Source organism: Chlamydotis macqueenii, chromosome 9, assembly GCF_036417535.1.
Source record: "Chlamydotis macqueenii isolate bChlMac1 chromosome 9, bChlMac1.mat, whole genome shotgun sequence".
NCBI classification, from domain to species: domain Eukaryota; kingdom Metazoa; phylum Chordata; class Aves; order Otidiformes; family Otididae; genus Chlamydotis; species Chlamydotis macqueenii.
In genome coordinates this window covers 10,834,441-10,893,022 of record NC_141564.1, presented here as the reverse complement: position 1 = coordinate 10,893,022, position 58,582 = coordinate 10,834,441, and the positions used below count along the sequence as shown (strand labels likewise).

The window sequence follows — 58,582 nt, the reverse complement described above, 5'->3', positions numbered from 1 at the left end:
ACTTCCTCATTTTCAAACTTCTTGTCTAGACCCTGAGATAAATGTTCGGCCTATTATTTTTTTTTAGTTCTCCTTTTAACATGCAAGGTCTGCAAGTGGTTTTTTTTTTGTGCACAATTAAACTGAATATGAAGGCGTTTTCAAGTCCCTAACACGGCTTTCTGAAAAGATCAGGCCTCTAAGGCATTCCGATGGCTTTGCCAAGAGCCTTCTTGATGGGGCTCTCATCAACGTGTGTCTCCTCGAATTTCTTTATCGTTGGTGCTTTTTTTAATCTAGTATTTATAATTTTTATGGGCATAAATTTGCAACAGATTAATTATTCTCTTAGGGCAACATGAACGCAATGCATGCTACTAAATTAAAGACAAGAAAACAATAATTTAATGTACTGCTGGCAGAGTCTATAAATTTCTTCTATGCAAGTGGTTTGACAGATGGAGTTTAAATACTGCCTCAGAGAAGCCTGTAACCTCTTTAACTCTAAACATTTTGACCCTCTGGGATTAGGAGCCCCTAGCACAGCTAAACAGAGTGATCCTTGGTTGAACTTTACACCCTCACCCAGGACCTGGAAGTCTCTTGCATGTTCAAGCAGGGTCTGTGGGAAACAGAGTGCTCCTGGGTCAATGACATGACATGCAGTCCATGTCCAGGCAAGGTCAGATGAAAAAAAAGCTTCCCCTCCCACAGAAGGGGAAAGAAGCAAAAAAAAAAAAAAAAAAGAAAGTGTTTGGAAGGAAATTTCCAGCTTCCTTACAAGCGTATTTCGGAGCTTTAGCTCAGAAGAAACTTCATTTATTTTCTCTGCCCGTAGACCGGCAGACAGCACTAGAGCTTGTCTTCTCCATTGCTACAGAAAGACTTGATCCCTACTTACGGCAAATGCTGAACTGTGGAGCTAAGCTCAGAAAAAAAGCACTGAAGAGATCAATCCCCTTGTGTTTAAAATTTCAACTTCCATCCCTGTCTCATGACCTTCACTCATGCTTTCGTTAAGCTCCGTGTTTAAGCAAGATAAGGTGTGTTTTCTGTCTCCAGAATGCCTCTGTCCCCTGCCAGAACATGACTTGTGCCAGGCTTGATCTTGAGTCCCTTCCAGTCAACTGAAGGGCAACTGGTTTGGACTTTGCAGGACTATGGGCGCTACTGAGGACTTTTGTCATGTCCAATCTGATGGGAGCCGAGAGGAGTGGCCCCTTGGCAGGACCAGGCCTGCAATAGGTCTGTCTGTCCTGGAGCACAAGGTAACCCCTCACAGTATCTCACCTGGCTTTCATTAGGCGGCAGCTGGAGTTCCTGCAGCCGCATCCGGTCCCTGCAATGCAGATCCATTCTCCCCATGCTCTGTCACGCTGTCCCAGTAACCTAAAGCCACCCAAAAGCTGAATTTGGAGCCCTCTCAGCATTATGGCGTCGCTCTTTTACTGCTAATGCGGAGGCGTGAGTCAGGGGCTGTGCAGTGGCTGCCACGGGGACAGTTTGTTCCCGTTTTCCACCAGAACTGAGCGTGGATTCTCTGATAATCCAAGAAAGGGATTAAACGAAATTAAAAAGCCTTTTCTTTTGATCTCCTTGGCACTTGAAAAGAAAAAATTCAAATCACCAGTAAGCTGCTAGAACTTTGCTCTCAGTTCCTCAGCCAGGAGATGGCCGTTCTGCCCTTCTTAAGCCTGACAAGCTTCTGCCAGCAAAATTCCCCTGCCTGTGATGTCAGGCTGCCCCTCTTAGTGCTTGAAGTGCAGGCTTGCTGCCGGAGCTCCTGGGCAAAGCTTTCTGACCCCCATGGCCATCTGACCCAGCAGGTTGTTTTTTCTCCCAGAGAAGGCAACCCTTTCCAAAACATCTGGTGCTACGGCGGAGTTGGGTGCCATTTTGAACAGCATCGTACCCACAGTGTGGGCCCCATTGCCTGGCTTATTTTCCCTTGTATTAGGGCTGACAGCACATGTTTATACAGGGTGGAAAAGGAGAGAGCATGACAGGCATTTGAAAGGGAACAAACAACCCCCAAATTGTTGTGCCGTGTTGTGTTCAAAGCCTCTCCTGGCTGCTGAAAGGGTTTGGGTCCAGGCTGTTGGTTCCTGTTGGCACTCGCCGGGCTAATGCATGCTGCGAGCTCGTGATTTGTGGCTAACGGTAGGTAACTTCAAGCTGGAAAAAGATGCTTTGAATGTCTGTGCCCTTGATTTTTATGGCTTAACTGGAGGAGGAGGACAGCACTACTTAAAATACTTAAGCGTTCAATGTAGCATTTTGTCTCTGAGGGAGAGCAATGGATTCAGAAAGCGAAGCCAAGGCTGTATATTATTGCAAGCAATAAACCTACTGGAGTCTGGAACTAGCTAGATCTAAATCATGAGACATCCTTCCCAAACCCTCCAGCACATCAGTGGGAAGACTGGAAAAATTGTACAGCAGCTTTGCTTTAATTTAAGCAACTTAATATATATAAAAAAAAAAAAGTGGACTACCCTGTGTTATGTTGACATTGCATTTGCAGACTTGGGGTTTTCTGTAGGGGTGATGAGTGGCTGGAAGGAGGAAGCTGCGTGGGGTAGCTGAATGGGATGCCTCTGTGTTAAGCACATGAATTTCTGCTACAGTGAGCTGCTGTGAAGTAGGTATGTGTCTGGTGCTGCGAAGGCTGGGTGAGGGGACATAAAAGTCAGGGTAATATCGCTGCTGCAGTCAGCAGGGCCAGCCTGGCCTCTGAGGGGACCGGCTCAGGGCTGGCTGGAGGCTCAAGGAGATGCTCTGTACCAGGTGATGTTTTCAAGGCAGCCTTCAAAATCAGCCAAGCTCTCCGCAAGCTGCCAAGCTGCGCCGGGATAAAGCGTTGCGGTAAGAGCATCTGGCAAGGCTGGGCTTGAGCCTGAGGTTGTGCCTGCAGACAGGTGAGGTTCAGCCCCGGGGCGGGAGGGAAGAGCAATGCCATTCATTGAGAGGGCTTGACGGGTGACAACGTCCCCATCCCTCCACCCGGCCAGGCTGTGGGTCTGTCTGTGCGGCCCAAGGACTCGGGGTGGTGGGAACTTGCCCTCTTAGGTTGGAAAATGTTGAACCTGTGTGGGAGAGCACTCAAGCCTCGCTTCTAACAGTTTCCAAAGTGGAGGGGAGCTGGGCCGGGGTTCACAGGGTTCAGTCCTGAGTTTAGCACGCGTACTAAACCCTCAGAGTTGGCAGAAAGGTTGCCCTGTTGATTTTGGGCTTCAGCTCTAGTTTCAGAACTGGAGTGGGAGGAGAAGTTGCGCACAACCCTCTGGGTGATGGGTAAGGGCACAGCAGCTCCCCATGCGGCTGCTGCGGTGAGAAGGCAGCTTGGCACCCACCTCAGCGCTTTGTCCCTTCGGATCGTCGCCCTGTGTCGTGCCAAGGGGCTGTTTATCTTTGCTGCCTCTGGAGGCAAACACAGCTCCAGGGCTGAGCAGAAACAAAGCCTTGGGGACATCAGGAGCCTGAACTGAAAACATGCGAAGATTAATTTGCAGTTACTGAAATCAGCCTATTTAGGAGTTCATTAAATGTACAGCACTGATGGAAAGGAGAAGGACAAGCTGTAAGGAGAGCGATGTGGTCCAGGAGTGTCCCCTGGATTCACCATGTACTTTCCAAAAACTAGTTATCTTGTGAAGACTGCTTCTTACCAAGAAGCATTTGTTGACTGCGTATATTTATGTCTGCAGACATAAAAAATTCAATCATCCCCTCTTTTGAAGGGAAGAAGAGCAGCTGAGAAAACATTTGCCCTTTTTCAAAGAGCTTTGTTTACGTTGGGATCAGAGCGATTCAGCGTGGAGGCACCGGCCGGGGCTGGAGGCGATGCTGCACTTCCCTTGAAGATGGGGTTGAGGATTATATCAAAAGTGGAATTTAATCCCGCTATCTTTCACTTAAAAGATTTAGCAAAGTGCCTCCAATTTACTTCAACTTCTCCAAGGACAGTGGTGTCCTTAGGCTTTGAAGGAGTGAAACGCTGGGCGGCTTGCCTGGAGGAAGCATGTTGAGAGGTGGGCAGCTGGGGAACAGGAGGAGTCTTCTCGTGCTTTCCGTCTTTTCCCCAGTCTGCCCTGCCTGTGGCCGGCCTCCGGCTCACGTCTTGGCGGGGCTGCGAGGCAGCGCTGAGCATGGGCGTGCGGGGGGCTGCAGGGGTGGCGGCGGAGGAGCAGAACCGCCTGCAAATGCTGCTTTCTGCAGCGTTTCCTGGCTTTTTGGGTGACTGGTGGTGAACTCACTACACAGGAAAAGGCCCGTTAAAAAGAACACAAGATGCACTTACCTTAAACTCTCATGCTGAAGTTATTTAATGGCGCTGTGGTTTCTGCATGGCCCCCCCCGACCCCTTACCACTGGTAGTGCTGAACCGGTCCCATCCCAGGAACAGAAACCAAACAGTGAAGGAACAAAGGAGCAAAGCAGATCATTTAACATCCTACAGCTGACGTTCTACAAAAGACCAGACCCAGTGACGGGATGGAACAGGACAGCACAGCCGGCCTCCCCCTTTGCGGGGTGCAGGGTTCCCCGCTGACCCCTTTTGCAGCAGGAGGCCTTTCCTCATGGGCGCAGTGCCAAGGGTGCCGGCTTCGGGCCAGGAAGGGGCTCCGGGCAGCATGGACGGGCAGCACGGCTGAGCCATTGGCAGATGCCAACAGGGGACAACAGCCTCCAAACACGAGCCAGCTGCTTTCTGTCTCTCCCACCTCCTCTGACTTGAAGTTTAACTTATGGAACGCGACGCCGGCTTTGAACGCTCGGGAAAAAGTTACGAATATCCACTCCAGGCTCCCAGTGCTGGGCTGGGTGGGATGAGACCAAGCAGCCTCTCCCACGACCGGAGGGGTCATTAATGATGTTTTACCTGGCTGACAGCCCCCGAGCCTGGACTTTGCTGGAGCAGGAGAGGCTGAGGGAGCAGAGCAGGGTTTGATGGGCTCCTCTGAAGTGAGCAGGTTTAAGGGTGACACCTTACCTGCCTGCCCCTGCCCAGAAAGCCTGGTGTGGCAAAGAGCAGCAGCCTCTCCTGGGGGGGCTCTGGGCACCTTCTGGTGCTGCTTTCCATGGCTGGTGCTGGGGAAGAGCCTGGTGCCTTGTCCCTGCGGATCCCTCATGCATGCTGCCGTCTCACCACCGTGGCGCTGGGGAAGGCAGCAGCATCCGTGCGCATCGTGGGAGCGGTCGGTCCCCGACCGAGGTGTATGTACACGGCACAGACAAATGGGATCTACAGCCGCCGGCCTCCTGGCCTTACTTTCCACGAGCAGGAGTGTCAACAGTGCACAGAAGACAGAAAAATAGCTCGAAAGAGTAAGAACATTTGAAAACGTGCCTGTTCTCCAGGCACTCCTGGGAGAACATAAACAGTGTGTTTGGGAAAAAAAACCCCACACCTTCCTCTCCTCCTTTAGTAATAGCTCAACCTGCTGAAAACATGTTATTTGACTTAAAAAGTACTCTGGGAACCTAAACACCGCCCTCATCCCTGCGGCTCGGTCTCTCCCAGCCAGTCCTGGAGCCTGCAGGCAGGCGGTTGTCAGCAGTGATGCTGAGTAGACCCACCCACAGCGAGATGGTCCATTTTCTTTCAGAATGTTTGTAATTAAGAGCTCTGGTTCCCTGGTGATATCTGTCCTGTAAAGCATTAAAAATAAAGCCATTAAATAAAGGAGGCACTGTCGCCGCTCTTGAGAAACAAAATAAACCAGCAAAAAAAAATGTGCACCAGAAGGAAGCAGAGTTTGGGCTGCCTTTCCAGGCTGGAGACGCTGCTGCTGCAGATACAAACATTTGTGGATGTGCGTTTGTGAACAGAACTGAAGTCGTGGAGCGGAGATACCACCCTGACGTTATCGGCACCAGCTCAAGCCCTCAGTTAACTCTGGGGTTTGTGCCCTTCGGACAGCAGCCACCCCGCTTTCCCAGCCAATGCAACGCTCGAGAAAGCAAAGCAGAAGCAAGAACAGACTCGTGGCTGCTTTAGATAATTTTGATAATGCCCCTCTAGCTTTTCTTTCTGCTTTTCTCCGCTGCTGCTTGGCCAGTACAACCTCACACCCAACCACTGGTGCTCCAGCTGTGCCCTCCAGCTGTGCCCTCCGGCTGTGGCCTCTGCTCCCCATGTGGATGCTGGCATTAGCGTCGCGGTGGCAGCCGCCTCTCCCAGCTCTGGCCCGGTGACAGACCTCTGCTCGCTGCCAGCAGCCAGGCTGCTGCAAGCCTCCATGCACAGGCACCGTTCTCTTTAGGAAAAGGGAATAAAAACATTTACAATGAGCATCCAGAGGCAGTATGTCTTCGGTAGGTGTGACTCCATGCTGTCCTGAAGAAATGTGTCCAGAACTGTTTGTCTGCATGCTGGTTACTCTTCTTTAGTCTCCCTCAAATTTCCCTGGAAAATCCCTGTGGTGAGGCAGCACGGCCAGTCTGACAGGGAGAAGAGCGGAGCTCTTGGGACCCTCCAGCCATCACCCTTGCTGTTGGATGCCCGGGCAAGCTACAGCCTCTGAAAACACGCAGCTCTTGCTCCAGAGAAGCTCGATATGACTCATCCCAGCGATTAGACGAGCAGGGGAGAGGAATCCTGAGGGCAGATTTACTCCTGCTCTGCAGGGCTATGCAAGCCATAGGGGGGCTGCTCCTCTTGCCTCTCCAGCAGACCCCTCGGCTTGGCGGCTGCGTTCCAAGAGGAGAGAACCCACTGGCGACAAGACCTGGGGCAGCCTTCCCCGAGGAGACGGGCAGCCGGCAGCACCGGCTGAGTCCAGCTGCCTGGAAGGCTCTTAGTGAAGCTCTGTCATGCAGTTCATTTAAAACCAAAAGCACAACCCCAGAGAAACCTTCTGCACAGCAGTTTTGTTCATAAACAAGACACTTCCACTTCGTTTGTAAAGAACCCAAACTCCATAATTAAAAGACATAACTTGTTTTATTGTGTTTGGCCTTGATAGGGCTAGAACGTTTCTCAACCCAGATGATGTGAAGGGAATTTAGGACCCTCAACTCCACATTAGCAGAGCTTTGAGTCTTAGAGAGCTGCTGACCTTACCAGACTGGCTCTGCCACCCCTTCTTTGCCAGAACTTTCTTCAGGCACACAGACGATGCGAGGCAAAGAAATCCCTGCAGTGCCTCAAACCCGGCTGTGCCGTGTCACCCCGAGCTGCTGTTGCACAAGAAGAAGTAACAGGGACCGTCAGCACGGATCAGAGCTGGCAGCAAGATCAGAGCTGCCAGGCCGGACTGGCTGCCACCAGTGGGACGAGCGCCAGGAGCAACATGTGAATGCCCTGGAAAGTCACCCAGCTGCCAAGGCTTGGGAAGGCTCAGGGACCTGTGTGTGGGGAGCGAGCAGAGGGGAAGCACAAGGTAATCCCACTGGTCAACCACGGGAAACTGCAAGAAGAGTCTGAGAATCTCTGAAATTTGGAAAAAAAAATTTTTAAAATTCTGTCAGAGTTTTTCATTAATGGCTGTGATTGCCTTTGAAGGCCAGATCCAAAGTCTAGTAAAAAGATAAACAGAATTTTAAAATCTTTACCAAACAATTTCTACCAGAGCGCCAACTCTGGCCAGCTCACGGGAGCAGTGGGAAGATGCAGAGCTGTATCTGCGCGTGTCCCTCCCAGGAGCAGGGCACGACGAAGGTGATGTGAACGTCACCAACCATCTGCCATCTCAGAGACTCCAGCCTCTATTCGATTGCAGTTCCTGCTACGTACTCAGTATTTTCTCTGGTTTGCAAACTGTTTCTGGGAATACCAACCTATCACTTCAGGAGAGGATACCCTCATCCTGTCTCCCACGAGTAATATTCTGATTTGTTGTGACCAGGGAGCTACTGAGCCAAACGCTCCGGGCAAAGACGCGCAGCCACTCCTGGAAATGCGGAGCTCTGGACACGAGGTTGTTAGTGCCGGAAGGGCATGCTGAACCCGCTGCCGAGATAGAGGGATGGGCCCTTTAGAGCAGCCGGGTAATTTGCTGTATCATGTTGAAAACAGCACTAGAGAACAACGATCACGTGTGTCCTCCCACGGCGCTGCTTTGACTGCTGCACCCGTGGGTCAGGGGGACGCCCGGGGTGCTGCCCGGGCGCTGATGGTGGCCACCTTACTTGTGTCAGCTCTGAGGTGGGCGAATTACACTTCTGATGTGTTGCTTTGCTGGTGCCAGGCTGGATGCATGGAATCAGGTTACAAAAAAATGCTGTGGTGCTGCAAAAAAACCCCAGTGCTTCGCCTGGTCTTGTCTTGGAGGAAATGCTATTTTCTTTAAACACACAATCATCCGTAGCACTTAGAAAATGGATGCAGAATTAAAAGAAACATTTCCATGTCTGGATACACCAGTGCTTTAGGCAACAGGAGAATAATACTTCAAGGTTGGAAGACATAAATGTGCAAAAAATAAGTCCCCCTTTTTGCACAGCTGATGATTGTAGCCAGGCTCAGTTATTTACGTCCAGGCTGGAGATACTCCGTGGGTCCTGAGCCTCTCGAGCAGCTGGCTGAGGAGCTCCCCTGGGCAGCCCAGCCCTTCACTGGCGCTGGGGCTTCACTCTGGCCCAAATCCTCCCTTTTCTCAATGCCTTTTTTTTTCTTTTTTTTTTTTTAGAGGCAAGGCTGGCCTTTTTCATCTGTCGCTTGCTGGAGGCAACAGCAGAACAGATTTCTTTCTTTCTTTCCCCTCAGAAACAAAGGCTTTTGGCTCAAATACTTGACCATCGCCCACCAGCCCTTACGGCTGGGTGTTTGGTCACCCACAGCACAGCTGATAGATGTTGCATATGAGTAAAAACGGCATTATAGTGCGACAGCACCGCTGAGTCCACACAGCTCTGCGCTAATGAGGGCGAGGCACTGGTAGAGGCTGGCCACCTCCATGCCCTGCTGGCCCGGGCTTGCTCTACTACTACATCATTATTATTTGCTTATTCAATAAAATTTTTGCTTTTCGTCTCATTCCTCTTAGCATTTCCATCTCTGCGTCCTTCTATGGGAAAGGAGGCAACCTCGGAGCTGCTGCTGCTAAATCTGTGCCCAGGACTCCCTCATGTGACAGGGGTCTCTGTTGTGCAACTGGGACGTGTCTGCTGGAAATGGCTGGCACTCATCCCCTTGGCCACCGTGACCTTCCCTGGGACTGGGAATACGCCGTATCATCAGCTGCCATCCCAGCGATAACGGGATGAACATGCAACAGACCCAGGAAGAGCTTGACTGAGGGGCTTGGTCCAGGTGCTGCCACGTGGCAAACTGGGGGAAGTTATCCATGACTGAAATGTTCAGAGCTGAAAAGTGGAAAGAATTTGCTTCTTATGTGAGCTAAGGTACGTGAATCCTGCAAAATCAATGTCTCCCAAAGGCCAACAGCTAAGGCAGAGTGGCTCTGCAAGGAATTTGTGTGCCTGGGAATCGGGAAGCGAGGTGGTGGGGAGCAGAGCCAAGACATGCTGTTAAGGAGGAATTTGGGAGCCTGCAGCTGCTGCAGGCTCCCCTGGGGGCAAATACCCAAGTTACTCCTCCTGTTTGGCTTTGCCTGTACAGGAAGGACGTCTCCTCCGTGGCCATCCGATTGTTCCAAGGGTGGGGAAGGAGCCGTGCCAGCAGTGCAGGAATGCAGCTGTTCTGGAGAGCATCCATCCATGTCTGTGAGCTCTGTGGCTGGAGAAGCCAGGCATCCTGCGTCGTGGTGGGACTGTCCCAAGTCCAATGCGGGACAAACGTCCGTAAGGCTTCTTCAGCGCGTGTATTTGAGGGCAGTGGTGCCAGGCGGTCAGGTGGCAGCATCTCCATGACTTCGGGAGGAGAGCTGTTTCTTCCGCTACCCAGTCGCCTGTTTTCCTGACACTTATGGGTGTTTGATGTTTTGGAGCTTGCTCTCCCCAGCAAAAAAAAAAAAAAAAAAGATGGAGCATGGTTGTCGGAGCTTTGTTTCCTTTGGAAACCTGGCTAAAAATATCCCATTCCTGGCTGACAGCTCTGTCACAACAAGCAGCGCGCAGCGGGAATGCGGGGCATCTCCTCCGCAGCCTGCCTTTTGGATGATCCATGCAACAGCGCACACCAGATTTCAGCTTGGTCTTTCAAGGACTGTTACCGACTGTGATTGCTCAAGCAGTAGCCAAGGCCATGCTCTGATACTTGGCTTCTGCTTTTTGCACTAAGGAGGTCCAGGTGATGCCATTCTTGGTGGCAATGGCATCCTGGCAGCTTTGGGGCTGCTGTAAGATACGTGTGGTACCCACAGAGCTCCGCTTCTCAGCTCCCTTCCAACACCTCTGCTGCTTGTCCTGTGCTGCTTTTCACCGTGCAATGCCCCAGGATTCAAATTATAATCATCTTGCTGGTCCTGTCCATTTATGTCTCTTCCACAATAAAGGTGTGAATGTGTTTTGAAGTGCTCAGGTATGTGGGCATGCCTGTTGGCCAGCGAGCCTTCGCTGCCTGCAGATGTGCAGCCTAGGACGTGTTTCAACAGTGCTGCAAGCAATCAGCAGTTTTAAAGAAAAATGAAATTATCAGGCCAGATCTTGTTGAATCTTCTCACCTGGTGGGTGAAATCTGTTTACTTTGCTGCTTTTTTTTAGGAAAAAAAAAATACTGATGCCAACAAATCTCACTGATCCAAAAGCTGCTGCCAGCACACCTCTGGATTTGGGAAGTTGTGTGTGGCTGCCCCACATAAGAGATGCCTCTTCTAGGTCCTGTAGGGAGGGCCCGAGAGCCAGGTGCCCAGCATCCAGGCCAGGGGCTCCATCTCAGGGTTCGGCTGGGAGGGGTCTCTGTGGAGGAGAGCACAGAATGAAGAGAGAAAATTGAGGGATCTGTGCTCTGCAGCTTGCTGTGAGCTGCCTACAGAGGCACTTCCCTGTGTGGAGGGGAAGAAGAGGCACCTCAGAAATGGGGTTTTTTTGGGCTATGTCAGCTCCAGACTACAAAGGGAAACAGGGAACTAAGAGCAGTCATGGAGAGCAGATCTAGCTTCACGTGTGCTCTTGATCTCACACCAGACAAGCTTCCAAAAAACCTGTGTCTGATTTCTGTCTAGTACTGATTTAAGAAGAAAACCTCGTGCATGGTAGGGAGGAGAAGTCCAAAACCTTAAGGTAAGGAGCTAAACTCCAAATTGCAGTAAGGTATCTAATGTTGCGGGTTGGCTTTTCTCAGGCAGCAAGAATACACCGTTCCTATTGACTTTGCAGATTTCAGACCTGAGAAATCATCTCAGGGGAAAAAGAAAGTCAGGCTGTATAAATCTGGTAGCCCTCATAGGTTCAAAAGTTTGGCTGTGGTTTTTGTAATGTCTCCCAACAGCTGGTGTGGACGCAGCATCAGATGTGAAGATGTTACTGCTGCTCCTTCCTTCCACAGCTTCTCCTCTACCCTGGTGCCACCAAGGAGGGAGTGATGGATGGAAGAAACACGACTGAGTTTGACTGAACGATTTGAATAAAAGAATAAAAGACCTATTTTGCAGGAGTTCTGGACACAGTGGTAGCTCCCCAAACGAGCTACTAGCCTGGTGTAAAGCATGGCGTCACCAAAACGTTACCAGACCTACAAGCACTGAGGACCATCGCATTCGCCAGCCCAGCAGCTTCAAGTTCAGTAGCTCATCAAGGCTTTCCCAGCACACATGACGGGACACATGGATTTCCTCAGCAGACACCCCTGATGAGCACCCTCCAGGCTCCGAGCCATAAAGCCATGCAAGGGCTCCTGGTTGCTCACACAATGAAAGGGATGGAATCAGAGCCAGGTTACAGACGTGCGAGGCCTTCACACAAAACTGGGGTGAAAAGGGTTGGTCATTTGGAGAGGTGGGAATAACACAGGAGTTACTTTGTCCCAGCTGTGGGCAGAGGCTGGGTGACACTCGGGGTGCCAGCAGGTTGGAGGCCGAACGGAGCAGCACGCCGTTCTCTTTGTGTCGCTGCATTTAGAGCAGCAGCCAGGCTGTGTCTGGCAGAGTGACAAGGCTCCTTCTTTAATGACTCATTTCAGAAGAACAGCTTTGGTAAGCAACAATTTTGCGCTTCGCTGTGATTTCAGAGGGTGTGAAGAAAAAAAAAAAAAAAGAAGAAAAAAAAAATCAAAAGAATCAATTGAATGGAGGCCGCGTGGCTGCAGGCTCAGCCTTACGCTGCAAGCCAGGAGAAGGACACGCTGCCACTCGTGTGCCACGGGGAAGACCTACACACGCAGAAATGCAAGCGCCCGCAGCAAAAGCCGGGTTGGCTCCGTAAAGTGTTGTCAAAGCGGTGGCTGGGATTTCAGTGCGACTGTAAGGATGTCCTCCTCCCCCCAACCTGCTGCCTGACTCATCCTGGTGATCTCATCCAGTAAAACCGGGAGGGTGCTGCCGGGCTGGCGGGGCTGGAAGGCAGGGCCGCGGCTGCGCGGGGAGATGCTGACCCAAAAAGATGATGCTGCGGGTGGAGATGTGCGGCACGAGTTTCACAGCAGTTCGGTTGCAAACCTCAGACCGGGCTGGGAGGGAGCTCATGTTCGGGGTGCCAAGGTGGAGAAGTAGAAACTTCCCCTGAGTGTCTCCAACACCTTCCCTTTCAGGGACAGCAACCTCGGTGAGGGAAGGGCAGCCGGCACACCTGCAAAGCGCGGGTGATCGTGTGTTGTTATCCTGAAGTGCTCTGAGTGAAGCCACGAGAGCTCCAGAGCAGGATCGCACGGGCTTTTAGCATCTTTTTCAACATCTCTGCAGCAACATGAAGGGCATGCACTGCGTGTCATTGCCTGTGCCCACCTTCCACCTCTATTAGGAGCATCCCCAGCATCGCCACCTTGTCTTCTGGTGCTGTGAGAAGCGTCTGTGCAATGATCGCTGCTATCAGAAGAATGACAAACTGCCGTGGAAAGCCCTGACATCCAGTTTGTTTTCAAAGACAGAACATTTTCTTTCCACTTCCACCTTGTAAGTAAACAATTTTGAAGCCCTGGAGAGTACCGCTACCCTGCCCACTGTGGTTTGGCTTTCTGCTGGCTCCCTGCACACCGGGCTTTTCTTTCTCAGCCTTTTCTGAGCAGCTTAGGACGTGAAGACAGTCACAGGCTTGGGAAAGGGTGGCTGAGGCTGCAGCCTGGGCCGCTGCTGCCCTCTCCTGGGTCCGAGACAGCCAAGAAGCCAAGAGAAGATTTTTTTTAAGCAAGAGATTCCTGCAAGCCTGGGGAATTTCCTTGCGCTGGGGCGGCAGCTGGGGACCAGCCCTGGAGGGTGCCAGGCCCAGGGATGCTGCCCAGGCTGGTGCCAGGTTTGGCCTGGCTGCACCATTTTAAGTCCCTTTCATGACTCCTAGCAAAGTCTACAGCAGGAGGATGGATGATCGGCTTGGCTGGCCCTTGCATGGGTAACAGCTATGCTAGCCCAATTTGTAGGAGCTCATGGTTTCTGGCCTCAATTGCTACCTGTTCTCTCCACAATGGTTTTATTTATATTAAACTAAAAAGCCTTCAAAATAAGATGCTACTGCAGCAACGAGGTGACCTCCTCACCTGAGCCTCTAGGAAGCTTCTCTTTGATGCCTCTCTGAGAAGGAGCTGAAGAACGGTGGAGCCTCCCCTGTGGCACCAAGAGCATTTAATGCAGCAATTGCCTGATGGTTTCCAAAGCCACTTAGTGGTTTATTACGGCATTATTGCCTTGAGAGTGGCTGGACACTCAGCGCTGGAGGACTCAGACACTCCGGGGTATTTGTGCAGCCCCTGCTTTCTTCTCAATGGGAGCAAAGGAGAAGGTGGTGTCAGTGGTCTCCATCTACCTACAGCCCGCCCAGGAGTGGGAGACTTGGAGCTGGTGATCCAGACCCACATCTCCCATGAAAGTCTGCCTGCCTGTAGCCTAAGGCAGAACAAAGCCCCACGACAAAGGCTGGTGATCCTCCCTGCCACGCGAGTTGCAGGTTGCCTGCGGGTATAAAGGCAAACACATTTTGGGTACCAAAGACCTTTCCAGCTGTACTGCAATGATGTGCTACAGGGCCACAAGACACCGTGCTGGCCAGGAGCAGAAGATCCATACCCATGAGGTGGTGCCAGACCAACGCGATGGGAGCTGCGCACCGCTGGGTGACAGCACAGCGCCTGGTGGGTGCATGGCCCTCATCTTTTAATTACTCACCAGACCAAATTTTTTGCCTTTTTTTTTCTTTTTTCTTTTTTTTTTCTTTTTCCTGCGGAGCTGCCACTGACCATGCAGCACCTCTGGTCTTGGCGGCTCTGCTGGGCTTGCCGATCCTGCTGACTGCCGTAAGAACGAGTCGCGTGGGCAGTAATACTTCCCACAAATGCTCTTCCAGTCAGGGACGGAAAACTCCATCATGGGCTATTAAATATGAAGTCCCTGAGCCACAAATCCTGCCCCAGATGGAAGCGCTGGACTATTTATACACTCCTGTGTAAAAGCTGGCGCAGACCTTTGACTATCTGTATGGCTTTTTGAACGTTTTCCAGTCCAGCTATATCTTTCTGAGACGGGGAGCGCAGAAGTGCACTCAGTGAATTATGGATGTGTAGAGGCCGTAATGATGTTCTCCCTTTTACGGGCTCCTCTTTTCCAAATAATTTTTAACACGCGCCTCTCGTTTGAATGGCTTTTGGACTGCCTGGTAAAACCGAGCTCTCATTCGAGGGAGGGAATAGCTTGCTGCACATCCTAAGGCTGGAAAGAGAAGAAAATAGGAAAAACATATTTATCCCCAGTCAATACCAGCTGCCATTTTAATTATCTGCTCACACAGTGTCACAAATTCTTGTTCCCCCTGAATCACTGATGGTCTTGTCACCCCGCCCCGACCTGAGTGGGAGGTGGAAGCTGTGATGTGGAGGGTTGGAGAGGTCAACACCAGCACCAGGGGTTTGCCCAGCCTGGATGGCTGAGTCCTCCCCAAAATGCTGCTTCCTCCTTCCCATCCCCTTTGCTTGCTTCTCTTCTTCCCCAGCAGCCAGGACTCAGCAGGAGGAAGGCAAGAGGCAGATGGTGCTGGGGGGGGGACCAAGGTGGCCAGTTGCTGGGGATGGAGTGGTGGTGGCCCTGGCCATTCCCAGTCCTGGAGGGAAGTGGTGGCGGCCGTGGTGCTGCTCTCTGACCTGGCTCCTCATCCCACTGCACACACGTGGCTGAGGAGGGCTCGTCCCTGTGCCCTGTAGCAGCGGTTGATGGGGCAGGAGGTGTGCAGGGAGCAGGGAAGCTTTTCCATTCGCTCCCCCTCCATCTCTCCCACTCTTGGCAAACGCCTCTTTTCCTGTCCTCACCCTTCGGCCAGTGCAGTGCATGGGGTGCTCTGGGGCCCCCAGCCCCACCTGCAGCAGGATTTGCAGGGCCAATTGGCTTGCGGCATGACAAGCTGCTCGATGAAGGCTTTGAAAGGCTTTGCCTTATCTGCTCATCCTCGCCATCCATAACTTGTCCCACACACTCGCCATGCTGCTGGGTTGCGGTCCCGCTGCCCCGGGCCATCTGCCCGCCGGCAGCGCTGCCGGTGGCCCCATTTTCCCTTTGCTCCATCCTGAGCACCAGGACTCAGTCTGCTGAAATCCCCACCCAGGTGGGATTACTGGGCACTGTCTGGAGCTCAGATTGACCGCAAATTTTTTCACATCCCCTCTTGTTTAACTTGATTTTTGCAGTCTTAGGCAGCACTGAGCTGCTCAGGGCTGAGCAGCCTGGAAGGCTCTGTGCCAGGTGAATTGGTTCTGCTAGGTTTGCCCTGCCTGGGCTGGGAGACAGCCGCGCTCCTCCACTCAGCCTGATACTCCAGGCACGATGAAAGAAGAGCAGCTCAAGGACGTATTAGCAGCGTGGCTGGCTGGCAGCCAGGCGTGGATTGAGGCAAGGTGCAGTATATAAAGAGCATCATGGCATGTAAGGACCTTCCATCGCTCCACTGCCACTTCTAGGGATGGAGTTTGGCTGGGCTGTGACAGCAGCCTGCAAGTGAAGAGCTGTCGGTGTCTCCAGCAGCATCATCCCACCACGCTGCACGGCCATGGGGCAACAGCCCCAGGGCTGGGAGGAGGGCAGCCCTGCTCTGGTGAGCTGGAGCCCCAGTTGGTCCCAGCTCCTATGAAGGACCTGAGCAATGGGACCTACCCCTAGACCACTTCTGCCCCCATCCTGAGAGTCCCTCCCCGCCTGGGCAGAATCCCATGGCGCAGGGAAAACAGGGGCGCAGGCAGCCAGGGAGGAACAGAAAGCAAGATCCTTTATTGTACACAGTACAGAATGTAATGCAGCTTTGCAGGAGATACATAGCCCTGCTTGAGTAAAGATTATTTCAAATCAGTCCTCAGATTAACCCCTTCTGCACTGTAGACCTGCCACACCGAGCAAATGGTTGAAACCGTGTCCCCATAGTGGGGTTCCCACGACCGAACGCTCCCCACAGGTACAAGCCACTGTGGGGAGAGCAACCGAGCCTACTCAGAGTTAATCTTCATACTTCCCCAAAAAAGAATGAATCAAAAAAATCCAACCAAAGCTAACTGAGGAAAAAAAAAAAAAAAAAATTCCTATACAGCATTTACAACAAAAACATGTAGCCAGTGGGGTGGGGGGGAGGCAGGTATGGATATATGAGTGGTGGAGAAGTGTTAGGAGGTGCAGCGGGGAGGGGGGAGCTGGAGGGAAGTGGGGTACCCAGGAAGCAGGGTCAGGGACCCCACCATCCCTGCCCACTACAGCCTTACAGCCCAGCTCCCAGGCCATGCCAAGCAGCGGGGGAACGCAGCTGAGCCGGCACCGGGGTTCAGCCCTGTCTCCCCTGGGAAAGAGGACTCGAGCGGTGAAATGGAGTGGACCAGATACTTCGGCAGCCGTCCTGGGGAGCTGCAGGCATCGAGGGCTCCCCCCGCAAGCAGGCCACTGCGAAAGCCAGTCCCCAGGGGCTCTGGGAACAGCAGCCGGGCTGCAAAAAATAGCTTTGCCTTAAAATACAAAAAAAATCTACAAAAAATCAGTTTAGAAACCTCTTTTTTTTTTCCCCTAAAACATGAAAAAAAAAAAAAAAAAAGGGAGGAAGATAGTGTCAACGTCTCCTCCCCTGAAATGCAACCCATGGCCCCCAGCCAGAGCTGGGGAGGAGTGAGAAGGGCACGGACAGGACTCGGGAGGGGCTGAGAAACCGTTATACCAGGTTATATCATGAGGACAGGGCAGGAGGGGCGGTTTGGGAAGAAGGCAGAAGGCTCCTTGGGGTTGGGGGTAGGATGCTGCGCACGTCAGCCCTGGGGTGCTGGCCCAGGCGGGCCCCCCCTGCATCCCTCCTCTGTGCAAATCAAAGCCCTTTCCACCACACAAGGCAGCTACGCGGATCGCGCTGGATGCAAAGCAGATTGTCGTGACAATTCGCAGCCACGCCGGCTCGGCCCAGTCCCGGGCACTGCTGGAGCCGTCGGCCCTCGCGCTGCTGGCGAGGAACAGGGGCCTGGGTCAGAGACCGCGTCTTTACCTCCCGGCACCCCAAAACATCACGCCGATGCTCGACGGGAGGCGCCAGCCACAGGCAGTCCTATGCACTAGCCCTTGGACAGTAAGGGTGGGAATTCAGCAGCGACACGCACTAGGCATTTTAGATTCCTCCAATTTGCGTGTGTGCACACGGTAGGGTTTGGTGGTGGTGTTTTTCCTCCTTATGAACAGCAAAAAATACTCTTTAGAAAACCGTATTTGCCCAAAGTGGATGCGCTAGTGCTCGTGGCTCTGCCAGCTGGCGAGTCAGTAAGCGAAGCCCTCCGCGTAGGGAAGGCTGCCGCAGGGATCCATCTCCAGCAGGTACGCTGGGCTGTCCTCGAAGTGCGTCAGCGGCACCGTCTCCTCTTCGGGCACCGGGCAGTCGGGCTCCGTCTTCAGGAAGGGACGCTGGTTGTCAGGGTAGGCCATGGAAAACAGGGCATCGGGGTCGCAGACAAACTTGTAGACGTACCGCTCGCCAGCCACCTGTGAGGAGGAGGAAGAGGGCATGAGACGTGTCAACCGCAGCATAACTGACACCAGACCCAACCTCCCTCCTCCTGTGCCCCCGGATGCCAGGGTGACAGTGGGGGACCCACCCCCCGTGGCAGTGGGGTCACTCGCCTTCTGCATGATGCCCTTCTCGTAGTAGTAGCGCAGGGAGCGGCTGAGCTTGTCGTAGTTCATGGCCGGCCGGTTCTTCTGGATGCCCCAGCGCCGTGCTACCTGGAGGGGAGAAAGGCGGCACGTGTGAGGGCTCCAGCCGTGGCTTGGACACGGGTCCTCAAAGGAGATCACAACCAAAACGTGGGGTAGGGGCTTGTTTCTGGGGGCTGGAGCAGCCAGGGGCGAAAGCATCACCATGGTCTCGGAGAAGTTCCCCACCGGCTGTGATAAACGCTCTGGCTCCGAGCACCGGCTGCCACAACGCCAAACCGGGGCCCGAATCAAAAGACATTTGATTAGGGGAGCCTGCCAAAAAAGCTGCTTCAAAAAACCACAATTTCCATGCACAGCGTAAGAGATATTATGGGTAATTACCCACAATGCGCAGCTCAGCACTACAGCTGCTTTCAATTACTCCCCAAACAGCTTCTTCCTCTGTGTCACCCTCCTGCAGAGCCGCACGGCTCTGGCACAGCACCGCGCTGGCACGCAGCCGCTGCCGGCGGCCCAGGGCGAAGGATCGGAGCAGTCCAGGAGGGAGGGAGCTGTGGCTGACCAAGGGGGTCTTGGTAAAGCACCCACGGCACGGCACAGAGGCCGGCGGCTCCAGGAGCCAAGCGCGGGCCGAGAGGCGGCGGCAATTAACTGCAAATTTCTGCGTCTGCTTAGCAAAGATGGGCAGCTGGCTTTTCCCTCCTGTCCCCAAAAGCTGCCCGGAAAGCAAGACACGTTTCTCGCTTCAACCGTCAACTGTGTTGCACGGATCCGGCTCCCCTTGCACACCCAGGCCCACCCCATGGCCGCTCTTAGGCTGCAGCCCCGGCTCTGGCACACCGGGCACTGGGGCAGGACCCCACCCCCCGTACCTCCTCGGGCTCGATCAGCTTGAACTCCATGCCCCGGCCAGTCCAGGCGATGAAGTGAGCGTTTGCGGGGTCGTCCAGGAGGGTGACCAGGAACTGCCAGAGCTGCAGGGACCCGCGCCGCTGGTAGGGAGGGCCCTCGCGGTACAGGGTGGGCTCCTGCTTCACTTTACCTGCCCGCACCGAGACACGGCTGGTTAAACACCCCGGCTGTGGCTGTGCCACCCGGCAGGGGACGCATACAGCGACAGCGGGCTCATCCCTGTGCTGAGACCCCCATGCGGGATCAGGACACAGGATCAGAGAGGGGGAGAGGTCATGGGGATGGCGCTGCAGGCAGGCGAGGTGTGGGTGGGTGGCAGGGATGGGCACGGGTGCAGCGGTGACATGGAGCAGCCTCGCAGGACAATACTCAGCAGCTCTCAAGACACCACGCTGGCACAGCTTGGCCTTAAAAGCCAGCTGCTGTGGAACCTGGCCCCGAATCTCCCTCTGTGAGCCCTGGTCACCCCTCCAGGGTGGATTCTTACCCTCCAGCCTCTCCGGTACCACGCATGTGTCATCAAAATACAATCGTGTGTCCTTTTCATATGAAAATCCTACAGGGAAAAGACACTTGGTGAGCACACGGCCTCTCTACCACTCTGCCACATCCCAAAAAACCCCTGGCTTGGCCCAATCCAGCACCAAGATCCCATCCCCAGTTATTTCGGTGGCATTGCACTGGCTCGCCGGCTGAGTGCCATGCAGCTCTGTCCCCCCTTCACCCCAGGGAGCTGGGGGAACCAAAACCTTCTTAGCAGCTATATTGGGTGCGTTATCCTGGATTATGCGACATGGTGCTGCCACGCCTCAGGGGCCGGCGGCTGCGCGGCACAGGCCCTATTTTTAGCAGTGGTGGTGGTGGTGCTGCTCGCATGCGGGCTCTCGCCGGCATTTTCAGGGTGGCCGGCAGCTCTGCCGGATGTGAGGGGGGCTCTGCCTGCCCTGAGGGAGGGATGGGACAGGATACGCCAGGGATCCCCATGAGCAGGAGGGGGATGGGGGTGCACTCACCATCATGGCTGCTGGGGAAGACGCCTCCCCGCAGGTACGAGGACTGGCAGTTAGGCACTTCTGTGAGGAAGATGAAGGCGGTGTTAAGAACATACGCCCCACGGGTCCCACTGAGCATCTTCCCCCCAGGCATCTCCCCCCTGCCCGGTGCATCCTGGGCCACTGCACCCACCCCTGGCCCCCATCCCAAACTTTGGGGGAAAATCAGTATGATTTAGGGGGAGGGGAGCACTGGAATGAACACTGGGAGCAAGGTCTGAGTCAGCTCAGGTTTTCACCACATTATTTGGGCCCCACAGGAAGGGAGGCATCGCCGCAGCCTCTTCTGCCATCTGCTCGGCCATGCCACCCTCCATCCTGAGGTCGGGGTATTTTTAGCTCCTAAGGCGATTAGAGGATTTTTTCCGTGATGCTGGTGGGGTCCAGCAGCCAGAAATCACAGCTGGCCCCAGGCCAGGGCTGCGAGGGGGACCCGCCGGGTGCCATGGGCAACCCCAGTCTGCACCTTCGGACGGCACAGACCACGCTGTGTGGCACCCAGTGAGCTCCTGCTCTATCCCTCCCGCTTTGGAAAGGAAAGAGAATGGAATAAAATAAGAGGGGAAAAAAAAAAAAAAGAAAAGGAAGATGGCATCTACCACTGGGAGGCAGAGCAGCAGCCCAGCACGACTCAGCACCCGCTGCTCGAGGTTCAACCCCGCACCCGCCATGCTGCCATCCACAAGCCAGAGATGGCAGAGATGGCATCGCTTCCCAGGTGCCACTGGTGTAACCCATACCCCCACAAATGCCAGCACCCGGCTGCCGCCCCCGACTCGCGCCTACCTGAGTCGATGCAGTAGTCCCGGGGCTCCTGCTTGATGCCCATGGGGGGCTGGAAGCCGTGGCCGGGGGGGCCGGGCAGGCTGGGGCCGCCATGCTCGTAGAGCGGGTCATGGTACTCCTGCTTGAATCCCTGAGAGGGGCGGGGGGTGGCGGGGCCGAGGGGCTCCGACAGCTGCCGGTGGTAGACAGGGCGACTGTCCCCGGGGACCCCGGCCTGCGGCGGGAAGGGGTGGCAGGGCTCGGACAGCTGCCTCTGAAACCTAAGGGGAGAGGGACGCAGCGTTACCAAGGGGTGAGGGGGTCAGCCCTGCCGGCACGCCGCTGGCTCCCACCCCAAACCAGGACCCTGTGGCGGCACCCCAGGGTCCTCCTGGGGTGGTTTTGGTGGCATAGCGTCCCACTCACAGCGGACTGGGACAGTTCCTCAGGAGCACGGGCACCATGAGGGTTCATCCCATGGGGACTTGGTGGGGAGCTCCATCCCCCTCCAAGCACTGGGGACCCCCCGCCAAAGGAGCAGGATAGCGTGTGGGCCATCACTGCAAAGCACCGCATGCCTCGGGTGATGGCAGCCCTGAGCTGCAGCGGGGATGTCTGGATAGGAGTGGGAAAAGGAAACAACAACGACAACAACAACAAGACCTACCCCACAACAGTAAAATCTCTGTAAAGCAGTAAAATCTGCCCCCGGGGTGGCAGGGCAGAGCCACAGGGCCCGCTGGATGCTGCACCCAGGCAGGCACTTACGCAAAGCCAAATCCACTCCGCAGCTCCAGCCGGCCGCTAATCCACCTGCGTGGCTGGGATTAAACCTTGAACTTGGTGGCAGGGAGCGCTATTTTTGTCTTCGGGGCGCTGCTCGAGCCCCAGCACGGTTCTCCTAACTGTGGTGGATGAGGGACCATCTTGAGGGGGTGCTGCCGCACCCCCTTGTCCTCCAGCACCTTGAAAGGCGATCTCCGATCTCTGTGCCCGGCTCCTCTCAGCCGGCGTGCGCCATTTGGCTTTGTAACCAGAGCCCTCCCAGCTGCCGGGCTGGGATTACTCCATTTCCGAACCGCGTCCCTCTGCCCTTCCTGAGTGAAACCCAAGCCCAGTGCTGGCACGGCGCTTCCCGAGGGGTCGCAGCCAGCCCCCCGCATAGCTCGAAGGTCGCTGGAGCCGAGCCCCGCTTTGCTGTGGAGGGATGCTTGCCCGCTGCGGGCAGATCCCAAGGGTTTCCGTGGCCCCACTGCATGGCCTTTGCCAGGCTGCCGTATCCAGTCCCGCACCCATAACCGACAATCCCTCCGCGGGTGACTTGGCAGCCATCATGGCAGCAAAGGGCATCCAGAAGGCCACGAGCAAAGCCAGAGGTCAACTGTGGCCTGTGCCATACCACCTACCCATAGCGCGAGCAAACCCAGGGCGAGCGAGGGGACCAGCAAAGCCTCTGGAGACATGAGGGTGATGGTGGACAAAGCCACAGCTTGGAGAGGGAGCAGGGCCTCTCCCTCCACAGCCCCAAAATCACAGGGATGCCAAGGACCAACCGTCAGCCTGAGAGCTGCAGCAGGAGAGCGGGAGCCCTGACCCAGCACCATCGCCCGCTGCCACAGCGACGGATGCAGGCAGCAGCCTCTGCCGCCCTCGCCTTTCCCAGGGAGCAGGCAAAGAGTCTGCCCAGTGTCCCCTGGGCTGGAAGGAGCAGGTTCCTGTTCACAGAAAGGATCGCGAGATCTCAGTGTGAAGCAGCAAGTTTTGCTGCGCTGGTTTCCATAGGCCCCCGGGCAGCAACATCTGGCCCACAGTCTGCAGCCGCAGCACTGGGGACAAAGGGATGGGCATCCCTCCTCCTCCCCCAGGCTCTGAGGCCACTGACCCATCCCAAGAGGGCCAAACCCCCATAAACACCTGCAGGATGCCGGGGCTCACTCGGGCGGGGGAAGCCTTACCTGTGCTCTGTGGGGTATTGGTTTTCAGACATCATCTTTGGCATGTGCATGGGCGGGTGAGGCGGCCGCGGCACGGCGAAGGTCTGCTGCCTCTGCTCCTGCAGCGCGTGCGGGGCCGGGGCCGCCCCATGGGCGGCTGCCTGCACGGCCGGGGCCGGCGGTGGCGGCAGGGCCGATCCCTGGTGCGCGGGAGACACCGGTGTGGCGGGCGGCGTTAATGGCTTGAACCCAGCGGGGGGCTTCCTGTCGTAGGCACTGCGGAGGGGAGAGGGGCCAGGGGCTGACAGTGACGCTCAAGAGGACACCTTTGCGTGGCGGGGAGCCACGAGCAACACGAGTCCCCGCACCGCAACCCAAGGGCTCTGCGGGCAGTGGCTGCCCTCGCGCTACCTACCAGCAGTTGTAGAGGCACTTGTCCCCGTAGCCGGCACAGAGAGCCTGCTCGTGGCTGCAGGACGACAGCTCTGAGGAAGGGCTGTGCAGCTCCCGCTTGATCTTTGCCGGAGGTGGGGCATGCAGGACCACTGCAACGAGAGAGAGGAGGGTACCGGCTCACCCGCGTGGGAGAAGGCAAGGGGGACATCACCCCTGGGAGCAGCCCTTCGGGTGCTCCTCACTTGGGAATCAGGTGCTGAAATTCTCCCCTGGGAGCATCAGGCAGCCAAACGGTGGGAGGCTGACGGCCCAGCAGACCCCGACATGCCGGTGGACGGAGCCAGGGTGGCCAGGCTGAGTTCTGCAGGGGAAGGCAGAGCTCCCGGGGCTGGGACAGTCCCTCCGGCCCAGAACATCGCTGATGGAGGGGGAGTCGACCCCCTCGCCGGGGCATACCCGGCTCCAAATTAGCTGGCTAGAGAGTCGGCAAGCGGCTAAATGGGATCCACTGTCCCCCAGCCAAGGTGCTCCAAGGGGACCCAGTCCCGGGGTTCCACAATTACATGAGTCCAAGTGACAAAGGTCCCGTTAAACCCAAATCCTTCCCCAGAAGCTCCCCCAAGCCCCCTCACTGTATATAACTTTAAACCCAGTAATATATGCTTAACCTAATTGATTTCTAAAAGCAGGCACTCTAGGAAAGGGAAAGCGCCTCAGAGATCTTTACCTAAATAGCGCCTGCAGGAGAGCCAAGCCTCATCGGAAGCGGGGTATTAGCTTCACGCAAAGCCTAAACACAGCCCAGCGCGGCAGAGAGGAGCAAATAGCTCCAGGACAACTGTTCGCAGCTTGCCAGGTAATTAGCTGCTCCCCTAATTTGTCAAAACCTTTAAAGAGCTGCTGACTCCCCTCTCTACCCCCTTGCAAGGGCCCAGCACAGCTGGTACCAAGGGCATAACCCCCCCTCCCCAGGAGGATTTGAAACACGAAGCCCGGCGCTGAGCCAGCACAGCCCCCCGCAGGCCTTCCCCCCCTCCCTGCTCTGAAGCCAGATTTATCCCCCTCCTCCTTGCCCACCACCCCCCCCAGCGAGGTTTTGCCGCTCTCAGCATTTCTGGCCTTAACGGGGGGCCGACGCGGTGGCGGCACAGCCCGGGCACCCCACGAGCGGCGGGAAAGCCAAGGGGAACAGGCTCTGGACAGGCTCCAGCTGCCTATCGCGGGCATGTTCCTCCCTAACAGGCTCCGTGTTGTTGGAGCGGGTTGTTTTTCCGCCTGCGGTACAATGGGGTCTGGTTATTCATTGAAAAAAAAAAAAAAAAAAAAAAAAAAAAAAAGTCTCTGAGCGGGCACCACCCTCCATTCACAAACAATTTGGAGCGCTCCATTCATGCGGCTGGAGGAAGAAGAAAAAAAAAAAAATAAATAAAAGAACAGAAAAAGAAAAGTTTCCCCAGAGCTTAGCGCTGCCATTCAAGAAAAGGGAAACGAGCCTTAAGATCCTAACAGAGACCAGCTGGCCGGGCCTGGACTTTGTGCAGCGTTTGAATTCCTTACACAAACACGGCGGGTCCGGCCGGCGCTGCGCAGCAAGACGTGCTCCTGCCGCCAAGCTCATGGCTGGCCAGGCCGGCGGTGGGAGCCGAGGGGGTCACCGAGGCTGGTGGTGTGGCTCCTGGGGGGACAAGGAGCTGGTTTTGGGTCCCCGGTGGTGAGCAGGCGGGCAGGGAGGGGGGAAGGCAACAGGACGGTTCTGGGGGACGTGGAGGCCCTGCCCAGCGCCCGACACCTCAAAGGCACATTGGGTGCGCAAGCGCTTCTAATCTTTCCGGTCCTGTGCCCGGCACTGTAAAAAAAAAAAAAATAAATAAAAATAGGCAGAGGGAGCAGCTTCAGTACATACAGGGTTGGAGAACACGCCTCGGCACACCCACATCAGGACGGAGTAGTGGGAGCACCCGTGGGTGCCTGGCAGCCCCTCTCTGGACTGCTTTAGCCTTTGGGGATAGATAGACCCCAGGGAGGCAGGACAAGGGGACTTGACCACGCGTGCCACTGCTGTGCCCGGTCAGCAAGGCAGCACAACCAGGAGGGGACAATGTGGGGGGCTCATGTGTAGTCCCCCAGTGCCTCACTGCCAGCCAAACGGGAGATGCCCCAAACGTCAGCCTTCAGCCAAGAGGTCTCCTGTGGAAAAGGTGACACCCCAAAGCTGTTCCAGGCCTTGAATTCCCACTGAATCCCTTGGTGGGGGACCGAGCAAGTTGTTCCCAACCATCAGTGTGATGGGACCTCTAAGAGGCATAGTCTGGACGCTGCTGGCTTTGCTGGTGGCACCCACTGCCCGAGCCACGGCCACAGGGAAGGCGACCAAACCACTGCTTCCAGCCTGGCCACCAGCTGGGGACATTGGCACCCACTCAAGCTGTCACCTGGGAGGCCAGGTCCCAGCCTACCCCTCCATCGCCCAGCGTTACAGGACACACCCAAGGTCACAGCAGGAGAGGAGCCAGAAATAGAATCCAGGCTCCTGCTTTCCTTTGTTTAAACAACCCTTCCTCAGAAACAAACCTCCTGCTTCCATTTCGGTGCGTAAGAGAGCTCGCTCCGCGCCCTGCCTGGGGCTTTAGCCACGCGCTGCCCGTGCAGGGGGCCACAAGTCCCCTGGGAGCAAACCCCTGCAAAAGGCAAAGCCTCTCATGGTGCTCGATCTCCCCAGCACAGCCCCATTGCTCCCTTGTTATTTACACAGCCGATCGAGATACAACCCGGTACACACCCCTTCTCCCCAGGACCGCGCCACCAGCGAGCCCGTGCCGGGGATGCAGTGCGATGGCCAGCGTGGTGAGCTTGGCGAGAGTCACCCACTGCCTCCTCGGCTTCCCGGGAGGACCTGCCGCTTCTCCGGGTACTTAAAAGCATCAGATCCGGCCTCTTGCTGCTCAGGCCGGGGCGCCGAGAACAACATATCCCTTATTCAGAGGATCCCTGCTTTCCCCATCCCCACGGCAGGATTTCCTCCCCAGCACAGTGACGTGCCACTCCCCAGCACCTTAGGGCACACTGCTGCTAAACCCCTACTTTAAGCCCATGTCTGCCAGGGACCTCAGATACAAAAAAAAAAAAAAAAAAAAATCAGGAACAGTGAGCTGAGCTGCAGGCAGCTGCCACGTGATGAGGGTTTTTTAGCAAGGCAAGAACGATGCTGCAGTTTGGAGCATCTCTGAGGCTCCACACGGCACACGTGGTGGCATTCCCCACAGCAACGGGGTCAAAACTGAGCCTGGTTTGTCCTTTTCTGCTGCTCTGCTGAGGAAGCTCGGCATCCCTGGGAATGCCAGGGCCACGGGGCAGGAGACGGCGCTGGTTCGCTCGGGCTAAAAGAGAGCGGCAACTTCCTCAGGGAAAAGGCACGGAGCTACACAACTGCAGGAACCGAGCCCAAGGCAGGCCTGCAAACATCCCTACGGACCGGGGAAGGATTTACCTCCCCCAGGAGCCAAGGGGCGCTGAACCCCGATGTGACCCCCAGCCTGGGAACGGAGCACATCTCTGCTAGCGAGAGCCAGGTGCAGGGGGGGGCTGCACCAGATTTGTCCCTCTCTTTCTTCCTACACTGCACATGGTTCAGAACCGGAGTGAGATGAGAAGATGAGGCCAGAAAGCTGTAAGCTAGAGACGCTCTCCAGCGCCGGTATGGCGCAGCTGGGCTCCCTGTCCCCCTCCGCCCTGGTCTGAGCCCCCCACAGCCAGCACAGCCCCTCGCGCAGCAGCGAGGGAAACGTTTGCTTTCTCTCCCCGGGCAAGTTAAGGAAGGTTATTACAGCGGGGAGATCTCCTTTCAAGTGACAAAATCGTTTCAACACTGGGTTTGCAGAGACCAAGCAGGTCAGGAGAACACTTTAAGTCTTGACCAAATGTGCCTTTTTTTTTTTCCCCTTTTCTCTCCCTTCCCTGCATCGCCCAGAAAAGTTTGTCTCTTCTCTCCGAGCTCTTCAGGTTACAAGGAAACAAGAGACTGCCAAAAGGCACTGGAAACAGCTTCAGCTCTAAGAGCCACCCTCCCACGCACGCTGCAGTTTCTACCGCTCCAAGCAAGCGCTGCCGGGCTGTGCTCGGATGTCAACAGCCAGTTGCATTTCTGACTCTGGGCTCGCCTTTTATCTCAGGGGAGAGGAGGGAACAAAAAAAAAAAAAAAAAGGCGCATCTAAAACTTGGGCTGTCTGGAACAGTTTAATGGCAAGCTTCCCACTCAGAAGTAATCAAAGAGCAATAATTAACATGCGTTTACTGTAGGAGAAGATACTCTGCTGCATGCTGTGACAAAGCTGGAATGAAAAATCTGTTCGACTGCAGGCTAAATTTGATTTCCTTTAAGTTCCGTAGCTGTCTGGCTCAGCAGCAAAATCCAGCCACCAACACCAAGCTACTACTGCTGTTTGCCAGGTAACGACTCAAAACATCCCCACTCCCCCCCCTTTCCCCTCCAACCGAGCCTTCAACGCCAGGAGAGCCGGCGCCCGAGAGCAGCGCAAGCACCGCACGCCATTAACCAGCCCCTGCCCTCACCACTAACCCATTCCGGCAGCGAACCGCGGCTCGGAACCAACTCTCAGCTCTTATGCAATTCAAGAGGGACTGCATTTTCACTGGCCTCCTTTTAAACACGCTTGCTTGCCAGTGATTAATGCTGCTTAAAGCGGCTCAAGTTTCACCGCTCAGGTCTGCTCTTGCCAGCAGCGCTGGGCCAGGACTGTAAAAAGCTCCAGAAACTGCAGAGATTGTGGCTAACCAAGGAGCCCAGCACGGGCTCTCGCGTCCACTTGAAACAGAAAAGCAGTGTTTATAAGCAAATCCACACTACTACGAACAAGCAGCGAGCCTCAGAGGAGCCCAGAGATCAGTCAGAGCTATTTCCATGCGCTTGGCTCTAATTTTCCCCGTTTACGAAAGACAGAACATTGCAAGTTGCATCTCGATGAACCCAAACCGCACGTGCTTTCTCCCCAAAGTCCGGGACTTCACGGTTTCAGCCCCAGCAACGACCGCTTGCCCAAGGAAAGCGGCTCCAAAGCCAGCGTGAGGTTTTGCACAGGCACCCAAACACTTCCCCTCCAGAGAACAAAAACCAGAACAATCACTTACAGTTGTCAGACTGGAAATCTGGGACAAATTGTTCGTCATCGGGGACCTGAGCTAAAAAAACAACAAAAACAAAAAGTGGTTTTATGGTGTTTTCGGTTGTCAAAAAAATGCACGCAGAGATTTTAAACGGCAAAAGGCGGAGGTGAAGACTTGCCTTCAGCTAGCCAGGCCTCTTGGAGCTGGCTGAGATCCTGGAAGAGCTCTGCAACAGAGTAAAAGACTTATGCACTCCACAGAAGAATAAATAAAACTGCCATTATTCGCAGGATTATTTCTAAACTGACGAACGCAAGGAGGAGAGCAGTCTTGCGGGGCTGCAGCGAAGCTGCGGCCGCCCGGGCCAGCCCTACCTACCTTCTGAGTCGTGGGCCAGGTCGGTCTCCAAAAATTTCCTTTTCCTATCGGACCCCGGGCGGCCTCGGCCCTCCTCTGCGCAGGACTTCTGCAAGACCCAGGGCAACAGCAGCCCGTGAGGGTGGCAGCCCCCCAAGGGCAGGGGGTGCACCCCCCAAGGGCAGGGGGCCTCAGCAGGGAGTGGGGAAGGGGCAAACTTACCCCAGGGCCCATGAAAGGAACCTGCTGGTCGTAGAAGCCGTCCATGGTGCGGGGGAGGCGGGTAGTGCCCCCGGCCCGCTCAGCATCGACGCCGGCCCGGGAAGGGGTGCGGTGGCGGGGGGCGGGGGGGTGTCTCGCCCGGGTTCCGGCAGGTGCGCGGCTGGAGAAGGGTGGAGGGCAGGGAAGAGGGGGAATCAGGATCAGGCCCTGGCCCCCGCAACCCCCGGGGCTGGCTTGGTGCGGGGCCGCCGCGCTCTCCCCCGGGGAACCGGCCCGCTCGGTGGCAGCCCCCCGCCCCGGCTACGTGATGTCACCCGATTTCTATAGAAACGGCCGTGACATCACGCGCGGCGGGAGCAGCAGGAGGCAGCCAGGGCCGCTGCGCTTCGCACCCCGCACCCCCCCGCCTCGCCCCCCGCCGCCCTTGGCCGGTGCTCGGCGCTGCAGGGGCCGCGCCGCAGCCGAGGCCGTTCCCACGCCGCCCCGCGCGCCCCATTCATAAACTCCGCCCCCCCCTCTTCCTCCTCCTCCCCCTCCCCTCCCCCGCGGGCTCCCTCCCTCCCCCAGCCATTCACACCGCGCGGCCCGCCGCCATTCATAAACACCGCCCCCGCCCCGCGCTGCCCCGCACCGCGCCGCCAGGCCCCGCGTACCCGGCCGGGGCGCCGCGGGCTCGGCCGCAGGGGGGCTGGGGCTGAGCCGGAGGCAGGGGCTGAGCCGAGGCCGGGGGACGCTCCGCTCCGCGCCCGGGTACCGCGCTGCCGCTCTGCGCCGACCCGCAGCCCCCAGCCAGCGGCCTCCGCCACCGCGCCCCGCTCCGCCCCGCGCCGCTTGTTTACCCTCAGCTCCGCCCAATGGGGAGCCGCCGCTCCGTCGCCCGCGCCGTCTGATTGGCTGCAGCACCACCGATCGCCCGCCCGCTCCCCGCTCCGCCAGGCACCATTGAGGCCGAGTTGGGTGGGCGGGGGCGGCGGCAGCCAATGGGAGCGGAGAGATTTGCATGGCCCCGCCGAGAACGTTTTTCATTCATAAAAAAATAGAAGGGGGAAGAGGCTGGAGGATGGGGCGGGGGCAGCGCGGGATTTAAAGGGGCCGCGGCCCTTTTCCAGGATGGGGGTTGGGGGAGGCTAACGGACGGTCTTTGGAGGGTTGGTGGGACAGTTCCGGAGGGGCCAGATCGGGGGGGGCGGGACCTGCTCCCCGCACCCCGTGCCCAAGAACCTGCCACACAGCCAGCTGAGCGCATGAAATGGACCTTGGGCCTCGCACGTTCCGTGGGGTCCCCTCTGTGCAGGCCATGGGTGCCCTCTGCACACACCATGAGTGTCCTCTGCTTTCGCGAAGGCGGTTTCACGCCACAGTGTCACATGGGTCACCCTGTGAGCCCCAGGGGTAACCCATGCCTGAGGCACCCACTTCCCTGCAGGCACCCGGGAGCCAGGTTTGCCTTTGAGAAAGGCCCTTTGGAGGAGGCCATAGGAAAATAATTCCCCCTTGTAGGGGCTTTGGGGCTGCTCCAGCCACGGATTCCCCCCAGGCGGATTCGTGGACAAAAGCCCTTGCAGGATTGCAAATGGCTCTGAGGATCAGGAATGAGCTTAGGACAGAGCCAGGCTGCGGGGGGCCTGCTAGACCCCCTGCCCCGGCAGTGCTCTGCCAAATCCCTCAGTTTCCCTGTCTGTAAGTGAAGGTGGTGAGACTGCCCCGGAGACCTGCCAGTGGCCGCTCTAGGGGACGCAGCCGTCTGCACAGGATAAATGAACTCAGGTTGTTGTGGAGTGAGACTGGAAAATTATTGCTGGAAAAGGGAAAATCAAGGGGGATTTGCTCAGTGAAATGCTGCTCTTCTCAGCTTGGGAAGGAGAGGAGCCTTCTGCTGGGATCCTGGGGAGATGCCCAGGGGTTAGGAAGCCTCTCAGTACAGGGTTGTCCTGACCATTTTGAAATCCTCAGCCTCAGGTCATGGGCTTGCCCCTGTCCTAGGAGAGCTGCCCAGCGTGTCTCTGGGTGGGAATTTCTCTGTCGATGCTGGGGTGCTGATGGGCTTCCAGAATCCTCCAGGGCCCCCACCATCCCCCAGAGACAATGCTGCTAATGGCAGGTCATGGCCTGGGTGAAACGTGGGTGGCTGCTGTGATGCACAGCCCACTGGGTGCCTGCGTGCCGAATGGGACGGAAGCACGCGGAGGGCACGGGGTGTCCTTGCTGCCCGGGTATCGTTCCTGGGGGGCTCTGCAGGCACTGGCGCTCTCACTTCCGCTCCGCACGCAAGCAATTGGGATTAAATCACTGCTGGTAAAATTAGCAGATGACACACGGGCGGGCGGGTGGTAAAACCTGGGCCAGGGAGCAAGGCGGGCTGCTGGGGACCAGCCAGGCCATGGCAGAGCTGGGTGCAACCAGGGACCCAAGGGGGCTGCGGCCCCGCACACGCTGGGGGCTGCTTGGCACCCGTGGGGCCTCTTGTGCCACCCAGCTCAGGGGGAGGCGATGGGGGCCAAGCCCTGCTCAGGGGCAAGCAGGTGGGCAGCTGCAGAGGCGCCGTGGGAAGAGCTGAAGCCCCTGGAGAGCCATGGCTGGGAGGGGGGATGGCGACCGGAGCCTGCTAAATTTAGAGCCCACTCAGGAACAAAAAAAAATAAAAAAAAAAAAAGTCGCAGGCTCCAAATTTAGCTGGTTGCAGCTCCTGCTGAGCACTGCTCCATCATGCTGCCACTAACAACACCCCTTCAGCCTTGGTACCCTGAATTGGGCACCTGCCGTTGGAGTCCCCGAAGGTGGGGACCCCATGCCTGGCTGGGAATCGGGGAACCCCAGTGCATCCCAAGCCCAGCTGAGTATTTCATCGCCCTCTTTATTTGAGGCAAGCCCACAGCAGTCCAGGTGTACACGGCAACACGCGCTACTCTACGGACGCCATTTCCATGCAGGCAACCACGGCTACGCACACAGCGGGAGGACAAGGCTGGAGCCAGCGCCAGGCTGGGGCTCCCACAGGAATGGGGTTCCCCAGCTCTTCGGGGTCCCCCGGCACAGTGCCAGTGAGGCGAGGCGCTTGCACACTGACACTGGTGCCTGGGGCTGGGTGGTGTTTGGAGGTTCCCGCTCCGTCCCATGGCCTTTGGAGGACAAACGGGGCTGAGCCGGGAGACGTCGAGGGGGACGGAGGGTTTTGGAGCCTTGAGTGCCCCTTGGCTGTGTGGCATATTCCTCCCCGGAGCCAGGGACAGCCAGGCTGGCATCCCAGCCCCTGTGGGTCCACTCCTGGGCTGGAGACCTTTGCACCATTGGACGAAGGAGGTCGTTAGCTGCCAGGCCTGTTGAACCATGGCTTTGGCATGGCAGGAGCTGTGTCCCCCGGGGGAGGTGGCAGGGTCCATCTCACTGATCATCAGAAAGGGATGTCGCTCCTGGAGCCCGGCACTCTTGGCAGATTGGCACTGGTGTGTCGGCGTCCCGGTGGTCCAGGGTGGTGGCCCTGGGCTCCCCGTATCCTGCAGGACATGAGTCTGAGTGCTCCCCTCTGGCTTTGAGCTCAAACGAGCGCTGCTCGCCCCTGGCACACTGCCGGACCCGGGGGTACGGGCACGGTGCCCCCTTGCTTCCCCTGCCGCCACGGAGGGCAAACCACAGCGGAGAGAGCCCAGTGCTGCTCTTTGCCCGGAGCCCAGCAAACCGTGACTGGGTGCAAGGAGCAGGCCTGCGGTGAAAACGGGCCTGCGGATTCCATACGGGCACTTTCTAATTGGAGCCCGAGGATAAAACTCCGGGTCGAGGCTGAGCGGGCAGGGAAATGGAACCAAATCCGCTGCTATAAACACGGCTGACCTCATGTGTTGTCATCCCACAGATCAAACCCATCACCCCGCCTGCCGGCAACGTTCTGAAGATGGTTGAAGTTTTTTTTTTCTTTCACCCTCCCCAAATGCGGGCGCTGCGAGGCACAGCTGCCGTCGGGGAGGGGCCGGGAAAATGGCTGCTTGTTCACGGGACGCAGGGTTTAATTGGCTGAGCTCCCGTGCGCTTTCACCTGGCTACTCATTAACAGCCGCCTCGGGTGACAAGCAGGAGGAGCATGGATTTATGCACCATCACCGGCTGGGCTCGTGCTCGCTCCTGCATCACTGTCCCTGGGCATCGCATTGCAGCGAGCACCTGCCCCCCAGCTCGCCCTTGCCAAGGGCAGGAAGAGAGGGAGCCATGGCAGCCCCTCCGGAGCCTCCTCCTGTGTCCCGGCTGAGGGGCACTCATGGGCTGGAGCCCGGATGGGGCTCCCCTGGGGTGCCGCCACCTCCTCCCGTGTCAGCAGGGCCCTACGGCCAATATCAGAAAGGGCTCCAAGCTCAAGCATGGACGGGCACACAACAGCACTGTCCCTGCCTGGGGAGGGTGGTGAAAGGCTCCCTTTCAGCTTACTGTTCACTCTGAAACATAATGATGGCAGCACCCTCTGCACTGCCAGGGGGACGCTATTAAACGGGGACCTGCAGCATGAGGAAAGAACGGGTGCTGGGTCACCGCAGATGAGAGGGTGGCTTGTCCCAGCCAGGGCTCCCTGCCCCATGGCAGGGCCATAGGGGGGACAAGCAGTGGTTTTCCTGCCTGCAGCAACATCCACGGGGCACAAGCCGCTTCCGGCTTACTCACAGCTGCACAGGGGCCTCCACCAGACTTGAGGGAGCTGCCTGGGGGCAGGGGCTGATTTGGGAGCCAGGTGTCCCCCCATGCACGGCCACCGTGCAGCAGGTGCCTGCAGAAGCAACCAGCAGCCCTTTCTGTGGGCCGGTCCTGCCGACTCCCAGCTGCTGGGAGTGCCATGAAGCAGGGCACATATCCAAACCACCACCTCCTCCATGCATCCGTCTGTCTTCTGGTCCCCATCGAATTCTGGGAAAAAGCTGTGTCCCACAGTCTGTCCCCATGCACTTGGCTGGGGACACAAGAGTGAAGCCACCAAAACCTGCCTGTGCATCCCGGCTGGGCTCGAGCAGTCGGCTGGGCAAGGAGAAAAGGAGCAGCCAGGCAGGGAGCAGCGGGGCTGGCAGCGCTGTCTCTGAAGCTCCTTGGCCTTGGGGTGAGTTGGAGGGAGACCTGGTCATCAGCTCCCCCCATTCCCTGCAGCCATCCAGGAGCATGGGAGGCAGCACCAGTCACCGCTGGGAGAGCACTGGCCTGGCAAAGCACACGAGGAGACGAGTAAAAAGGTGAGGGGGTGTGATACTTCCAAGTGACAAGAGCTTCTGGATGTCTGTTCCCACGGTCCCCAGCCCCCGGCACGGGCTGGCAGGCTTTAGGAGAGAGGAAGGTCCACGTGGGAGGAGGTGCCATGGGGGACAGCCAGCAGAGAAGGGAGGTGGTGTTCGTGACCAACTCGGGCTCATAAAAAGAAGGTGACCCCCAAAGTCCCCCCAAAGTTTACTAAATAAATACATAAATATGAACACACAGCCCAGGGCCAGGGCATGGGGGTTTCCGAGGGCCGTCAGCTCCTCCCCAGATCTCTTTTTTTGCCATTTCCACATCCAAACATGGTCTCCTCCCATCACCCTGTGCTTGGCTCCATGGCCCAGGCACCATCTGTCCCCGACTCGTCCCACGCCTCGTGGCTCCCAGGGCCGGCAGCAAAAGCTTCAAACTCGTCCCAGAAGCATTAGCTGAAGGCAGGGCAAAGACCATGTCCTCTAGGCTAAGAAAATAAATAACTTCTCCAATGTGCAAGGGTTGGTGGACAGAAAGCCAGTGCAGCAAAACATCGAGTGTCCTTCAAGAGGATTAAAAATAAATAAGTGAAGCTTGGCGTTTTCTTGGGAGCACGTTCATTTGCGGCTCTGCCGGGGTGGGTGGGGAGGGGAGTTATTTAAATAAAGGGAAAAAAAAAAACAAAACTCCAGTCCTAGCGCTGCTCCAGCAAACGCGCTCCCGGCACATCGGCCTGCCTTCACCCACCGCTTCCATCCCGGCTGGAGAAGACGCTTGTGGTCATTGGGAAGGAGCCTCCAGCACCTTCCCAGGACAAATCATCCCTGCTGGGCTTGGGAGGGATGTTTTCTCTCCCCGCAGTGGAGCGGGGATTTGGGGATCCCCACAGCAGGTGGGTGCCCGGGATGCCGGGGGCCTCAGGGCTGCGGCTCCTTGCATGCTGCTTAATCTCGAGTTCAGTTTCTCTTCTTCAAGAAAAAGAAGCTGCTCTTCTGCGGGGGGCCCAGCAGCATCGGCACTTGGCTTTTATGTGTAATTTTAACCTAAAGAATAAGTGAAGAACTCAGCTCAGTCAGGGGCTCCCGGGCTCTGAGTGCCCTGGGCATCCCCCAACCCGGGGAGCCCGGGGAGCGACCCCGAGCATGCAGGGAGCAGCTCAGCACCAAGCACCGGGGTGAGGTCATTAAACGCTTTGCTGCACGGGAGTAACGGCTCCGGAACCACGTCCAGGCAGGACTGGGATGGGCAGAGGATTTCTCCTCCAGGCAAGCTGCCTGCCAGATGGTGGGGAACCCCACTGCAGCCCCCGCCCAGGAAGGAGATGCTGCTGTGCCCACCCTCAGGGGACAAGCATGTCCCTGTCCGCATGGCTCCCTCAACTGCTTTCCATGAGTCTGGGCCCAGCACGGGTGCAGACAGAATTTGCCGGAGCCTCCCTCCAACTCCAGAGGCTTTGCCACGCTGCACAAGGGAGCCGAGGCTGCCTCCTGTGCTGCCAGCCCCTGCCCACCCCGTCTCACTGTGCTGCCAGCCCCTGCCCGCCTCGGCTGCCCACGGCAGAGCCGTCCCTCCCAGGGACTCACGGTGCAGGACGGCTGCATCCAGGGCTCCCCGTCCACCTGCATGGGCAGCAGCTTGGATGTCCTGCAAGGTGCAAAGAGAGGGAACACATGGTGACACAGGTGCCAGCTTTTGGGGTCAGTTGGGCACTCAGCTGGGACGGGGACAGATACCTGATGGTGACGGACGAACACTGGGCCAGTCTCTTCCCGGCGCTCTTCAGCCCCGTGTAGATCTGCCCCATCTCCATCGCGCCCTCCAGCCCCACCACCTCCAGGAGGTGGTCACTGAGGTCTGCAAGAGAAAGGGATCAGAGTCGGTCCCCCCGTCCCCAAGGATCTCCTGCCTTCATCCTGCTGTCATCCTTCTCCTGCTGTCATCCGAAACATCAGGGCCAGCACATTGGGGCTGCTGGCCACCCTGGAGGGCAGCAGGGCTGGTGGCACTGTGGGGACATGTCCTGACGTCCCTGTGCCCCGAGACCACTGAGCTGGGTGTTTGCAGCATTGGGCAACACTGCTGTCCAAAATCCCCACCCTGCAGCAAAACCACCCCTGGTCTGAAACACTCAATCCTGCATGGCTGCAGGGTGGCAGCCTGGACCCTAGCAGCCCTTTGACCGCTTGTTTGCAGTGTGGTATGAAACTACAGCAGACACCCTCCCTGGGTGCCCTGGGGTGCTGCAGCCCCTCCAGGAGCTGGGATGCACTGGGGAATCCTCCCTAGGAGGGATCTGCTCAAATCCCAGGGCATCACCTCTTTTTCCAGCTCCTCCTGCTCTTCTGGGCCACCAGCAAAGGCGCCCAGCACTGGGGCAGCTCACTCTGTCTCTCATTCCCTTCAGGGTCCTGTTTCACCTCGGGTGGAAACCCCCACCCAGGAGAAGCCCCCTGAGCCCCCCCACACCCTCCTGCCCAGGGATGTGCCCAGGGGACCAACCCTGCTGCGTCTCGCCACCTTTGGGACCAGCCTTTGCTCTGCCTCGCTCCCTGCTGCCGGTTTCCACGAGCTTGCCTGATGAGGGACAGTCAGTGACAGCGTTGGATGGCCGGTGACACCACTGTCCTGACAGCCATGTGGCGAGGGGGCTGCTTCCTACCCCAAGCCTGGAATGCGGGAAGTGGCGGCTGGAAAATCTGGGCACTTCGCCTATTTTGCTGTCTACTTTCTAACCCCCTGCCAGCCCTTTGGGCAGCCTGTGCCCTGCCCATGCCAGCGGGGATGCAGCCGGGATGCACCCGGCTCTGGTGGCTGCAGCTGTGGGTGCTGGCTGGGGCACAGCACGGGTGCTGTGCTGTTCCCAGAATCCTCCAGCCAGGCTGGCAGGGCTGCGGCACAGCCTGGGAGGATGCTTACAAAAGCCACCGGTGCCAGCTCTGCAGCTTTGCTTCCGGCTCCTCCTCTGCAGCAGCGGGCACCCGGCCCCGCAGCGGCTGCCTGCCAGTCCCACGGGTGCTGGGGGCTGCCCAGCCTCACCCCCATGGGTGATGGGTCCCACTCGGGCACCCCCAGAGCCATCACCCCCCGAAGGTGGAGGGGAGAGGTGGCATGTCCTCTCTGGCCATAATGAGCACGGCATTTCCAGCCCTGAGAAACATGGTGCTGGGCCATACCCAGGCAGGCACAGCCACCAGAGCTTGGCCAAATCATTCTAGGGGTCACGCTGGCACCCCAAAAGACAGTGAGCCAATAGCAACCCCTCCAATGCTGCTACTCCAGCACCACACGCACCGAGCCGCAGCCAGCGCCGGTGGCTGTCCAGCTCCTCCTGTGCCAACCCCGCTGACGCTATGCACCCCACAAACCCCCCATCGCCGCCGGGCCCCGCCGCTCACCCTGCACGCAGAACTTGAGCTCCTTGGCGTCGGTGACCACCGTGGCGGGCAGCTTCTCTGGCACTTTCTTCCCCAGCCGGTTGTAACCACGCTGCTTCTTGGTCTCGCCCCAGAGGTTGGAGCCGCCGTACATGCTGGGGATGTTGAGGACGGCGATGCCTTCCAAGGACGTGTTGCTCAGGTCTAGCAGGGTGCCATCGCACTGCCGGGCACACGGGCAGCCTCAGGCCGCGGGGTCAGGGGGGAGCCGGTGCCTGGCACCATGGAGCCCAGCCGCCTCTCCCCGCCAGCCCGCCGAAGGAGCGGGGCTCCCCGAGCGTGGCGTGTCGCGCGAAGGTCCCCAGAGCAAACCTGCCCCGGGGTGGCACGGGTACCTCCAGGGCAGCTGGGGCTGGAGATGCAGACAAATACCCCCCAGCTTTGCTTTTCTAGGGCTGACAACCATCACCTCCCCTTCCCTGTGCTGCTTTCCCCTCTATTTCAATATGGATTTTACCACACCTTTGAGATGACAGTTTGGAAAAGCAAATTTCCTATGGAAGCACATAAAACCTCGGTTGGCCTTGGTGCTGCAACCCAAAATAGCAGGCAGTACCACCTCGGCCCTGGAGCGACCTCCATCCAAGCATGCCCAGCACGCGCTCCCCCACCTCCCCTCGTTCAAACTGACCCCAGAGAATCGGAAAGTTTGGCTGCCCCAAAACTAACTCAAACCAGTTTGTCTTCAAGCACAATTTGGAAACTAGAAATGAGGCTGGAAGGAAATGATAGGAAAGGTGTTGGAGGCAAAAATGTCAGGTTTTGCAGAGAAAACCACAAGCCAGCGCACAGAACTGGTATCCCAGGCTTCGCTGTCGTACAGCAGGACTGCCCCAGCTGAAAATTCCCAGTAAAAGGTAAAATATCTGTTGCCTGTGGCTTTCCCACAAGACTGGCAGCAGCTGCCGTGGAAATGCATTTCTTAACTTCAGGTCCTGTCACTCTCACGCCACCCAGGCGATGCTGGATCCTCTCTCCAGCTGCCTCTGGGGGAAGCAGCCACTTTCCCATTCAGCGGTGTTTTCTCCAGAGCATTTGTATTTTCCTTCGCGCGTCTGCTCTCTACGTGCCACGCTACGCTTCGGCAAACGCCCGCACATTTTCCCCCTTGCATTTTGGTGGTGTGAGGGCATTTCTGCCCTCTCCTGCTTCACCGAGAGGAATGTGAACGGGCTGAGGAACCCCCGCTGCTCCTTTGGCACCAGTTGTTTCCCTCTAGCAAGGAGGGAAGGTTTTGAGCTGGTTTTTAATACGCTGTTCGTAAGCGCGGAGCAGGCCAGCCGCAGGTACGCGGAGCCGGGCGCGGACACGAGCAACCATCTCTGTACGTTCAGATCTGCTCTGCTTCCCCCGGTGCTCCGAGATCTTATTTTTAGCCTCGCATTGAAAGCAAAAGGCAGGAATCTTCTGGTTTGGGAGTGAAGAGCTGTCTCTCCAAGGCTTGTAAAGGACGTAGATCCTTTCATTCTCAATACATCTTGATGATACCGTGATTTTTAGGAAGAGAAAAGAGCTCGGCACTCTGAGCAGTGGATACTGAGCAAGAAGGCACCGATGCCTCACGGGATGGATAACACACCCCACGCCCAGCCAAACCGAGCATCGCCTGCAACTGCAGGCATCTTTCCTGCTGGCCTGCGAGGTGGCAGGTACCGACCGGCCACGGTGAGATGGGAGCGAGTCGGCTGCCTGGGGCTGCGGGATTTCTGGGGATGCTGTGGGATTTCTGGGGATGCTGCGGGAGGCCGTTCCTGGCTGGGGACATGTGGGGCGGGCAGGACCACGGCCACCCACGCCTGCCCACGCACAGGGTGCAGGGAGCGATTCCTCCCCACGTAGCCCTCCCCCGTTAGCGTGTCAGCGATCTACAATGGGCTCTTTGAGCAGGGGCAGCTGACGGCGCGCTGGCAGCGATGCTGGAAGTAGAAATTTGCAGCTGGGGGAAAAAAAGTAAATTCATTTCCAGGAGCTGTAGGGGAACGGGTGCCAATTTCCAAAACAAAACTGCCATTTCTCTGCAAGGCTGACAGTTGCCTGGGAGCCGGAGGGAGGACAGGCTGCTGCTTTCAACTTCAAATACAGTGGGATTAACGCTTTCCTGCCGGCGCGCGCGCTTGGCGGGGAGTGCACGGGCAGCTCGTGGGGCACCTCACCCCCATCTCCAGCAGTGTCGAACCCCACAGGCATGGACTTTATCCACCCCGGGATGCTGAGTTATAAAAGGGTCAGTTATCCAGAGATAAGGAGAGGTGGAAGTTTACAGCAAAGCATGGCCCAAAGCCCCCAACGCGAGTGGAGAAATGACAGCGCTCTTAGCAACCACGGGCCCTCCTCCCCGCTCTAATTAAAGGCTGTTTCCATGTCATCCAACGAGGGCTGGGAGCAGAAGCGGAGTTTACAGAGAGAATATTCCAGGCACACTCTGGAAATACAGCTGGAAGGGGGCGGAAATACAGGGCTATTCTTCTGCCTGCAGCTGGCTGGCATTGCAGCCAGCGCCACGCCGTGGAAGAGCGGGTCCTGACGGCCACCGCATCCCCCCGCCGCTGTAAGGGGTCAAAGCTCTCCCCGAACAGCCAAGAGCCCTGCCCGAGGGACCTGTGGGTGACATCGCCCAAAAAGGTCCCACAGCTGGAGCCACAGACCATCCCAGGAAACCTACCTCCACCTCAACGTAGTCGTGGAGCTTCTTGCAGGTGGCCGCAAAGGTCTCTGATGTCCCGAATTCAAAGTACCACAGCTTGTTCTTCATCCTGGGGCACAAAGATGCGTCACCATCCTGCTCAGGAGCCATGTTAGCAGCCCGCTCGGCAGCAGCGCCTCGCCCCAGCCGCCTCCAGCCCAGCCAGTGGCAGGATGGGCTGCCAGAGCCTCTCTGGAGCTGTTGTGATGGGGACACGAGCCATCTCCACGGGCCACCCCGGGGCTGCTGGGGGCAGGGTTCACCACACAGGGGACGTCCCCCACCTCAGCGCCCTGCCTTATGACTTCCCGGCACCCTGCCAGGCAGGCCCCGACCGCTGCTTATCCCCTACACCAGCTGCTGTGCCAGGCTTTGAGGGGAAGCTGTAAGCCGAGGCAAGCTGAATTTCAGAGCAGAAGTGGACGCTTTTGTCCATTCAGGGTTTTTCTAGCAGGTATTTCTGAACACGGGGATGGGGGCCGCAAGCCGCAGCTCCTGCCGCCGTCACGCCATTCCCACGCACCCCGTGCACAGCAGGAGCGAGCTGCGACCTGCTGCCTGCCCTGCCCTCGCTGCCTGGCCTGCTCCTGCCAGCCCTGGAATTCATCGCTGATTATAAAGCATGAATGAACATAATTGGGTGTGCGGCCGAGTTCGAGCAGCCTGCCATGCCGCACGGGGCCCAGAGGAGCTGCCTGGACCCGCACCGTGCCCAGCCCCTGTCCCTGGCCAGGCCTTGGACATCCCCAACCCTAAGGTTGGCCAAACACCGCGCTGCCTCCTCGGGGCTGTCCCGTGGGGAGAGGGGCGAGAGGAGCCTGGCGGAAGGGGAGCAGGCTCCAGCATGTCTCCTTGGCACGGTGCACGGCAGCAACGCGCATTCCCCCATGCCCAGCTTTTGGGGGAACCACGGGCAGCCCTTACCTGCTGTTGAATTTCTCGGGGTGCTTTTCTCGCATGATGTGGAAGCGGTGTGCGATGGAGGCGTCCTGCGGGGAGAGGGAGCGCAGAGACGTCAGCGGCGCAGCAGGGATATAGAAACCCCGCCCTGCGCCCCGTGGGCACGTGCCAGGACAAGGGGGCTCAGCTCTTCGCCCTCGCCGCCAGCCCTTGGGGCACGAGGGCACATCCCAGGGCCGTGCTGAGGTGATGGAGTCACCCTCAGCCAGGCTGCTCAAAAAGCATTGAACAGACTTGTTAAGCGAGACATAATCAGTGTGCTTGGCCTCCTTCCCTCATCGCAGGGGCTCTGCATGGAGGTGATGCTGAGGGACGGACGGAGGTAGGGCCATCAATGGGGCAGTGGGGCTCTGGGGACACCCCAGGACCCTGCACCCTGACAGCTTCCCTGGCAGGGTGGCAGCTCTCCTGAAACTCATCACAACTTCTCCTATGCAGGGCGGAGGGTGTTTAAGCCCAGCCCAGAAGCTGCCACCAAATGCCACGCGCAGTGACATCCCCTGGTGCTAGCAGGAGCTGATGTGAGACTAAAAGCATCCTGCAGTGCTGCCAGGTGGGTGACCCATGCCATGCTGGTACCGCCTAAGTACCCATGGCTCCTGACAAAAATGCTGCAGGACACCAGCAAAACAAATGCTTTCCATTTTGCTGTTCCCCCAAAGCCCTGCTGCTCCTGGGATTGACCCCCGGTGCTGGAGAAAGCCCTGTGGCACAGGGCTCCCATCCTCCCCAGGCTCCCTGACCTCCCTGCATTAGAAGAACATCGGGGAACGCAGGTCTGGGTGCCAGAGTGGGGCTTTGTCAATGGCCACTGTCTCAGTAAAAGCTTCAGTGGGGTGTCTGGCAGATCTCGTCCCATCCCTGGGACCCCAGACTTCCCTGAACCCCCTTTGAGCTCCTTGCACACTTGCTCTTGCAACATTCCTGGCTGGGAAGAGAGAGATTCCATGCCTGTTTATGTATTTAAGTGCTGCCATTACAAATGACAATAAACGCAGAAAAACAACGCCAGGAGTGGGAGGGAGGTCGGGAACACGAGTAAGGAAGGGCAGGGAGGGAGTGTCCCCGCCTTGGGAGATTCAAGCTCAAATGCTTCACCAAACACTTAGAAAGGCTTTTATGGTCTCAGAGGGACGTTGCTAGGAACCAGCCCCTGCTCCTCAGCCTTAACTTGGGGCTGGCTCGGAAGAGGGCTAAGGAGAAGCCTGGGAGGAGATAGGGAGGGAAGCATGGGGGGCTGGCATCCCTGGAGTGTGCTCGCAGGGCTGGATCGCTCTGGCAATCTCACAGCAGCCGAGCCATTTCCCACCAGTGGAGCGGGAAACATCCCTGGGAATCCCCTGACATGAGCGGGTTTTGAAGCTGTGGCTGTGCTGGGGACCCAGACCACAGCTCCCGTGCTCCGCTGGCCTCTGGAGCTCTTCCCTCTGCTTTGCCGCAGCTGCGCATCTCCGCTGGGCATGGCACGGGCTGGGCACCGCTTACTAGCCCTGTGCTGGGCCACTCTCTGTGGCTAAAAGGCGCGTGTGCTGTGCTCTGGGCTGCCCCCAGGACCTGTCCCCGCCCCACGGTACTCACCACCCCGATGGAGAAGTAGTTGTTGATGATGGTGGATGGGACGGGGTCTCCGTTGGCCTCTCTGTCACTGGGAATGACGTCTATCTGCCAGCGGTCCAGCATCACCTCCGTGCTGTGCTCGATGTCTTTCAGGACCTTCATCAGGTTGCCTCCTTCGTAGCCTGCAAAGGAAAGAAGGTGAGCAGTGGAGGAGGATGGCTTTTTTCAGCAGGGGTTAGAGGCACCATCAGGAGGCACCAGGGCTGAGATGCAGCCCTGAGCCTTGTCCCAACAGCCCAGGAGCCCTCGCTCCCCCAGGATGGCACCCACCCAGCCGCACTGGTCGGTGCCCGTGGGCCGGCCACCCCCCAGGCAATGCCCGCCTGGCCTCACCTCCTCCCCAGCGCAGGCACCGGGCCAGGTCATTGCCTGTTCCCAGGGGCAGGACAGCCACCGGTGGGTGCTTCACCAGGTTTGCCTTGTCTGCAATTGAAGAGCGAAGAGAGGTTTGGGGCTGAAAGGGCTCATTCCCTGCTCCTCCCCATGTCCTCTGACGCTGTTGGTAGGACCCCCACCCCTTTCTCGCCAGGGGAGCATCGGGAAACTGCAGCAGATCACCGAGGACGCAGGTGGATGATGCTCTGCCAGAGTACAGCTGCTCCTCGCTCACCTATGCAGTCCAGGATCCAGCCCACCGTGCCGTCCCCTCCGCAGGCTAGGACGCGAAAATCCGGAGTGTCCCGAAAGAAGCTCAGCCTAGAGAAAGCCAGGAGAGACAAGGGGTGATGCGAGGGAGCAGGGGCCGGTGGGAGGGGCCAGAGGATCGGCCACAGCATGTCCATACCCCGGTGCGGGCCCGCCGCGGTCCAGGTTGTACACTTGGCGTGGGTTGAGCAGGTAGTGAAACTTCCGGAGGACCCTAGGGAAAGAGAGGAGTGAAGGATGCTGCGGAGGCGAGTCTCCCTGCGGGAGCAATGCCAGGGCAGCCGGAGGGATCAGCAGCCCCTGACCCTGGGGGGATGCTCTCCCCGGGCAGGAGACCACCTACCGCTCCCCTTGCCTTCCTCCACTTTTGGGGTTCACAAGCACCAGGAGGGGGTGCGTCCCAGGCCGAGGGCTGATCTGGAGAGCAGAAAGCGTGTCTGTGAATGTCCGGCCACTGCGGGGCTCGGCATGCACCCACGGTGGAGCTCACCGGCAGCCCAGCGCGGGACCCTACCTGTAGACCTTGCCCATCCACCGTGGTGGAGTTGAACTTGAAGCCCTGGGTGTCCTCGGGACTGGTGCTGGCAGGGGAGTCGCTCTCCGATCTCCGGCAGTGGGACTGCCTGTCCTTTGGGGAACAGAGGTGCGGATGCGCACGCCGCCCTGAGAAGGCGGTGTCGGCAGCCGGGGGAGGCAGGTTGGCCGTGGCGATGTCCTGCTGGGTTCCTGCCACCCGGCAGCAAGGAGAGGGGCACTTACCAGGACAACAGGGCAGATGTAGGAAGGCAGTAAGATGTGGTCCCGCAGCGGGCCCCCGTCGCACTCCGGCTTCACGTGGGAGGCACATTTGTTGTGGAGCTGGAGGGGTTGCAAGGAAGGGACGTCGGGCAGAGGACACCAGGCCATTTGTGAGCCTTTCCAACCCTGGGACTGGCCGTACAGGGTGCACTGCGGGGTGCACAGATCCCCCCATGCCCGCGTACTCACGGTGACTTGGCACCAGACGCAGTGCAGGCCGGTGATGCCCTGGTAGCACTTGATGCTCTTGTGGCATCTATCACACTTGACGGGGGAATTGCCCTCGATCCAGGTGTGCTGCATCACCTGCAAGGCACGGGGTGGGGGGCACTGCAGGCAGAGCACCCACCGACCCACGGGCGTCTCCTCTCCGCTAAGGGCTGCCGCTGGGATTTCAGAGGGTGGCTTGTCACGCAGGGATGCTGACTGAGCCAAGCCAGGCCCTGGCACAGCCGCCTGCCCTCCCCGCTGCTCCATGCAGCACATCGGGGAGACCCATCTCCCACCCGGAGCTGTGGCAAACCTTGGGGCTGGAGTGCTGCCAGGCTCTGGAAGCTGGGAATGCCCGCGAGCTGCTGCCCAGGACGCGAGGGGAAAAACCCAGGGGAAAAAGCCATGGGGGGACCAGGGCAGGAGACCAAGGGGGCAGCAATTGGCAGTGCTGCCTTTGGGGGACTCCACGGGAGACTCATTGGCTCAGAAACGAGCTGGCCGCCTACTCACGCTCGCATTTCTCTTGGACTTCACGTAGGTGCTGATGCAGGAGGCGATATCTTTGGACACGCACCTCTCATGGACAGTGTACTTGCAGACTGGTGACAGAGAAGAAGCTGGTGAGCATCATCCCCCCGGCACGGGCACTGCCCTCTCCCTGCTCACCCCAGGCACCCGCAGAGCTCAGCCTCAATGGGAACCAGTTCCCCCTCACCAGGGTGCTGGGATGGGGTGGGAGCTGCCGCCCTGGGTGTGCGACGGTCCGGCAAGGGTCTGTGACTCACAGGAGCAGCAGAGGCCCTGCTTGCGGACGCCCAGCAGCATGGTGCGGCAGAAGTTGCAGTAGGCGGGTTTCTTGAAGTGCTTCAGCCTCCAGGCGTGCTGCCCGTCATCCTTCACGTTCTGCAGGGCAGGAAAGCAGCTGGTGAGGGGGGATCACTCCCCTAGTAAGGGTCCCAGCCCACTCAGCCCTCCACTTTTATCAGCTTTTTGTCCTGTAAACCCTCCCAGCATGTCTGTGAGTTTGCTCCCCCTGCTCCCCTTCTCCTCATGGACCCTCAACCATCCCTGCTGCCGTGTCCCCCGGCTCCCTAGGCACATCCAGCTCCTGGCACTCCTGGCACCGAGCTCCAGTTCCCCATGGCCCCTTGGCACAGCCTGGCCACCGCGATGCTCTGCCAGTGGCCAATGGGAAGGAGGTGACTCCAAATTCAGGGCCAGGCCACTGCCACCGTGGGGTGACCAAAACAAACCTCCTGCTCGTGCCGTCCAGGCATGAGCGTTTTGCAGGAGCCACATAAAATTCCCTGTTTTCTTGAATCTTCCTGCCAGAAAATCTGCCCTCCCCACCTCTCCATGGCAAGCAACACCAGGGAGCAAAAATCTGGATTTTCCCTGCTAATTATCACCCAATGGCCAGGGATGCACCTCAATGAAATGAAGCCCAAAAGGATGAAAAAACAGCAGAAGGAAACAAAGGGAGTCCCAGACCACCCCACTTCTGCTCTTTGAAGCTCACCCCAGGAGAGGAGCTGGCATTTTAGGTGCTCATATTATTTTTTTATTAAATATTTGTCAAATTGGAGTGCGCTACGATCCCGGGGAGCGAGCCCAGCCTGCTTGGGCACAGCAGCTGGCAACACCCTCAGCTCAAAGCAGAGCTTGTGAAGATTTGGGGGGCGAAGGCCGGTCAGCAGAGGTAGGGTGGGGGTGTCTGCAGGGGCCGGGAGGCTGGCGTGGGGCTGTGCGGTGCCGGATGGCTGTGCGGTGTCAAACGGTGTGCGGTGCACTGCCGGGAGTAGGGTGCCCTCCCGTGGTCCCTGCACGGCCTCCAGCACCGGGCTTTCCTCCGGGAGCGGGCAGGGCGGCTGGATGAGGCCGGAGCAGTCCCCGCGCGGGCACTCACCGTCTCCATCCCCAGGAGGACCAGCAAGGGAATGGTGGTCATGCCACCCCGAATCCACTCCTCCAGCGTCACGGTCCCGTCATGGTCGTAGTCGATCTCCTCCATCATCTCCTTCAAGATCTGGAGGAGGGAGGAGACGTGGCGACACGGCGATGCCACCCACGGGCCCTGGCTGCCGGCTCCAGCCGAGAGCCCCCGCGGCCCCCTTGGCTGCCCCAGCCCCAGCACTCACGGGCTTCAGCTCGGTGGAGTCCCACTCCAGGTACTCAGCCACGTGCACCATCTGGTTGATGATACGGTCCAGCTCCTGAGCACAGAAAGATGATGGTGCCCAGCGCTTAGGGACGGCTTTGGGCACAAGTGGCGTGTCCAGCCTCACACACCCCAGCCCAAGGCTGCCCCGGACCCAGCGACACCCCACTTTGTCCTCTGAAAATTTGCCAGAAAATCAGCACTGGGTTTCCCCTAGGAAAAACTACTCTGATAAAATGGATTTTTGTTTGCAACAGGTTTCAAGGCTGACACTCAAAGGACAAAGAGAAAACCTCCCAGGGGGCGTTTGTGCACGATTTTTCCTTTTCTGAAACACCGTGACCTGATGTAGAGCTGCAGTAACTGGTGGGCGGATGCTCTGGAGCTGCTGCTGGATGCTGCAGGGCTGGTGTGCATCCCCCAGCCCCACGGTCTGGCCTCCCAGCAAACCCTGCTGCCTTCCTCCTCCCTTCCCACATCCCTGTTTAGCTCGGAGCACCTCGCCGGGGCAGCGGGCATCCCACTAAGGCCCCGTGTGTCTCCAGCCCCCCGAGCAGCCCTGGTTTCTTTCCCAAGGGAAGCTTACCGAGCTGTCCAGGAGGCCGTTCCCATCAGTATCGTAGAGGCGAAACATAACTGGAGGGAGAAGAGAAGCCGGCTGCCAGTTACAGCCCAGCCCTGGGCACCCCATGCGGCCAGCACTCAGTGCCAGGGCTCCGGGATGGGACCAGTGCCGTGCTGGCGAGATGCCACCTGAGCCTGTACCGGGCTGGGGGTACCCCTGCAAAGCCGCAGCCCCCTTGGCTGCCCCTCTGCCAGACACAGGTGCTGGCAGGCAGGAGCAGAGGGGCGGTGCTGAGCAGTTTTCCCGAGTGGTTTTAATGTTTCAGCACTAAAAAATGAGTAGGAGTGTCCAGCCCTGTGCCCCGTGTCCCTCCTCGGATGAACCCCCCCCAGGCAACGTGTCCCACCACCGGTGCCCCCTCCACGCTGAGTGACCGGCAGCCTCTGGCCCCAGGGTCCCACTTACACTCCAGCTTGTCCTCTGCCCGTCCCCTCTCCAGCAGGGACAGGTAGCAGACGATGTCCTTCAGGTGGACCACCTGGGTCAGGGGGGTGGGGGGTGGCGGGGGGCCAGTTTTCAGGGAGCTGTGGCTTTTCCGCAGGCTGAAGGGTAACCTCTTCTCCATGTTCCTCGTGCCTGCGGGCAGGGAGCAGGGGATGAAGGGCCAGGAGCCATCCCCAGCCGGGACACGGGGCTGGCAACACACAAACTATGGTGCAGGGACCCATTTGGCGAGGGGCTGGGTGCCATTGCAGGAGCAGGGCTGGGCGCTGCCAGTCGGTCCCTGGGGTGCAGACCCCCACACTTCTGGCACTGCGGGCGTGGGTGGGATGAGCAGTGGGAGCCCACAGGGGTGTGTCCTGCCAGGGACAAGCACCCAGCCAGAGGGAGCGAGACGCTCGGAGCGCACCATTGGGGTGCTGGGACAGCCCACGCTCGCCGCTGCCCGTGCTGACGGCAGCCTTTGGCAGGTGGCTGCTCCTGGCAGAGGGGCCCTTCCCAGCACTCCCCTCACTGGAGGCTGGCAGGACCTGGGCCAGAGGCAGCTGGTCATTAAGACGTTGGTGGCGGCTCTGCGGGATGGGATCGGTGGCTTAAGTTTGCAAAGCAAAGATGTCAAGACACCAGGAACCTGCTGAGTTTGGAAGGTCACTGTCACCGTGCTGGGGACCTGACCAGCTGCACCGCTGGGACACGGCTCCACAGTTTGGGAAACCAAGAATTGCTTGTCACTGCCTGTGTCCCCTGTGGAGCCCCAGCCAAGCTCACCTGGTGACTGAGGGCTGAGCAGGGACCCAGAGGAGATCTTCGAAGAGCCCGAGGAGTTGTGAGCAGAAGGGGTGCCGGTGGTGGACTTCTGGGAGGACGACCTGGACCAGCTGGGGGAGGCGTTGGGGATCGACGCAGGGGTGAGGGACGCCGGCTGCAGCTCAGCCGCATTGCTGTGGCAGCTCTTGGTCTCAGGGGTGTGTCGTCCCAGCGCACTTAGGAGCGTTTTCCCGTTGATCCCTGCAAAGCAGACATGCCCACGGGCAGCATGAAACTGCGTGCCTGCACCCAGTGAGCCCCTTCCTCCAGGAATCCTGCTTGGGTGCTACTTGCTCACCCCGGGATCCTCTTTTCTAGCCCCAAAGCAGACTGGCATCCTGGCCCCAGGGCTCTCCCAGGGGCACTGCAGGTGGCCCCTCACCCTCTCGCCTGGCCCGGTGCCTCCCAGCAGCACTCCCAACCCGAGGTGCCGGCCACCACGGTGCTTGGGACCAGGCAGGGAGGACGTGGTCCCCAGCTACCAGCCAGAGCTGCTCCCGAGCCCCGCAGCCGAGTGTCCAGGGAGGGTTTTCCCTTTTCTTCTGCAGTTTATAGTCCTTTCAGAGGATGTCTCCAGGCGCTGCGAATCCACCTGGGCAGGGGCCAGAGGAGGCAGAAGCTGGGTGCCCGGCACATGTCCCCTGCTCCGGGTGCAGCCACGCGGTCGGTGGCCTGGATGGAGATGCCACCATTGAGCAACTTGGGCTCTGAGCACGCGGAGGAAAGGGAGGACTCAGTGCGATGGCACCCTGTGGGTCTCCAGCCTGGGGAAAGCCCTCTCCTCCCGGGAGCAGCACAGGGTCCCTGGGAGCCTGTCTGTTGGACAGGACAGAGCTAGGCTGTGTGCTGGCCCCTATGCCACCCACTGTGGGTGCCACCCCGCACCCTTCGTCCCCGTGGGGTGGCACGGGAGCAAGCCCAATGTGCCACGGCATGCCTGGCTGGGCGGCAGAGGCAGGGCTGGCTCACCCAGGGTGTTGAGCTGTGAGACGCCGGGGCTCTGGCGCTGGGTCTCGGGTGAGGCTTGGCATATCTTACGCTTGAAGGAGGTGAAGAGGTGTTGGCAAAGCTCTTCGGGCACGTCCGCCTCCAGGTAGGTCTTCATGAAGAGGCGAAAGCCCTCGTAGTCAATGGGCTGGGGAGAGGACAGAGGAGGATGATGGAGGTGTCCCAGGCATGCCACAGGGGTGCAGAGCTGCTTTGGGGGTAGGTCCATGCCCTGGGCCCCCCTCATTAGGCACATCAGCTGCAGAGCCCTCCCCAAAACCACCAGCTTCCCAGATCCCTGTGGTGGGATATAACCTAAAGGGACTCAGAGGCAGCAGGGCTAGAAATCCCCAGCGCTGGCGTGGCTGAGCCAGACCAGCCGCGTTCGGAGAAGGGGTGGTGTTCAGAGCAGGGATGGGAGCTGTGGCAGCCAGAGTAGGAGCTCGAGGAGCAGCAGGCAAGGGCAGAGCTGTGGTGGGACAGCACTCGCCGGCAGCAGGGCAGCCGCCGGTTCGCCTGCCCAGGGGCCTGCAGAGCCCTGCGTGGTGGGCAGCTCGCTGCAAGAGCAGGGGGCTCCAATGGAGCTGGGTGTTCAGCTCGCAGAAAATGGTTGAGGAGCTAAACACAGACCTTCTGGCATGGCCAAAGGAGCCTGGGGGTGCTGGAGGCAGAGGGGTGTAACGAGCTGTGCTCTGAAAGCCTCCCACTCCTCTGGGGCAGGGCACGGAGCAGCGGAACCCTCCAGCCCACCCCCAGCCTGAGGACTATCGTCCTCCCGAGGTCTCCTCTCCTCGCCTCCTCCCTCCCTGCTGAGCATCCCAATCGCACTGGAACGTTGTCTTCCCGATGGCTTTTGTGGCCCTAGCTGGAGTGAGGGTCCCGTGGTGCCCTTGAATAGCTGGGTAGTTCTGCTGCCCCTCCTCGCTGCGTGCAGCCCACTGATTTTCCATGTTTCGCCTCGTTTCTAGTGATTACAGCCCCGAGAAAGGCTCTGTCCTGCTGGCACACTAATGGGTCTCTCTGAAAGCACCACTCGGAAAAAATAATCCCAGCCTTCCCCAGGCAGGAGCGAGAAGGCACAGGGCCTTTCCCTGTCCCCGCGGTGGCAACAGGAATATAATTTGCTTTGGTCAGAGTAAATCCCTCCCAGCTTCTGCCTGGCAAGGAGATGCCCCAAAACACCCTCAGCAAGGCAGCCTGCAGCCAGCACGGGACGGCAGCATTGGTGGGACAGGGTGGGATGGCTGTGTGGCCAGCCTGGTCCCCAGGATGGCCAGGGGAGGACTCGGCTCCTCGTCTGTGGGAGCATCTTTCCCAGTCCTGGGAGCATGGGCAGGGGGAGAGGCGGGGGGCGGACAGACAGATCTGCCTTCTCCCGGCTGCTTTTAGCTGCGGGAGCTGGGCTGGGGGAGGTGGTGGGGGGCCGGGAGCTGCCAGCAGCGCGGGGGGAGGCCGGAGGGGACAGGGCCGTACCTGTTCAGGGTTGTACCTCGAGAGGATGCCATCCCCCTGGAACTCCTCCAGGACATCCTTGAGCTTCTTGGTGGAGTCTGGGGAGACAAAGGCATTGCACTGAGCATGGTGCTGGCGAGCCTCCTTTGCCGTTAGACCACTATTTGGGAGGGTGGAGGCAAGTTTCTCTGTTGGTATACAATTTCTCGTTCCTTCCATGCCTGGGAAGCAGCCACCTGTGCCCTGCTTTCCCCTCTGACTTTGGAGGGCCAGGCAGCCGGGCCTTGGTCAAGCTGGCCAGCAGAGATCGGCCCTCTTCCTCCTACCTACAAGAAAATGAGTGCAGACCCAGAGCAAAGCCACGGTGCTGGGCAAGGAAAGCCTGGACCACTTCCCAATCCCGGCTGCTCCGGGGGTGACGCTGAGCACAAAGCCTGGCCCTCCCTCCCTCAGACAGAGATCTCTGGGCATCTCCATTTAAAAGGCTCTTGGCCACGCCAGCCCTGTTACGCACTGTGAAATCCCCTCTCCAAGCAAGGGGCTGTGCTGGCTCCTGCTCCCCCCACCCTTCCACTGAGGATTGAGCTCGGCGCTGGACAACAACTGTCTGGGATGCCTGGAACAGGTCTGGGGGTCGCAGAGTGGAACCGGGGGCCAGCATGTGCTCAAGGAGGGGACTAATGGCCCTAGGGCTGGGGACGAACGAAACGAAGATGTCGTACGCTTTCTGAGCTCAGCATTACAGATGGCGTTTTATGGTCTGTGACTCAAGAAGGCAGAGCCCGTTCTCCAGCGAGGCAGGACGAGATGCAGATGCGATGCTATGCACACACCTCTGCCTACAGCCCCGCCTGGCCCTGCCCGGGACACCCGGCAGGCAAGCAGATGGCAGGGAGCAGCTTGCACTGGGCTGTTTGGATTGGGAGAGCAGTGCCCCTGCGAAAAAACACCCCTGGGATTTTACACCCCTTCTCCCTTCATCCCACGGTCCTGGCTGGGCTTCCCTGCCCTCTCTGCCCTGCTCTCAGCATCTCTCGGGGCTGCACCGTTTCTCCATCGCCCACCACAACAAGCACACCCGCGTGCCAGCTCTCCGGCGGGCAGGACCTCAAGGACCTGGTTCTGGACCCCTGGGCTTTGTCCAGGCTCCCTCCCCAGCCTCTCACAGCCCCAGGACCCTACGGCACCGCTGCCAACCTCCTCTCCTCAGCAGGAGCTGCAGGAGAGGTTTCCTCTGCGAAATCACCGCAGAGGGTTGGCAACCCAAGGCGAGCCGCTGCGGAGCAGCTTCGTGTGTTTAGGAAATGCCAGTCTGCTTTTCTCGTTGGCATTTCACTCCGCTAAAGAACGTGGGAGACAGCTGCCTTTGGAGGGACGGAGCTGTGTTCACATGTGCGTCCCCCAAAGCGGGGGGGGCTTGCGCTCAGCTAAATCCTCCCGGGCGTGCGGGCACGGGGACTCCTCTGCTGTGCCCCACCAGCCGCTGCTGGGGGTTGGGGACCTTCCCAGCCTCCCCATCCAAAACCAAACAAGTTGGCTCATTCTCCAGGAGGACACTAAGAACGTGTAGGACACCAATCCAGCACAGACCAATGGGACTTGTAAAACCCCTCTCCCTGTCCCAGGGGGGATGCGCAGGGGGCGCGGGGCACTCACAGTCCGTGTACTGCTGGAGCTGGGCAAACTCGGTGGGGCTGAGCGAGATCCACCCGCCATCGCTCATCTTTGGGCAGCGGGTCCCAAAGAGGGGGCCACGAGCTGCTGTGCTTGCCGTGCCAGGCTCGGTGCTGCAGGTCCCGGCTGGCCACTCAGTCACATCGGCACCGTGAGGGGCGCGGGGGGCTCTGGGCCGGCTGGCGTCATCCCGCTGAGCCCATGGGCAGCAAACCCCGGAGCTTCAGAGCAGCCGGTCAGCACCTTCCTCCCTAGAGTGGGGACAGAAAGAGAGGAGGGGGTCAGCGGTGCCCTGTGCACGGTTGCCCAGCCCCACTGCTGGTGCAGGGGGTGCGTGAGCTTGGAAATGGGGTGCAAGGGTACTTTCCCAGCTGGGGAGAGCCCCCCATCACAGCTGTGGGGGACCCCTGCTCTGGGCGTCCCATGGGAATGGAGAGGGGAGCGCACTGGCCGCAGTGGGGGGCTGGCAGAAAGCGGGGTGAATGCAAAGAGGAAACACAGAGTGCCTCGCCATGCGATGGTCCACAGGGCTCAGCGTCCCCAGGAGACCCCTCTGCCGTGGACCCGGCGCAGTGCCACCCGCAATGGTGGTCGGAGGATGCAGCTCAACAGAGGCAAGGCGAACGCTGCAGGTAGGGAAAGGAGCTTGTCGCCTTATTTACCCCCAGCATTTCCAGGGGAACCCAGCGTGACAGGAGCAGAAGGACAGACACAATTAATGAGAGAAGACGCAGCGTCTGGAGGCAGGGGATCTGAGTGAGTGGAAACTCCCAGCTCGCGCCTCCATCTCCGAGGCTGGTGGTGACCTTTAACTGGCCCTGCCGCTGAGAATTACTGTAAATTAAAATCTACGTTCAAAATTGGGTGAGAGGGAACCTGCTCGGGCTGGAAAAACCTGCGCCATAGAGGAAATGTCAGAGGGCCTCCAGCCAAGCGGTGTCTCCAGCCCATCCATTTACAGGCTGCAAGGTTTAATAGCTTCTTCAGTAAACCCAACCGGCCGGGGGGAAAGGGCAGCACCCCGAGGAGGCGCAGCTGGTCTTTGAGGCCACTGTTCTTCAAGGGGTGGAAAAGAGCAATTTGATCTCCGTTTTAGGGCCATCTTCCTGATAAATGTTGGCTCCCGGTTTCCACCAGCCTGAGCTGATGGACGGGAGAAAGCAGAGCAGAGGCGAGCTGGGAAAGGGTGTGCGGCTTGGGGCGATGCTCGGGGAGCACCCGCACTCCCGCGGCTGGCTGGGCCACCCATCGCACCTTTTCATTCACAGGAAAAGGCACGTGATTAAGGCAAGTCATTTGGGGAGCTGCTGTGTTCCACACGCCACACCAGCCCCAGCCAGTGTCCCTAGGGATGGCCACACACAGGGAGAGCTGGAGGCAGGCACCGAACCCCTCGTCCCCAGGGGGATTTCCCCCCGCAGCCAGTTTCTGGGATAGACCTTCTCCTTCACTCCAGCCGCCCAGGACAGCAAGGGGACGTGACCACCTTCATAGGGCTTTTAGGACACAATCAAGGGAGCATTGCTGCTTGATCCCTGGCAAAACCAATTTTCTTTACTAACTTTATTTTTGCTCTAACTCCAGCCGCTGCAGGTACTGCAGGGCAAGACACGGCCCAACTGCTGGGAGCAGAGGCAGTGCTGCCATCCCCTCCTCGGGACCACGGGAAGGATGCCCGCGGCAACTCACCTCTGCTCTGAGGCCATTCCAGCTCAGCCCAGCAGCTCGTTGTCCCCATGCCACCAACTGGGGACAGGCTGGACACAACGGTTTTAGGGCTAGGAAAAAAAACCCAAACCACTACCCCACATCTTCCCACACTGGCATCGGTTTTCTGGGGATCATCTCGGGGAAGGGACAAGCAAGAACACGGTGTTTGCACCTTTCCGGGATGAAGGGTTTGTCCTGAGTTATCTCTGAAGCTGGTCCAGGAGAACTCAGTCTGTAAGAAACCCTCCAGGAGTGCACACAGGCTTTCTGCTTCCTGGCAAATGAGCTGTTTTGTTTGACCAGAACCTATTTTTTATCCTAAATTTATACAAGGAGAGGCTGAGAGAGCAGAGCAAGCTCAGCCTGTAGGAGAAAAGGCGAAGGGGGGACCGGGCTGGCTCCAGCTGCCCGACGGAGTTGGGGCACACCGAGCGCTCCCGCGGCGGAGAGCAGCAAAAATATCCCTCGCTTCTTTTAACGGGGTAGCACTAAGCGATAGAAGGAAAGCGAAGCGGAACTCACTGGGTTATCCCAAGGGGCTTTCCCCCAGCAATTGCTGCAATAACAAACGCCACTTCTGGCACGTCAGCCTTGGATTTCAGGAAGGGCAGGAAAAAGCCTCCTCAGGAATCCAGCTGCTGCTCGTTTGGCCACCCTCTGGATTGTCAGCGGCAAATTATGTTCTATTAAATCAAATTTGCCTCTCTCTAAAAATAACTCCCCTACTAGTGTTACAAATAACACCGGATTACCCTGCCTGAAAGCGCTTACCGGGACACAGCCCTTCTGCCCCTCCTCGCTCCGTGCCCACCAGCCGCACGCGTGGGCTTTGCCATTCTGCCGGCACCGGCGGCACGGCATGACTCAGGGTGGCTGAAGTGGCTGGGGGAGGATGGAGAACGGGGAGCCGGGAGCGCTCTGAGCACCTCCCAAACCTTCCCGGGGGATTAAGTGGTGCTGGAACCCTCGGGAAGCTCCTGCACAGAGCATCCCACCAGCCCCGGAGCTGGGCGAGGGAGCTGAGGGCCAGGCGAGGGGGAACGAAGAAGGCCTTGGTGGGGAGCATCACCGGGTGCGGGCAGAGGGGCAGCTCGGCGGGAGCCAGGGCCCGGCCATGTAGGGCCTGAAATGCTCACGTCAACAAGGGAGATGCCAGGCTGAGGTTGGCGATGGGCCAGTCCCCGCTCAGTGAGCAGGACCCGGGGAGGCGGCAGCAGCAGGGCCAAGCCATGGTCAGCAGATCCATCTCAGTATCCCAAAGTGTCCAGGGTTGAGGGGCTCCTGGGAGCAGTGACGGGAGGGCAGAGGAGCTGTTTTTCCAACCAGCCAGCCCCTGGCCACCCGGCACTGCCAAGGACGGAGGACCCAGCACGCAGCACAGTGCCACGGGGCTTGCCTCAGGTTTGGGAGGGCTTGCTCCACCAGCACCTGCCTGCCCTCTCCGGGACCGGAGCTACCGATGGAGACCTAATTCTGCCCGAGCTGGGGCAGAGCAGCCGCAGGCAGCAGGACAGCAGCCTCCAGGCCCCGGCAGAAGAGCGGCTGCTCTTACAGAGCCTCCAACCTTCGTCCAGCTCGGCAGTGCCATGCGGATGGGGCTGCAAGCAGATGCCCCACCCGCAGGACATTTCTGCTTCAGCTGTCCTTTGGGAAAGAAAAACATCGGCTCCTTGAGCTTCCGGAGACAACACAAGGAGGGAAAGCTCCTGCCCTGCACATGCACATCCGCACACACCATGGCGTGGCTCCCCAGCGCGGCGCGGTGCGAAGCTGGGCTCTTCCCCGCATCCCTGGCTGGGCCCGCTGAAAGCTGCAGGCACTCGCAACATCTTCTCCTGGGGCAGAAGCATGGCGGGTCCCTGCAGGAATGGCATTTTCCAGCCTGCCCGCCCCGTCTTTTGGAAAAGATCAGCCTATTTTTGTGTTGGGCTGGGGAGAGGCCCCCGAGGCAGTGGGTGGAGTGTAAATCCCTCCTGTCCCACTGCAGCAAACCAACCCCAACCAAGTCACGCTCAAACTATTTTCTGCAATGACAGGAGAACGCGCTTTTCTGCATTTTGCCAGCCCGTGAGGACACTCGGGAGCTGCTTTTTCCACTCTCCCTGCCTGTTGCTCTCTCCGTGTTCCCCCGGCCCTTTGCTCACCCACCCGCCCATGCTGAGCCAGGCACGCTCTCCGAGTACCCCGCACCAACCTTGCTTTGGGTGCTGAACACCCTTGTGGCACCAGGGCAACGAAATGTGCTGGCAGGGGTGCCCGGGTTGGCAGCCCGCACCCGATGGCCTTGAGTACCTCTCACGGGAGGAGAGGTGGCTCCTTCCCACCTGGAAGAGCGTCTTTTCGGTGTGCTGTGCCAGCTGCCTGCTCCCCTGATTTCAGCAGCAGTCCAGCAAACACAGAGGCGGCTGCTGGTGCACAACCCCAAACCCACGAGCACGTATCTGCCAGGAGCACCTTGTGCCCGCTCCCGGCTGTGCAGCTTCCTTCCCTGACGGATTTTAAGCAAGCGAGCAGTGTTTCGCGGATCCCCTTGCCCCCATCACTTGCCCCAGACTGGCAAAGCCAGGGAGAAGAGACACCTGCCACCACCGTGACCTGCTCCTGCGCAGTGGGTGCTCTCTCCCGCACAGCCGAGTGGCCAGATGGGAAGAGGAGGGTGGTCGCAGCTGGCCCTCTGGCCCCAAGGTCGGGCTGCGGACACACCAACTCCCAACCCGGAGCTGGGAGAGCTGGGCTGAGCACGGGGATGGCAGGGACCCAGCACGGCCCCCCTGGAGCTCGCCTCCCCCCGTCAGCCTGCCGGGGCCAGCACAGCTCGGCTCACACCCTGGGGACTCCGACAACTTCCCGACTTACTGCTGTTGCCTTTTTAGAGAATGATTTTGCTGGCTGAATTCAGAGCAGACCGAATCCGAGCTAGGATGCCTTTGGAGCAAGACCCATCCCCTCGCCACCTCCCCTGCATGTCCCAGCCAGAGCAGAGCTTGTCTCGTGGAAAAGCCTCTCCCCGTGCCGGGCACTGGCTGGACCCACAGCCCGGGAGCTGGGATCACCCCTGGGATCCTCCCCGGGCTCCCGGCTCTGTCGCCTCTCACCCACAAACCCGGAGGTTCCCGCTGCCGGCACAGGGAAACCCCAGCTGTCTCCCAGCGGGAATCCTGCGGCAGCGAGTCCCGTGTGTTAACCGTACCTTGTGTGAGACAACGCTGCGTGCTCTGAAATCTGTTCTTCTCCCCTTCCAGCCCCCGAAACAACCTGAAGCACAAGTTGCAGACAGCCTCTTCCCGCAGGCCAGGCGCGCTCAACACCTCCTGCCCTCCAAAGCAAGCAGCCCCGGCAATTTTTACTTAACGAGAAAGACACTAACGAGCTTTTCCGGCCCAGCAAGGCGGGGGAACGGCTGACTGGGGCTGTTCCTCTGCCCATCGAAAGGGCGTGGGGTTTTACAGCAAAGCTGAGAACCAACACACGCTGAGACACGGGTGAAGCCCGCCTAGCCTCTCCGGGCTGCGTTAACGGCTCGGTGGCAGCCATCTTCTCCGCCCCGGGGGGGGACGAGGGGATGCTGCCCCGTCTTTCCCCACCCTCGGGGCACCTTTTGCCAGGGGCCGAGCCCCCCCGCACGAGTACCCGGGGACGCCGGCCCCCAGCGCTGTCCCGCTCCTTGACCGCGTGTCCCCCGCTCCCCAAACCGCGTACAAGGGGTCGGGATGGGGTCGGGGCGGGTGGGGGGACGGACCAGGGGAGACAAGGGGAGCCCGGGAGTCCCGGCCGGTGCAGGGGGTCGCGGCTGGGAGAACGGCGGTCCCGCGTGGGTCAGGGGATTTTCCCACGGATGGGAAGGGGCGAGCCCACGAGAGTCCCCTCTGTCGCGTGTGTGTCCCCCTGCTGCTGCCCCCTTACCGGCAGCGCGGTGCCATCGGCGGCGGCGGCGGCTCCGGGGTTACCGGTTCCCGGCCTGGCTGGGCAGCCCGGCGGCTCCCCGCTCCCTCGGCGAGGCGGAGCCGGGGGGATGCGGGGGGGATGCGGGAGGGGGATGCGAGCGGGCCCAGCCCCCGCCGCTCCGCTCCGCCCGCCTCCGCCGGCACCGGCGGCGGCCGGGGGTGGGGGGAGAAGGAGGAGGAGGAGTTGGAGGGAAGAGCCCGGCGGCCCCGACCGCGCCTCCGTCCCTCCCCGGGCCCGGGGCAGCGCCGTGAACAATGTTTTCATCGTAAAACTCGTTTATTACGAATTTCTCCCCCCTCCCATAGCGGCAGGACTTTCCCCATCTCCCACCCGTCCCGCACAGCGCCCC

The 58,582-nt window shown here is 58.7% G+C and overlaps 2 protein-coding genes across 2 annotated transcripts; both read right to left on the bottom strand.

Moving 5' to 3' along the window:
• Nucleotides 1-16,193: 16,193 nt before the first annotated feature.
• ETV5 (ETS variant transcription factor 5) lies at nucleotides 16,194-29,672 on the bottom strand. Its single transcript, XM_086754954.1, has 13 exons — nucleotides 29,539-29,672; nucleotides 28,886-29,045; nucleotides 28,685-28,772; nucleotides 28,485-28,532; nucleotides 28,331-28,381; nucleotides 23,204-23,333; nucleotides 22,810-23,064; nucleotides 20,876-21,135; nucleotides 20,051-20,110; nucleotides 19,525-19,593; nucleotides 18,998-19,167; nucleotides 18,090-18,191; nucleotides 16,194-17,951 (listed from the first exon to the last, which is right to left on the bottom strand). Exons 2-13 carry the CDS (start codon nucleotides 28,928-28,930, stop codon nucleotides 17,730-17,732), a joined length of 1,500 nt encoding a protein of 499 aa, XP_086611080.1. The 5' UTR covers nucleotides 28,931-29,045; nucleotides 29,539-29,672; the 3' UTR covers nucleotides 16,194-17,729.
• A 2,047-nt stretch (nucleotides 29,673-31,719) lies between these two features.
• Nucleotides 31,720-58,371, bottom strand: LOC104475924 (diacylglycerol kinase beta-like). The gene is made up of 25 exons (XM_086754560.1): nucleotides 58,192-58,371; nucleotides 52,561-52,829; nucleotides 50,926-51,002; nucleotides 49,435-49,600; nucleotides 48,427-48,666; nucleotides 47,623-47,793; nucleotides 47,179-47,228; nucleotides 46,573-46,647; nucleotides 46,341-46,460; nucleotides 45,220-45,337; nucleotides 44,945-45,033; nucleotides 44,411-44,527; nucleotides 44,183-44,281; nucleotides 43,938-44,051; nucleotides 43,767-43,840; nucleotides 43,563-43,637; nucleotides 43,389-43,474; nucleotides 43,112-43,201; nucleotides 42,740-42,900; nucleotides 41,126-41,190; nucleotides 40,181-40,271; nucleotides 37,480-37,681; nucleotides 35,818-35,938; nucleotides 35,668-35,728; nucleotides 31,720-35,127 (listed from the first exon to the last, which is right to left on the bottom strand). The coding sequence occupies exons 2-25, from the start codon at nucleotides 52,625-52,627 to the stop codon at nucleotides 35,041-35,043; spliced, it is 2,616 nt and encodes an 871-aa protein (XP_086610686.1). The 5' UTR covers nucleotides 52,628-52,829; nucleotides 58,192-58,371; the 3' UTR covers nucleotides 31,720-35,040.
• Nucleotides 58,372-58,582: the final 211 nt, after the last annotated feature.

Excerpts from the sequence above, each read along its gene's own strand:
- ETV5 (XM_086754954.1), bottom strand. The coding sequence starts at position 28,930 with ATGGACGGCTTCTACGACCAGCAGGTTCCTTTCATGGGCCCTGGG. Across the intron at positions 21,136-22,809 it reads CAATACCCCACAGAGCACAG|GTTTCAGAGGCAGCTGTCCG; the intron begins GTAAGGCTTCCC and ends CTCTCCCCTTAG. Across the intron at positions 20,111-20,875 it reads GGACTACTGCATCGACTCAG|AAGTGCCTAACTGCCAGTCC; the intron begins GTAGGCGCGAGT and ends TCTTCCTCACAG.
- LOC104475924 (XM_086754560.1), bottom strand. The coding sequence starts at position 52,627 with ATGAGCGATGGCGGGTGGATCTCGCTCAGCCCCACCGAGTTTGCCCAG. Across the intron at positions 42,901-43,111 it reads GTGCCTGCGCTGGGGAGGAG|GCTACGAAGGAGGCAACCTG; the intron begins GTGAGGCCAGGC and ends TTTCCTTTGCAG. Across the intron at positions 35,939-37,479 it reads GCTCAAGTTCTGCGTGCAGG|ACCTCAGTGACCACCTCCTG; the intron begins GTGAGCGGCGGG and ends TTTCTCTTGCAG.